This window comes from Nesoenas mayeri (assembly GCF_963082525.1).
Source record: "Nesoenas mayeri genome assembly, chromosome: 5".
Lineage (NCBI taxonomy): Eukaryota > Metazoa > Chordata > Aves > Columbiformes > Columbidae > Nesoenas > Nesoenas mayeri.
Genome location: NC_137548.1, coordinates 15,211,616 through 15,283,704, shown reverse-complemented (window position 1 = coordinate 15,283,704; position 72,089 = coordinate 15,211,616). Strand labels below are relative to the sequence as shown.

Sequence of the window (72,089 nt, the reverse complement as noted above, 5' to 3'; positions counted from 1 at the left end):
TTTGGAAACAGCTGTCAGTGCTTGATGTTAGAAATACAAAAGGACTATTTCCTCAGGTAAACCAGGATAGCCCAGTTAATTCTGATTGAGCTTTATCAGTTGACTTCAGCTGAGGATCTGACTACTAAGCTCAAGTCTCTCTCTGACCCAGCCTTATGTCAGGACCCAGCCAAATGCACAGTGAAGCTCCTTGTTCTAATTAAAGAAGTGGAAATTCTTTTCTGTTTTGGAAAGTTACTGGGAATGATGTATGGATAACAGCTTGAGAATTCAAATTACCGTACAGATCAGCATGACCTGCAATAAGCAAAAATATTTTGACTACAACTCTAAGGAAAAGCAGGATGGATGTCATAGATTATCCTTGTATGCACAAATCTGTAGCTGCATAATTTATGCTGGTTTTAAGTAGTTTTATTAAGTTGACTGGTAAATTTCAGTGTTTGTTTAGGAATACTTCAAAACTAAACAGTGGTAAAGAGCACTGTGCTATTTTCCCCCAGTTATATTTTTGCACATTTTGGTGCATTTCACAAATTTTTTTTTTGCACCTATGATCAAAGATAAAGAACAAATTCAAAGAAATACAGGTAATCCTTGATTTTTGGAAGCATTGTGTTATGTACAATGCACTGAAGCATCAATCATGGTGATGTGATGGGAACAAGATATACAAAAGGATGATGTTCTCTGAGACTTTCTTAAATCACAGTGCTCCTAGCTTCACTACATGCTTCATGTACAACATTATGAAAAGTCAGTATCAGCTGTAACCAAGTAACTGATATGCGGTAACCCAGCTCTCTCATCTTCTTTTCTTCCCCCTGTTTTTCTTCCTTTCCCCCCTCGTCATCAAAGGCAATTTCTTTCCAGTTATCTCTAATTTGTTATTAGAATCCTACCTTTAGTAGATGGTGATTTCTAGAAGATGATGGGTTTTTACGGTCTTGCTTGTTTTCATGTAATATCAATGTAGTTTGAAAGGAAAAATATTGAGACTGTGTTACAGTTATCTTGATTGCTCTAAATGGACAAATTGGCAGTGCTTTTCTTATGCTAGCATAAACGTAAGGAAAGAGAGATCCACAAATTCAAGAATTGTACTGATACAGTTGATGATCTGATTATGCAGCTGACACATCTAGAGGGAATAATACTTCATTGCTGTTATTTCCACCAGTGTTTTGCGTGTGGTAGAACTACGGATCTTTTTTTTTGTCATTGTCAAGCAACCAAAACTACAAGTTCTGTTTAAAATTCTCTAATGCAGTTGATATGCTACTGGAAATCTAATCAAAGCTACTTTACTGAGTATGGTTGTAAGACTTTTTAATCTAGAAAGGAAAAGGGATACAGATTAGGAGGCTGGGAGAAAGAGGTATTTTCCATTATGCTGTGAATTTTGTTCCTAAGAGTTCTTATGTTTTCTAACACTGTGTAGGACACAACTATCTCTTATATATATATTGGTCATAGTTATTAGTCTTTTTTTAATAACGATATAGCAGAAAATATGACACTGAACTTCTTTTCAGGACTGGCCCCTGATGTTGAAGACCTTTCAGTTTTCAGCTTATATACCTCAGTTTCCTCCTAACTAGAAAGACTATTTCTCATGCTAAGTATATATATTATTTCTGTGACAATATACAAGTAATAGTATTCTTTCGTATTCACACAACAATTATGGCAACAAAAGCTTTACAAAGCACAACCCTCTTCAGAATGAATTTGCTGTAGCAAACAAAAGGAAATCAAAATAAAAGAAGATATATCTGATCTGATCTGTACCTCTTGTGTTTTCAGGCTTACATTTGACACTTTCTTACGGAACAGTAGGATCACTTGTAATAACATCTGTGTCTAACCACATTTATATTGATATGTATAGAACAGCATGTCGAAACTCCCCTATAAGAAGATCCTTGAGGTCACATAAAGCAAACAGACAGACAGACTTTCCTTCCTTAAGCTTATCTTGTTAGGGTCACGGAAGGTGGGGCATTCTTTTCCTGTTCGATTATCCTTGTTGACTATTAAAATCAAAAGCCTGATACGTAAGTACACATGTACATTTAAAAAGGTGTTGTGTTTTTTTCTCCTTGTAGGGAAGACGCTTTTGGCAAATTATCCTTTTACTGCACACAGTTTTCATTTCCTTGGAAAATATATTGGGGTGGAGGGGGGAGGCGAGGGAGAGAGAGAGAACCTTTTTTGTTAATCCTCTGCAGGAAACAACAACAACCAATCCCCCTTCGGCAGCTGTTTTGTTCTTCAAATATACTATCACTTTTTAAACTGATGGTGAAGGAAAGAATGCATTAATTTTCCACCAGATCAGGCTTCAGGAAAAAAGCAAGTTCTAATGCTGAAGAACAACATGGCATAATGTTGTTTTTCAAAACACCCCCAGATTTGTCTTTCTTTTTAATGTTCTTCACTTTGCTTCTTAGAAAAGGGGTTAAAATTAGTAGGCACATTTCATATTAGCGTATTTCATGCAATAAAGCATAAATTATTTAAAATAACACGACCTTTTATCTTGCACCTTTTGAAGGAAGCAAATTAAAAATGTAAATTGGGAGCTAATTAATATGCAAATGTATTCATTCGCAGTTAACAATTAGCAATTAAACCTGCAGTGTCTACAAAGAGCACGGACAAAATTAGTAACTTAATTTATCATTAAAAAATGAAAACGTACACAAAATTTTAATTGACTTTCAAAATATTTCCCCTGCTTTTTCCCTTTATTTTTAATACAAAAAATCATATTGAGCCTTAGATATACAGATGAAACTTGCTACCTACAGCTTTCTGATGAAGTTCATTACAAAAGACTAGAAGGAATCACATTAGGAAAAGTTTCTCTTCTAAATTAAACAGACTACTCGTTTGTGTTAGCCACTGTACAAAATATAGGTATTTCAGGATATATAGAGACATATCCTTAGCATCTAGCTAGCTACGTAAGCATATAGAAATGTGTGTGCATGTATTTATTAAACATGCAGAGCCAGTTTGAAGGTTTGTGCTTTGGTGTTTGATGCCTCAATAGAAAAACAGCAACACAGGAAATTAGCAGACAATAAATAGCTGAAAAATCCAAATAAGATACTCTAGATAGATAGTCACGCATGTTTATATTTAATGCTTGTTTTATTCCCCTTTTACCAGTTTTTCATTTCTTTTACTTTTAGGGGAGTTAAAAAAACCCTCTGCATATATTACTGCATTTTATGTCCATTTTCTGTGTTATCTCACAATTAGTGCTGCTCTTTCTGCAGATGTGAGCCTGTATTTTTAAATATTCCCTTTCTAATTTCATTCAGTGTATTACAAATAAGATGTGGTTAGTTTTACAGAAATACTCACAAACATTTGTTTTCATAAAAGCCACAACGCTATGATCAGTCGCATTTTTCCCCTTTCCTGTACATTGTTCATAAATGCTTTCTCCCTAAAATTCTGCTTGAAAAAGTTGCTCAAAAAAGAATATACTGTGATATCTCTAGAGGTATATTCATGGAAATCTTCAGCTCCAGCAAGCCAAAGGGTGTCGATGTTTGTGTGGCCATTTTGGAAGTTGTTTGCGGTGGAGGACGTTATCCAGCCGAGGGGCACAAAGCGCAGCCTGTGGCCTTGGTGGCCCAACCCGCAGGGTCGCGGTGCAGCGGCAAACCAGGCTTTGTCTGCCAGGACCTGGGCTCAGGCTCCTTGTGAAGTACAACTAGCACAGAATCACATCAGCAATTGTAATAACCGGTTTGCAAGCAAGTCAAGAGCTAAAATGTGTATGTACAAATTAATCGTCAACTCATTTTAAGTATCAATCAAAACATAACTTTGAGTTTGTCAATCTGTATACGATAAAGGAGGTAAAATAATCAAAGAAATTAACTGGGAATGTGTAACTTTGCGTTTCCTCTTAATCCCTTCAAGATCTGTATTTGCTCCTTATTTGCAACCTTTTTAAAAAGTTATTTAAATAGCATCTGCTAAATTCTATTTGCAATTATTCTCTGTTTTAATTAATTTAGAGTTAAGGGGTTTTTTTTGCTAAACTCTCTCTCTGATCAGCAAAGCCCTTTGGTTTTTCCCTTCTTGTTCTGTTATTTCTTTTTAAAATATTCAGATGACAGTGTCTGCACTTGTGTTTGGAATATTCTCTTGTCTGCCGAAGCCAGATTTTGCCACCAACAGGACACCTTTGTGTGCCAGCGTAAAGCTGAGAAAGAATTGTTCTTACTGGGATTTGTTCTGAGGCTGCTTGGTAACTTCTGCCTCCAGAGCTGGGAAGTGGGGAAGGCAGCGAGTGGGTGAGATTTTGCCAGAACTGCCTTGTAATCAGGGTGGTGAGAAATGCCCCCTTTTCCTCCTGTCCCCTGTCCTTTAAAATGCTGCTTATGCAAGGTAATATCAAACTGGTTAATTTGGTTCGATGGGCAAAGGGATGTCTAATTCCACATAGATTTCAGCAATTCAATGTGCTGAATATTGTCACAGCTGACTTGAATTCTGAGATTGTTATTTTAACCCTTTCCTCATTACTGTACTGGGATTTTACACATTAGAAGTTAATCTAAGGGAAATGGTTGCACCTTGTCTGAAAATCGATACATGTATATGTGTACATATCCATATAAGTATTTGTGAAATAAAAGACTGTCTAGGACATGCGTGGGACAACTTTTTGCAGATCTGTTTTAACTGATTCATTTCTTGTTAAAATGAACAAAACAATATGATTTGGATATCTAGAAAAAATTATTTGTAATGACAAAATATTTCAAGAACAACTCTTTTTACCTTGTCTTGATAATTATTGTTTTGTTATTTTTAAATGTAAAACCAATTTATGTAGGAACATTATTAAAATGAGAAACTGAAATTTAGGAATTAAATGAGATGCATTATACACACATGCAGAAATAGTTCAGGCATACAGCAAGATTTCATGGTTATAGGCAACCCAGAGATACATACGTGCACACACCTACCTGTTCGTCAGAAATATTACATTTCAAGTTCATGTGATTTCTGTTGTCTTCTGAAATGTTTATATTTCTGTGCTATAAAAATATGAACACTATGCTATACTGCTCCTTTTAAAAAATATTTAAATATGCCAATGGACCTCTCCTGGGTCTTTATTTTCCTGCTTCTCTAACTGTTAAATTAACAGGGATTTTTTCAGGATGCACTTGTAGGATTTTGACACATTTCTCCACTGGAAAAGTTATTTAATGGAAATAAAATCTGAAGATAGCTGCACCTTTTTATCCAGTGCTGTGTTTTAAAGAACTTAATAGCCTCTCAGTATTTTTAATGCCTGTGATATTACACAGCTAACAAACAATTTCAGAATTCAGTTACCACAATTAGGAATTTGAAGCAGGTGGCACAATAATGGGGCTTTTTCATTTCATTTATTAGAAGGGGGAGGAAAAAGCCCAGCAACGCAGAGCTTCATTTATTTTCATCAGCTCCACAGTAAGAGCATGGCAATTTGCAACACCAGAATCATTTCAAGTACAGCTTTGCATACATCATTCATTTCTTTAGTTTTAAAAGCTTCTTATCGTTCAACCAAAATTTGAAAAGATAATTTCCTGTCTAAAGTCCAATCTGATCTAAGCATCCTGCATGCTTTTTAACACTATGTTGGCTTTCTTGGTGAGCAGATGGAGTGTCAATGTTACTGCTGCGTGACCCCCAGGTGAGTGTGACTTTGCCTACATGTGCCTGTGCGTGAAACATTCATCAGCAAGGGCTTTGCCTGACGGCCAATTTCCAGTTCAAAGTTTGCCTTGCCTTCCCATTTGCTAGGAAGAGAGCTTTAATTTAATTTTGCTTCGGTCCCAAGACTCACAGCAGGAGCAGCACGCTACCAGCAGGAGGATGAAATGTTAGCAGCCGTGGATTCCAGCCCGCCGAGCCCGCAGGAGCGTTTGGCCACCACAGTGCTGCGCTCGGGCTCCCGCAGCCCCGAGCACCGGGGCAGCAGCTCGGCACAGCCGCAGGCAGAGCTGTAGTGAGCACCTTCCCTCTTCACCCCTCTTTTTAGGTGTGTTTTCTGTTGTGCATGTGGATGCGAATGGTTTGAGCCTCATAGGGAGCCACGCTGCCTCTCCAGGGACTGAGGCTCCTGCCACCGGTGCCAGTGGCTCTGGATGCACTGTCAGCCCAGGAGGCATTCGGCTGGCATCGCCACTAACATGGTGCTTTTAAGCTACTTCGAGGAAAATCAAAAAGAAATATGTTTTGCACTGTGTGAACTAGCCTCGACTTCTGCATATATAGTGAGGGGTTTAGGCAATGATGAAGGAAAACACTAATGAAATGTAGCAATAGCCATGGGGCCACGAGACACGTTTTACTGTCTGTTAGCAGGGTGCGCAGGTTTAAGTAAAACAGGGGCCTTAAACTGGCCTCTGGTGCTGCTAGTGGTACGCTTTGCACCCATGGGGTGTCTCATGAATCAGAGATCAATTCAAAGCTTCAACAGCAATTGCTGACACAGCTTGAGTGAGCTATTGCTGCCCACTGTCCATTTGGAAATGTGTAGACCCTTCTGTTCACTGGAAACTCTTGTTAGAAACTTTTCCGTGGTTCACAATGCAGCCAGCAACTTTGGAAGCAACATCTCTCGAGGCGTCAAAGCCTCCCTGCATTGTACAGCATGCTCTGTGAAGCTGAACCAGCTTGTATTTGCTACTGGGCTAAGTGCCCAAGTAAAGATAGCCCCGTACCATAGCAGACATAGTCTGTCAAACATGATACTGTATTAAGTAATTAACAGGGTTGTGGGTCTGAGCCTACTGCCTGTCCTCTATGATTTAATTGTTTCTCTGTTTGCACAGTTCCTAGCAAATAAGACAGCCATGTTCCTCACCTTAGCAAGTTGACAGTGTCTACAGGAAAGATAGAAACACAACAAGCACAGTCAGTTTACTTAGGGAGAGGATCCTATTGCACATGACTTATTGGAAGAGATGCAGCTTTTCAGTTGACTGCTACTGTTCTGATTGCACATACAGCTGCACACAGACAGGATGCCTTCCCAGTAAGACCTTCTCCAAACATGTACAGCTCCATGTACAAATTTTGCAATTCTTTGTATGCATGTATAGTTTCCATTAAGCATTACCAAAAAGATTCTCCTTTTGCCCAGGCCTTACTGCTTTTGAACCAGGTAGGGAATATCGGTGATAATTTAAAAGAAACAAACAAAACCCCAACAACAGATGATTCTTATTTCAGCCTTTAGAATCCCTCTCCTGCAGAGGCACAGGAAGGCAGCTCCTCTGCACAGTTGTAGCCTTCAGGACTGTTTGCACCAGCAGCTCCAACGCTGCTCCAGCAGCCCTTGCAGCAGGAAGGTGCCTCAGCCCCGATCTCAGATTTGGCAGCCCCTGCCCTTGAATCTCCATGCAGCCACACCTCCCGCTGCTGGCACTAGTATCTGCTCTTTGACATGAGCCAATGCTCAATAATCTTTTGCAAAGTTGTCCTTTTCTCTGCTGGAGGGAACACGAAACCCTCTGATGTTTCACTTCAGATTGACACAGTCCACAGTTAACATTACCCCAGCATACTGCGTGCTATTTCAGTGTAGTTCATGGCAATATTCTGGGTAATGGTTGGATTGCACTAAACTATGAAGTGCAGCTACAGAACTTGGAGACTGGATCTATCCATTTTCATCAAAGTATATCTGAATACTGTATATGCTGAATAGCCTGAATAAACTGAACTAACACAAAGAGAGCAGGTAAGGTGAGATAATGTAGAGGATAGAGGAAAACAGTCCAGTGAGTGGGGCATCATCACAAAAAGAATGGACACTACAGACTTCAGCTCCAACTTGATGGAGGAGCCCAGGCCTCATTTAATTTCCTGTCTGTAGAATGGAGGTGATTTTATCAGTCATCTAATGATATGATTTCTGAGTACTATTGAAGTAAGGGGATATGTGTCTGAGATAGATGAATGGACAGATGGTTCACAGTCTCATCCTGCCCACCTGGTGCAGAACACAACTAAGCTATTACAACTGTATTGAATTCTTTGTGAAGTATAGAAACTGCCACTCCAATAAACTCCTGGTTAACAATGCACTGATACCAGCAATGAAGGTACCTCACACATTTGTACAACAGTTCATGTTTCCAAGTAGCTAACAATTATTTCACAAAGATGTAGATATGTTTATTTTTTGGCAGATAAAAACTCAGCTGTAAGGGCTCTTGAAACTTTGTCATGCTTTTTGCCACCAGTCTCATCCAAACACTGGTTGCCTTGGTAAGAAAAAAATAGACATCAGGACTATACATTGTGACATGGAGTACACCTGTTCCATCATCTGGACATTAAATTGACTTCCTACAGCCACTTTAGAAAGGGAAACATCAATTAGAGCTTAGTTTGTCCCCAGAATAGAACTGTCAGCTTTTCTTTTGCACTTTTTCATTCTTTATGACACCCCAAATTAGCTATTTATACCTGAATTCTGCAATATCTGTTCCATAACACTGCAACACGAGCGAGTCCCATGAAGTCTACAATGTTTTGTACTGACATGTTCAGGGTTTACAGTGTTGTATATAGTGCTTATAGTGGTTTCCTAGATAACGTACAAATTTTGGTCAGATGAAGTAGACCCTGATGTTACTTCTGATAGCTTTTTAAGGTAAAAGATTTCCCTAAAATTACTTATCAATATGTTTTACCAGAGAATGACTCCTTTTCATTATTCTAAAATTTTTACCTTTCATTTTTTGAAAAAAAATGTAGTCTTGGGAAGACTTGAAAAAATGTCTCATTGGAGCAAATAAGCCTTTTACCTTAAAAAGCTGCCGGGTTTTGGGCAAAGCCAGTTTTGCTTTGATACAAGTAACATCTGTTGTTCAGGGTGGACAAGCTATTTCGTAACCACAGCTTAATCTTCTTTCAGATAGATTTTACTAGAATGGTAGAAGACTGTCATTGCTTTTGTGATGGATGAAACCCTATTAACCAAGGGTACCAGAGACTTGCAGCCCTTCCCTCTGCTCGGTTAGCACGAAACATTGTTGCTTCACACATACTTTTTATAAAGCCTTGCTATTTCTTCCAGTGCATCAGTGATATGTTAAATATTGGTATTAACACTATTTACTTCCGTTAGATGGTTTGTTAGGTTGCTGGAACCAGGAACGTAATTTCTGGCTATTCTTCCATTGTTATTCTTTCCCCTCAATTTTAGGAAGAGTAACATTGTTATAGACTCAAATTTATCTGTGAAAGCTGATGCATGTTGATGTTATGCAAAAGGGCTGATATTATTAATATTTAGGCATTCAGAAATTTATAATTAAATTTTGAAATGAAATGTTAAAATCAGTGGGTGACAGACTGTCTGTAGGTGTGTCCTCTGAGGTGACCCCTAGTTTATTTTTTAATGATCTTTCTTCTTTGCCCATGCTAAGCCAGGCTCTACCCACTATTGCTATAGCCCCATTATTCAGCATTTAATTTGCTCACAATCTTTTAAAACAAAAAAACCCCTCGCACTATACTTAATTATTGGCTCATTTAAGCCCTCAATAGTTGGATCTCTGCTTTTGTGCATAGATACTTATCTCTTCCTATTACAAATACTAAAGAATTGTTTTGCAGTCACAACACTCTAGCATTCATGAAAGTGAGGTGATCTGGGATAAAGTAACTTGAACTATTATGACAAGTATTTTCAGGGATCAAATGAGATCTGATGTTAACTACTGCATGTATAAAGGAAGTATGTGAAAGAGGTAAGGTCAGATGCACAGCCTGAACACTGAATTTCAAACTTTGACTTTTTGGAATTTTCCATTGTTTTCTTTCTTTTTTCCCCACTCCTCTATTAAATCAATGTCAAGTGACCACTACTATCTGACCTTAGATTGTTAGAAATGTTCATAATCTTCAATTCTGTTTCCAAGAATCACTAAACAGATTTGTTTGTTTGTAGTCACTAATATATATATATCATATAAGAAAAGAGACTGGAGAAATGTATTAACAAAGACATGTAGTAGTTTGTTTCAGCCTGTGCCACTGGATGGCTCAATGTCTCATAAAAGAAATCTCTGTTAGCAGCATAAGTTTAATTCAGTTTGTGAGGAAACTGTTCCTCAGGGAGGGTCTGAACATGTTCTGCTATAGGAATAAGGATCAGAGTGGCCTTGATGGTCATGTTATTGAGAACCGTGAATTTTTCTCCAGTTAGGCTGGTGTATGCAGGAGCACGTGTCTCTTTGTGAAATTAAACTAGAAAGTAGGCAATGCTTTGGAATAGTTCCCTGCTTAGATAAGACCAAATCCTTCGCTGCTGTTCAGCCTGCAATGATGATGCCCAAACAGATAGGGCTGTTGTCTGTACTCCCTGTTGTGCTGGTTCGACTGAAAATGAGTTCATTTTCTTCATGCAGTTAGAAACTATTATTTTTCAAAGCTACCACAGTCTGACTTAGTTTGAGAACAAGAGATAACACCCCGGGACAGAGTTAATGTTTTTAATTGCTTTTGTTTGAGAGCCAAGGACATTCTGAGTGCTCTGCCCACAGGTGGAGGAAGTGGGGCATGGATGGGGCAGAGCTTGACTGACATACGGACTGATCAATAAGAGTATTCTGTCCCATTAGTGTCATGCTTCAGATTTAAGGAGAGTCTGGATCTTTGGGTCTCTCTCTCTCTCACATTCTTCTTCACTCTTGGAGACCTGTTCGGGGGAATTCTGTTAGGGACTTTCGTTAGTTCGGCCTTTTGCCATCCTGCTGTTTTGCAGAAGCCTCTGGGCCTTTTCTCCCTTTTTTGTCTCTTCTCTTTCTGGGATTGGTTGTTGGGACCAGGTGCTGTTTCCTGGGACTGGCTGCTTGATGTGGACGGAGTTCATGAGGAATTGCATTGAATATCTTTTATTTTATGTTCTATTTCTATTTTTTATATATATAAATATATATATATATTTAGTAGTAATGTATTAGCATTTTGTTATTTTATTGATCTGTGTTTATCTCAATCCAAGTTTCTCCCTAACCTTTTGATTCTCTCCCCTGTCTGGGGGGTGGAAGGGGGTCAGTGAGCGGCTATCGTGGTTGTATTGCTAGCTTGGGTTAAGCCACGACACCTGCTTTTCTGTAAGAATTGTATTGAGACAACAAAACTATTTGCATTTGCTTACATAAGCTGACAACCACTGGTTTCTTGGCAGTCTTGATATAGGTCAAGAGCTCAAATTCAGCCTATGATCAGAAGGAAAAACTATCCATGCTTCAGGTCCCTGAGCTGTCCAGTCCTGTGTGTTTTGGATGGTAATGACAACAGTAAAAAGAAACCAAACTTAAACCCCTCCTCTCCTCCCCCATGGATCTTGAAAACATGACGCAGCTTGTTCATAATTTGACCCTTTATTTAAGATGTAGTTATGTGTACCAGCCTGAAATTTCTATCTATTCATTGAACAGTGATATATCAAATAATCTACATTATAAATATGCTTTTGGAGTTGCTGTTTTCTGTTGATTACTGTGTTGGGTTCTGAGTCACAGAGGTTATAAAACAGATACAATAGACTGTATTCTGTGACAGAGGTAGCATAGTTCAGCATGACTGAGTCACTGCTTTGAAGAGAGGTGGCACTGAAATTTTATACAGGGTATCGCAAGTGAAGCCTGAAGTGCACTGGCAGAGATGCACACTAGCAGGCAGAAAGCTGCTCTTCAGTACGTACTTAATTTACTTGTACAATTCACTTTTCTCTAGATACACATCTTCATTGAATCCCCTTCTAAACTACATATTGGGTGCAGGTTTCTCAGGATCATTTCATGCAAAGAAAAGGGAACAAGTAAAATTCTGAACCATTGGAAATGGCCAGCTTGGCAGGTGCCAAGTGTAGCATGTGTGGCCATGCTAAACAAACTTGGCTGGGAACTTGGCATGGATATTCTACCTGCTGCCTTGTCTGCTTTGTTTTCCCTCCTTCCTCAGCAGGGAAACGCCGACTTACTAGAGTAGTGGAAGACCTCTGGGACAGACATGTCTTCCTTTTTCCTCCTCCTCCTCCCTCTGCTTGTCCTTTTCTTTACTAATCAGCGCTGATTTGAAAAGGCTTCCCAGTTGGCTGGGTCTCCTCTCCAGTAACTCCAGCTCGGTTCTCCTTGCCCTGTTCTGTCTGGACTCTCTGCCGTCTTTCTGCTTTACCTGCTTCCCAATAACTCTTGTGCCCAGGAACACCAGGTGCGATTCTTTTCTCCCTGCCACCAGACCAGACCACTCAGCTGCCCACTCCTACCTGCTGTCATTTCTGTCACTCATCTGTTAACTCCCCAGGCTTACTTTATTCCCAGGCACATGTCCCTTCTGGTTCTTTCTTGGAACATCTTCTAAGGGTTTTGTGAGTGCTTCTGTCTGTATTTTTTTCATGACTATTTTGATTATTTTTTGGTGTTCTTTGCTCTGTTGGTATACAGTAGGAAGCAAGACTATTTTAACATTCTAACTGTGGTGTTTATTAGTATCATGAAGGTTTTTGCAGCTTACTATTGATGTGAGATAGAAATTCACAATGAATCAAAGTTGAAAAAATACTATTAGATCACACATTTAATGATTCATATTCAGTCCAGGCTCACGTTGCTTTGGTAAACATGACCACATTAGGGCAGACAGGTTGATTTTTATTGTGCTATGTTATTAATTTGGAAAAAAAAAAATCTAAAAATGATGTTTTGCAAGGTACTATTCAGATGTTTTATAATAACCTGCACCCCTTATCTTATGCTTGTCTTTCCATTGGGGGAAAAATAAACTAATAACCTTGAGGCTGTGAGTTAAACATGTAATTTTATAGAGGAATTTCTCCTTATGTCTTTGCTGTATGCTTTCCATCTTTTGAGGTTTTGGTAACTAAAGATTATGATACCTAATAAATTAGGATCTTGATAACTAATAAAAATTTCTACCTAAGTATAGCCTGTTAGGTGAATTAATTTTTCACATCTTCTGGCTTGTTTGGCAGATCAGGTACAAATGTTGTCCAGGGTATCCCTGGGAGGGTACACACCTACACGTACATACTTCTTCCTTCCATGCCTTTTTATCATTCTAGGATGTTATAATAGATTTAGTATTTCCAACAGAAGCTCTGGCAATCTAGAGAAGTGACAAACAACATTTGCAGGAAAAGGTTATGTATCTTATTTGACCAACTGCATACAGAAATGATAAACTTCCATGCATTTCAATTCCTCTTCTGATTATTTTTATAAGAGAAAATTTCCTTGCATCTCATTTTGAGCATTCCGAAATGTAGCCTTTTCTTCTTTCATATGACACACAAAGTGGTCACTAAACAATTGCATTTTGTGCTTAATCCATTCTACAGCACAAAGATATCAGTACTGGAGTGGAGGAAAATGTATCTTTAGGTGGTTACACAGGATATATTTTCATATTAGGTTGTTTGGGTTTTTTTTTTTCCTTCTGGAACAGATGTGTGTGTTTGTTTCTCGGGGCCCAGGCTGTGTGCGTCGATCCCCTGTGCTGAGTACCCTGCCGTGGTGCCTTCGTGAAGAATTAGAGGCAAAGTAGCCTCTATGTTCAGTAGTCACACAGTGATTGCTGACTACAGGCAAGGAGCTTTTCATCCCAGAACAAGTGTTTGAATAACAACAGTCTATACAAGTAGGAGAGAGACCCATGCACTTTGAGCTTGTTGTGCCCACAGGGTCGAGCAAAGGGGACCGATGATTTCATGCCTGAGCCAGGCAGACCTGCCCCTGTCCTTTGAAGGCCGTCTCATGTGCAGACAATGTGAATCGAAGTGAACAGCAAACACTTAGGAAACATTTTCTGTTTTAAAGAAATAACTTCATTAAAATTGTAAAACACCTGATCAGGCAATCTAATAATTTTAAAAGTAGTTGTGGCCTCTTGAGTTTTCTGAACTAGAAACACAGGCAAAGCAGGCTCTATTTTGGGGCTCTGCAGATAAATTATGTATTAAAAATATGCTATTACTTTAATGATCATTCTCAAAAGACTCTTTGAAAACAAAGGAAAAGCAAAGTTTACATTGGTCAAGGAGATGGGACACGATTCTAAGAAATATTCAGGAATAAGTTACACAAAATTCAGGAAACTGGAAGATTTACTCTTTTACCCAGCAATTTTGACCCACCTCAGTTCCCTTCATCAGGAGAGACGGAATGCTCTGTACTTATAGCCTTTCTAGCAGTCAATACGGTATTGACTGTATTGCAGCCAGTGTAGCCAGTGTGGTGATGAGATACTGTAGTTTTCACAAGTTTTCATTAGGTTTGCTGTGAAATGCCGTATTCTCATATTAGTCATCCTCCCTGCTTTATATCTTAGACGATGCATTTCAAACTGTTTTTAAAGTACATTATTATCCAGCTGTTCACCAAAATAGACCAAAATACATTATAATATGTTTACGAGGTGGCAGTCTTACAATTCGACAATTTAAAACTTACATTCCATCTGAGAGAGCTACAAAATTGTTTCAAATGGCTGTGCTTACTTTTTGGAGCAAGTAGTTCTAAATGAAAAGGTTGATGGCTGCAATTTGATTATTAGCAAGTAAAAGAACACAAATAGTAATATTGCAGTCAGGATGTTGATATTCCAGGGAGAATGAAAAATGTTTACTGGACAGTTTAGAATATTGTCGGTATATGGTGTCATAAAAACTGCTGAACTCGCTTCTTTATTTATATCATCAAGGTATGTTTAATACCATTTAAATATCTTCAAAGCCATGTCTTTACTGAAAAAATTAGCTGTTTCAACAATAGATGGTAAACACTTTCCTCCTAGCATGTTTCAATTGACAATGAGCTATAGGCAACTAGGGAGGGACAAAGCTTGGCATCTCCTGTCCAAAACAGCCAGTCTGCAGCGAACGCAGAACTTATCACCTCCACCGTAAGATATGCAGGGTTGTCTTTGGTATGTGTGGATGGAGCTGGTTTCAAGTCTGTGAAGGAAAAGTAGGAGGTGGTGGCATGAAAGGAAAATGAAGAAATTTAACCTATTTCCCAAGACCAAATCATAAAACAGAGAGCCCATCAGATTCTATACATCTCCTTTCTGTGCCCTGGTAAGTTCACTGTGGCAGAGGACAAAGCTGATTAATCATCTTAGTTGCTGCCACTACATTAATTAATTCAATGCTTTCAACAGATGTCTGCATGAAAATACAGCAGCTCAACTAGAAAAAAACCAGATCTTATAAGCAGAGGTCTTTGGAGCGGAGATAATACTCAAGAAAAACAGCAGTTCTCTGCTCAATAGGGTCAGTACCAGTGATATGGAAAATAAGCAAATGAGACCCTGAGAACAGAATGAAGATGGAGAGAAGGATCACATTACAGTGCATCTCCACAGGCTGAGGGTCAAAAAGTGCTGGGATTGTGTGTGAAGCTATGTGTGTGTTTCTGTAACTTCTTAAAAGCCTTGCACATCTCTCTAGTGAAAAATGTGCTTGCAGTTTTCCTCACCCATCAGTGGAAACAAAGAAATTCATTATTAACTCACTATCAGACAAGACTTTGTCTTAAGATACCCAAACACATTTAGATATAATTATTCTAGTGGAATACCTGTCTAGAAATATCCAAACAAGTGGCTTTTAAAGCAAAGAGCATGGGTCACATAAAAGGTGCCTGAATTAAGGATATTGGATGCTGAAAATGCAGCGCTGTCGGTGGTATTGTGAACATCCCTTGTCTTCACCTGCCTCCTCGTAGCAAGGAGGACACTCTCCTGCCTCCCGCTCAGTAATGCTGAGCACGTGTGACAACTATTGTGACTGTTGTGACTGTTGTTTTTGTGAAGGGGGACATCTGTCTATAAAATCAAGTTGGAGCCTGCAAACTCATTCACAGAGGCCTTGAAATAGCCATCAGCTGATAAAAATTACCTTCTTGGTTAAAAGACAAACCAGGGTCCCAAAAATGAGAGTCTGTACCTGACTAACACTCACCTGAGCCAGGCAGAAGTTTAAATTACATGTGTTTGGGGGAACCGCTGTAATTGCTGACAGACGGGTCCCCATCTAAAGAGCCTTTCACCTCTACACGCATCCTGAATGTTTCCCATTGTTAACATAATATGCTCCCCACCATACAACAAAAAGCATGAACAAGAAACTTTTTGAAAAATATACTGGTAAGTATTATGGATGTCTCATAATGAGCTTATTTGCAAACACTAATCAAATGTCCCACCAGCTTTGTGGATTTTCATAGACGGGATTGTCTCAGAGGAGTTTCAACACAAGCCCAACTCTTTCCTTGGCATCCCATTTTTCCACTGATTATTTCTCTAAATCTTTTGCTGTAAGTCTAAAAGCAAAAAAGTCCTCCACACAGTTGGTTCCAATTAAGCAAATTAAAGCTATAGATTTTTAAACAAAAATAAAAATGACATGGACAACATTTAAGCATTTAAAGCATGACAAGAATGAGTATATTATTCAGTGACTGAGCAGGCAGTTTTATTAACTCTTGACATTCTACGTGATACAACATATTTGCCGGATAAATGCATTAGCAGCTCAGTGTTTCTTTAATTTTTGCACAGAACCATCAATTTTTTTTTTTTTGTCAGATCACATTTTGTAACATAATATCAAACTTGCCATATCTGTGTTCTAGAGGGGCTGTAGGGATTCTGCTGTAATTATGTCAAAAAATGAAATCTTTCAAAATCTGATTGACAGCTTGATTACAATAATGCATGTGATTAAATTCAGGGTGTGTTGGTGTAACGAAGGAGGGAACGTCAGCGGTAATTAACTGTAGTTTTGTTAAATTTGGTTGAACATTTCTTGCTCTTAGGTTGGAGGATATCGAAACCGATGAGACACCTAGTGGTAGCATTTTTTTAGTTTCTTAGTGCCATTTGGGACTTGGCGTAAACCAGTTCTTATGCAAATCATACATTTCGTTACATGTCATGTAAATTTTATGTAGATTAGTATGGTCATGAACACCAAAACTATGCTGTAGAGCAGCATGACAGGAAGGATTCCATGCTATGCTGGAGTACAGAAGAGCAGCGGTATGTTTTCTTCTCCAGACAACTAGCTCTGGATAATAAATCTTGCCAGAAGACAGAAAAGTGTGGATTATTATGAAATGCAATGTTGTTTTTTTTTTTTTAATTTTCAATGTATTATATCTTCTCCTGAGCAGTCAGTCAATGACTTCTGCTCCTTCTGCTTCCTCAAAGAAAGTTTGTATGAGACAATTAATCTACAACCTACCTATTTATATGAACATGGATTAACTTTTGATACAAAAAAGGATGCAATGTGTGATGCTTTTTCTTACTTTTTCACCTCTGAACAATAAGCTCCTTTGATAAAAACTACTGTCTTCAATCTTATAAAAGATTTTAGGCATTTTAGGGTGTTGCTTGGAAGTAAAACAAAAACATTACCTAAATGATAGATTTTTAGTACTCTGTAGTTCTGCTCTTTCTCCACACGTTAGTCAAACTGCTGGATAGAAGCAGAGATGGGAATCTGTCATTTCCCAGATTCAAATAATTCAAGGTGCTTTGCCACGCAATATAATAGACTCAAAATTGTGTTCCTTCACTGGTCTGCTGATATCTGCTAACCTTGATATTCTGCCTGCCCATCTCTTCCACAAGTTTTACTGCCCTCTCAAATGTCTCCCTTACAAGTGGAACATCCATTCTAGGCCAATATTCTTCCCCTGACCCAGATTTTATTCCCTTTTAAATGCTTGTAACCACTGACTTCTCAGAAACCAGGTTACCTATATTTGTTCTATTTTTGGGAATGAGGGGACAGGGTACAACAACTAACTGAAAGCTCTGGAATTTATTTGGTATTTACTGACTGTGATCTCTTTCAACAAATGTTGTTTTCCTCTGTATCTAGGTAATAATGCTCAGTAAACTTTGCCTGCTAGCACAATATAGATGGTAAAAATACATAAATAAAATACAATGTATTATAATAAAGTGAAATATAAATATAAAAAGATGATATCCTCATTTATTTTCTGCAAAAGAAAACCCCAAAGAGTTTGCTAGAGAAAGTAACAAATACATGGCAATTCTTTGTTTTTCCCACCACGTAAATACAGTTTCAAGTGGGTGGAAAGATGCTCTTTTGTTATTTACATGCAACAGAGTTAATGTTGCATTGTTTAAAAGTCCACCGTGGAAAATCCACAACAGCATGGTGACCTTGGAAGTGACAGTGATGTGTTTTAGCAGTGGGAAATATGGAATTGCAGGTAGGGAGTAATTATACAAGGTCTTGCAAAGAATGGAGCTCTGCTTGTTTGTATCAAAAGAGGGGTTAAAAATATATAACCTCATTCTTTCTTACATTTTGACAGAGCTTAATGACTTCAAGAAATCACTATTTGATCAGTATGTCTATTGCTAAGGGTAAGGTCACATCATTCAGGAGATCTATATCCTCTGAGCTACAAAGGATAGTAAGTTTATAGATTCCCATTTTCCTATTTAAATAGCATGTAGTGAGAACACCACTACTATTTAGCAGGGAAGTGTTTGGAGGTATGCTAATGACCACAAGAAAATTTCAAACCTCCATAATGTGCTTTAATCACCAGCTGGAGATCAAAAGCCACCATGTGATTTTATACAGCATGGGCAGCTTCCAGAACTGCCTTACATGGAAAGAGATCAATGGTAAAATTGGTAGATACAGCAAAGCTTTTGCAATAAAAGCATTTTATGTATCTTGTTCAAAGCATTTAAGTGCCTTTTAGATCACTGATTGAACCATAGACATTATAAAGTGGAACCTTTTAATACCAAAAATAAATTTGCAGAGTAAAATTCCATTATAGGAAAAAAAACATTGCACTGCAACAGGACAGATAATAATTCTTTCACATGTAATGGCATATATTAAATGTTTGATGATAAACAGAAGTTCTTTGTATCATTATAGTTAGACTCCATGTACTGTTGTTTGTGTGTATGTGGATATATCTACAGCATAGGATATACAGTGCTCCCCTGATGAAATGCATGCATACCTATAAATATAGCTTCTAACTAAGATGGGTGAAGACACTTCACATCCCAGACAGTCCAGTCATTTATTTTTAAATAGAAAAAAACTGCCCATGCATATGAGTTTGGACATTGACCAAAGAAAACATACAAACCCTTTAGAAACTCATGAAAGTCCTTTAATTTGATTTAATGCACTTCAAACAAACTCTAGCCTTAGAAGCTTCAAGTTATTGAAAATTATTCCCTTAAACAGCTTCAAATCACATGTCCGTTAGCATCACAAAACTTCCAGAAAAAGAGAAACTTCCAGTGAATCTGGCTCTGTAGCTTTTATTCCACAGCATTTTAATTAATTCTTCTAATACTTCTTTCCCTTTCCATTAAATTATTGAGTACTCTGTAGAGTTTGGACCTCTTCCCCATTTTCCATTTCTTTATCTAACTATTTGTCCTGGTTTCAGCTGGGATAGAGTTAATTTTCTTCCTAGTAGCCAGTATTGTGCTGTGTTTTGGATTTAGTGTGAGAAGAATGTTGATAACACACTGATGTTTTAGTTGTTGCTGAGCAGTCAAGGACTTTTCAGCTCCTTACACCACCCTGCTAGAGAGTAGGCTGGGAGTGAACAAAAGAAATATTGGGAGGAGACTCAGCCAGGACAGCTGACCTCAACTGGCCAAAGTTGCACACCATGTGACATCATGCTCAGTATAGATTTCGGGGGAAGACAAAGGGTGGGTGTGATTTTCGGAGTGATTATGTTTTTCTTCCAAAGTAACTGCAATGTGTGATGGAGTCCTGCTCCCCTGGAGATGGCTGAACACCTGCCTGCCCGTGGGAAGCAGCGAATGAATCCCGTTTTGCTTTGCTGCTGTGTGTAGCTTTTGCTTTACCTGCTAAACTCTCTTTATCTCAACCCATGAGTTTTCTCAATTTTACCCTTCTGAGTCTCTTCCCTGTCCCATCAGGGGAGAGTGAGTGAGCAGCTGTGTGGTGCTTAGTTGCCAGCTGGGGTTAAACCACATCACCATTTAACCGCTTAACTCAGGGAATTAATACAGAGGAAATTTTCAAAGAGCTGCAAGATTTGTAAAGATCTTTCCTGCCTCAGCATCTTAATTTTTAATTTAATTGAATTGAACAGCACAATTAATAATGCTTTTGTAATTCTTAATATAGAAAAAGGACTCAAGAAATCCAGGTCTTACTTTGACATTTATTACAAATTTCCTTCATCGTGTCAAGCCAAACAAAGTTCACTCAGCATCTCTGTGTCTGATTCTTCATTTGTAAAAAGAGGTAAATATTTATTTGCTGAAGTGATTTTTTTATTAAGTTCTTTAAGAACCTGATCCTATTATGAAACAATATTGCACCTTTCATTGGTGAGGAGAACTTGGGTGACAGCCTCATCTCACGTGTAATTTTCTAGGCAGACACGCAATAATTTTATTGAGGAAAAAAATTGTCTCATCAAACGGACAGAATATTCAAAATAATAGTTGATTCTCTCTGGTTTGTTATTCCCTGCATTCTGAAGGAATTCATAAACAAAAATTCAGATTCCTATGTAATAAAATACTAAAATCAGTCCAGTAAAGACACCAGGAAAGATCTTAAACATGTTGCAAAACCAATTTTGTTCTTAACTACCTTTTGACAGCACTCAGACACAATAGGATGTTTACTGGTCTCCTAAAATACACACAAGCTCTGAGGTTACTGGGCAGATAATCTTAAATACTCTTAGAATGTATATTAATGGATGAACAAGCACAACTCTGGAGAGCCATACTGCTATTCTTAGAGAATAGTGATTGCCCTTTTAAAGTTTAATAAAAGTACATTAGAGGAAAAGAACCCACACCATCATTTAATTTATACACAGCTTTCCACTGAGGAAAACAGTGTGAAATGTGAACGAGAGGAAAAAAAGAAAAGAAAGTAAGTTTGCAGTAACCACGTTGTTTTTCCCTAGTGTCAGTATATTCACACTGCAGAATAACACATAGATAGGATGGGAAGCATAATTCTTTGTACACCACACAGGTGGATGGTAACACAAGGCTGCTGAGTCAAGAACTGCTTCTGGAACGTGACCCTACCATCCTTCCTTCTCAGACTCATTATGACTTCCGACCACCACGTTTTTAGCAAAACTCTTTTGGTCTAGCACTTTGGTAGAACTGTAATTTGAAGCAAATACCATGGTGATTTTTAGAAACAGTTACTTCTAATCTCTACTCCTGTCTGTGGTCCTCAAACCCCAGTTAGGACAGCCACATGCAGTGAATGGCTACTACTTTATCATGCATTTGTGGTGGCACAGTCTCGCCATTAATTTTGGAATTATCTGTTGATTTTTTTTTTTACTTTTAAAAATTATTATTATTATTTTTTTTTTAAGTGTGTAGTATGGCAGGTGAAATGTATAAGGACTCTTCTAATTTTTCAAAACAGAAAAATAAAAAAGACTGGAGGAAGAAAATACATGCTGGAGTTCTGAGCCATTTAGTTCTGCAATTTTTGAAAGGGTGGAAACGTGAAGAACATAATGTAAAAATACCACTGCGTCATTTATATCCAAACTTTTAAAATCTAAATGTCATTTAATCATTTTATAAAAAAATAAACAACAATCTTGTGAGGTTTTACGGCTACAATTTACAAGAACAAAACTTAAGGGAAATTTTGTATTATTTTTCACATTTTTAGATCATTGCTTGCTTATGTGCATCTGTATGTGGAAAAGCATGTGTGCACCTTTTGCTCCCATATTCCCTTCTGAGATCTTACAGACCCTTAGTCCATGAATCACAGCCTGAAAAAAAAATTATGCTAAAGCAGAAATGAGCGTAACTGAAGTATAACACACTGTCTCATTACCTGCAGACATTTGACATTCTCTTATTTGGTATTTTTACTGGAATAGTCATATTCATGCATTCCTGTGTTGCATTCTCCCCAGCACTGAATCCGTTTAAGAGATCTGGGCTACACTTCTGACCTTGTCTAGTAATCCCTGAAGACCTTGAGCAAATACTTTAATCAATCTCTGCCTCAGTTTCCTTACTGTAAAATGAAATTGTGATGCTAAATCATTTGGAGCATCACACACCTCTTTTTTTTTTTGGTGAGGTAGGAGGATTCAAATGTTCTTTGTGCTATTTTGGGTCTTTCGAGGAACATTCTTAATATTCTCCTAGTAATGAGGATGTAACTTGCATGTCTTCTGGAACTGACAAGTACATGTAGCTCTCCAAAAGAACAGCCATTTGTGAAATGGCTCTTCTCCATTTATTCTGGAGATTCACCAGTCTTTTAAAAAGTTTCAAGGTTAATCTAGGTTATTTTATCAGGTGTTGGTTTAGAAGATTCCATACAGTAGTCTGATCACTGTCTCTTTAGGCGTTCTTGTCAAGCCACATTCAAAATGTTATACTTATCCCCACTGTTAAATTGAAAGTATGTAACTGCCTATATATTACAGTACAGTATAGATTGCATATTTGCTACTATTTAAAAGTAGGATTTGAACTCTTCCTAACAGTCATACCTGTATCATACACATAAATTGGATTGACCATTTAATTTTAGATTAGAGAACTTTTAAGAAAAAGATATTAAGTGCTTCCTTTGGATTTGAAAGTTGGAGTCAGCCCACTCCAGGAATGCTTTTGCAGTGAAGGATGATAATGAAAAACTCATCCTATGTTTTTGACTCTTTTGTCAATAATTGCTTTTCTGATATCTAGTCAAACAAATTGACAGTACACAGGGAACACCTGAGAAAAGTTGTGGCCACTTTAGATTTGGTTAATACTTGAAGAATCTCCAGCTGTAGCAGTATTAATGCAAATGCATCCAGATAGACTAAACAGAACCACAGCCTTTTCATGTAGAGAAAGATAATGTATGAAAGTCTCTGATCTGATTCTTTATAGGTAGAATCTTATATTTTTCTTAATAAGTAGTATGGGAATATTGAAACTGCACCTTTTGCTTGAAATAGAACTAATTATTCAGACTCAACAGAGAAAAATCAGAGGCAGAATGAGGTCGAGGTTTCTCTCTTTGTGCAAGAAAGCTACTATTTTTTGGCAAAACTTTTAGATGAGATAGCAGAATTTACTTTAGATCTCTATAGCCTCATTGTTAAGACTGTTTTCAGACTGACAGCCTGAAGATCAGCTTTTTGCTAAAGGAATGAATGGAATATCTATTCAGTTTTTCATTTTGTTTTCTCCATTGGCATCTTCACATTTTTTCACCATCCCAGTAATCTGATATTAAAGATGGTGACACTTCAAGTGAAATGCTATCATATGTGGGGGTGTGTTCCACTTCTTTCAAATGATCTTTTGTTTTTTACTATGAGCAGTAATACCCTAGACCATTCAAACAAGTTCAAGTTCTTGAACATCTGTAGGAGTACTTACCTAGGATTTCTAGTATACATATCTATTATTCCTGATGTAGTCCAACTTTTCAAGGAAATCTTCTATATAAGTACTGTCATCGTGGACATACTATGGAATGATAGTTCTTTTGTTTTAAGCTATTTAATATCCCTAAAGTTGCAGCACATGAATATGGTTGCCATGAAAACATTATGCTTTTTTTCAATGTTTTAAATACCCAGCAAATTAACAACACAAAAACATTGTCCTTTTATTTTTTCTGCCTCATTCCCTAAGTCCTCTGTTTTGGTATATCTCTAATCTTCCACACCTGTCTCCCACTTCACAGCTTGGCAGAAGTGTGGGTGTACCTGACAACAAAAGGAGATGTAGTGATACTGGATGACAAATGGATCAGACCTGCTAGGTGAACCAAGGCTGTATGATTTGACTCGGACCTGAAGAAAAGGAGATTGGGATGGGGAGGAAGGACAATCAGAAGAGGAAAGAGTCAGAATCAATGGAGACCCGTTGAAGGCGTGGGTTCTTTACAATTGTCATTAATTTTGCAAAATGTTATAGTGCACTTGAAACAATTTAACTATCACAGAACCTGATTTTAAAAAAAATCAGTCAGTACTAAATAAACACATGCTTTGTCAAAGTGTAGATAAGAAGCTTCTTCAGAGAAGGAAGAAGCTCCATTGCACAACCATGTGAGATCACAGCAGGTAAAATCAGAAGGAGTCTCACAGGTAAGTAGGAAGTAGGTAAAATATGTAATGGTATATAACGGTGTACTGTGCAACAGCAGCTCTGGTGCTGTGTTGGCTGGAGGGGCCTGTTTTGGCCTGGGCATCGGTCACGCCAGGTGAGAACCACAGCGTTACCATCTCCCCAGGAAACCTGTGTCTTGCCTGTCTCCTGGACGTGGCTTATCACCACACGGCATCAGCCTCACAAAAGCCTTTCCAAACTTATTTCGGTTTAAAACGCAGAGATTCCACACAGCTACCCCGTAAGGGACAGCCCCTCTGCACCCATCCCGGGCGCGGTGCCTGCTGGGAAGTGTAGGCGCTGCCCTCGGCCGGGGCGCCGCGGCGGTCAGGGACTACCCTTCCCAGCAGGCATCGCGCCCAAGGCGGAGCGCGGGCGGGCGGCCGTCGGCCGGCGGCCCAATGGGCGCGGGCGATGGTGGGAAGTGAGCGGCGGGGCGGGCGGGCCGCCTCGGGGCCCCTCGCAGTGCGGGAATTTCGGACGGGGCGGAAGGAGCGGCGGCCGGGCCTGGGCACAGAGAGGTATTGGAAGCGGCGTCTGCTTTTAAGGTGTAGTTTTGTTTTTTTGTTTTTGTTTTTATGTATGAGGTGAGTTCCGCGGCGCATTTCCGCCTCCCCTTCGGCCAGCCGAAGTCCCCGGCGCTCCTGGCAGGTCGCGGCTGGGTTTTCCCGCTTCCCTCGCTGAGGAGGCTGGTGGTGCCGCCGGGCCCGCCCGGGCCCTGTTGCTCCTGCTCGTCTGCCGCAGGACAAGGGAAGGCACCTTCTCTGCTCCCCTCACCTGCGCCGGAGGCATCTCCCAGGGTCGGCAGGGAGGGAGGGAATGGGGGCAGGTGGGTGAGAGCTGCCCCAGTTCCGCTCCCGGGCTCTGCTGCACCCCCCTTCCCGCCTTCCGGGTGGTGCCTCCAAAGCTGCCTTTGGTGGCAGCGTTCTGAGTTGCATACCTTCGTGGTTTCTTTTTTAGCACTAAGGCAGGTGGGGGAGGTGGAGCCATACTCAGTGCCACTTAGAGGTTTGTCACCTTCAGGAACATCCCCGTGTGGCTAACAAAATATCGCCTTGATTGGGAGACATTCCTAAGTTTTGCTTTAAAGTAAACATAATATATAATATATACCTATTTTTCAAATACAAACCTACTAAAAATCTGCAGTTTTAGGATCAGGACAAGCCTGTTGTGCAAGAGCTGGGCTAAGCTGGTTTTTATCAGTGGTTTTGGTTTTTCGCTTCCTAGTTTTCGCCATTTTCCTTCCTTGTGTAAGATGCGTTTGATTGCAGGCAGGGTGAATCCTGTTGTTTTCTTTGCTTTTCAGTTTGTCCTTAAGGCTTTTATTAATTCATAAGGAATCCATAGGCCCTTTTTATCGTTAGCAAAAATATAAAAGCTGTTGTGAGTCTTCCTGTAGCTATTGCAGTGTCAGAAGATTTGTGCCTTCCTCTGTGGGAATAAGCTCTCCACTTAGTTCTTGGGGATAATCCCCAAATGAGGTAGGTTTTCTGATGAATTTTGCAGCTGTTGATTTTTATACAGTGTGCCAAACTATCTAAGTTAAATATCTCATTCACACGCATAGGTACTTGCTGTTGGTTTGGTGGTGAGGTTATTTGGAGTGACAGATGATTTGACATCTTATAAAGCTCACTATGTTTATTATTGTAATAACTTTTTGAGTGATGCTCAGGATTTTTGGGAGAACCTTAAATAGTGTTCCAAATAAGAAAATGCATTTTTGAGAAGGCTATTTAAAATTAGTTAGCAAGACAGTAATTCCTCTTGTAAAAGACTGTTACCTATCGCTGAACAAGCTACATTCTGAAAACTTAGTCTGCAGCACAGCAGTTTGTTTAAGAAAAAAAAAAAGTGTGTTCAGTTTGCCCAGTACGGTGCTATTGTGATGAAATACTTCTCATTAATTGTTGTCCACCAGTGTACATTTATTCATTTTATCTGAAAAGATGTTTTCTTATTACTTGGGGAAAGAAGCCCAGCACCTCCTTCTCCGTAAGTACCATTATTTGTCAGACGTCTTAATCACCAGGAAATGAGTACTGCTATAAAGCAGTACTCATTTTTTTTTTTTTTGTTTTGTTTCCTATCTTTATTTCATTTTCTGCAGGCAGACTTAGATGTCTTGCTATGACTGATGAACAGTATTAGTGACTCATAGGTCTCAGGTATGGCAGGGTCTACCTGTTCCTGAAGAGGAGCACAGGTCACCATTATGCCTCTCAGTGTTGAAAATGAAAATGGGTCCTACTGAGATAACAGTAAAAATGACAATTTCCAGATAATAGAAGAGGAGGATCAGGAAGAAACCAGTCTGACTTGCCTCAAAGCAGAAATGCTTCCTTCAAAATAAATTTGATTTATATTAATTTCAGAGTTTTATTGAGAATGATGCCAACACAAATTGAGAAGTGGCTTTTCATATTTATTCTAAGAGTTCAAGTATCACTAGAGTAGCAACCATTGCAGACAACATTTGTAAAGATAACACCACTAATAGCACCGTTGATGCAAAATTGTCTGCATATCTCAAGTACAAAGTACTGAGTTTATTCCAAGATGTTTTATTAGGGAGAAGCAGGAGAAATAACCTTTGTAGTACTAAGAGGCTTTTGGAGGGAGTTTAGACAAATAGACTTCCGTTATTCATATTTGTTAGTAGCAATATCTTTGTTCTGAGCATATTGTAGCCACATAAAATTCTGCTGTTTACAATTATGCACCTTGAAAATTGTTCTTGTCAGATCCCTTATCTAAGTAGGGTCAGATTTGTTTGATACTTGAATGATAGTGTAGTACTTGACATGTATGGCACTCTGTTTCCAAGGACTTCAGCATGGTTGCAGGCACTAATGAATTAAGCTTCACAATACCTGTGGGATAGAAAATATTTCCATTTGCTGATGGGGAGAGGTAACTGAGGTGCAGGAAAGTTAAAGTGATTTTTTTGTGTGTGTTAATTTTTAAACGTGATTTTAAGGGAGAAGTAGAGGCCTTTATTCCAGTTGTGCTGTGTACAGGAGGCAGCTCTACGTTGTGTTTGCTGGTTCATAAGTTTCCTGAAAAACACCTCATGTTTGCTATATCATGAACTGAAAAACACATAGAATGATAGAATTTAAACTAAAATGTCATATTTTTAACTTCTTTTTTCTTCCCCTTCTCCCCTCCCAATTCTGTATTTTCATGTAGAAAATTTTTGCAGTCTCCAGGTGTTTTTGGTTTCAGTCAGTAGAAGATCCTTGAATAGATTAATCCAAATAAATGTGAAAGCATGTGCAGCCATTGCTTAAATATTTCCAAGGATAACAGCTTTTTTTGCAAAAGAGTGAGTGCTTAGTATTGTGCATGCTGCCCATTGAAAGCGATCAGTGTTTGGCACCTATGGCCTACTGATAGTTTGACCAACTTGTAAGTAGGCACGGTGCCATCTTAACAGATGGATATGAATATAGACAGCCAAGAAACCATGTATGTGTATCTAGTGTATTTGTTAAGGGCAGGGTTCCCAGCTGGGGATGTTCAAACTTATGTCCATTTTGAATTTTTGCTTTTATGGATAAAGGGAAGTTGTCATTATTTTTTTTTAAAACTAAATACCTTCAGGCATACAGTTATTGATCACATTAAACAAAAACTAGAAAAAAAAAAAGAGGGAAACACCAACTCCTTTAATACTCTTGAGGAACTATTTTAGGTAAACTTAATTCCCTTTTAAGTGAGGCTACTACCACAAGACTCACTCTGAATGTCAAAGATGTGAAGTGTATCAATAGTTTTATTACACTGGCTTGCTAGCCCTACTGAAAAAGAAGCTACAAATTTTTCTTTTACTGGATAGCTGTTTGTCCAGAATTCAGGCACCTGGGTGCATCTGTCCAAATCTCACTGGAATTATTTGTAGTAGCTCAGAGGTCAAGGGATGCAGTCCTTCAAGCCCTCTTCATGTCTCCTCTTTGTTCTTGACTTGAGGATAGTATGCTAATTTTGTATACGTTTTTGTACCCTTTAGATGACAGCGAGTGTGAACGTGTCCCACATCTGACTCATCAGGCAACACTGCTGATTTTTGCGCTTTTTCTTCTTATCTGAGTCAGTCTTGAGGCTCCAGACTTCTGGTTTATTTTCCCAATACCACCTCTAATGGTTTGAGTCTTTCCTTTGGTTTAATCCTTTTCCTGATCTGGGTGCTGCTGTGATCTTTTTAGCTTGCTCTTGTAAGCAATATGAACATGTAGCCATTCCTGCCACTGTGTTCCTTCTGGTGCTTTGACACCATTGCGTTCTCATTGATATGGCCTTACACTTGGCAAAACCCAGCAATTGCAAAACACAGTTCAGTCACAATACCAGTGTGATTCCTGTTACTGGTCTCTAATATGCTTACTGTCACAATGCTGATGTCCCCAGGCACTGGGCAGGAATACCTGGTTTGAAACCAGCTCAAGCCCATTGCTCTCTTTGAAATTCTTTTGCTTGTTGTTTGGTTTTTATACTTTCATGTTGGGCTGAGCCTTGTATTCACTCCCCTTGGACTGGCCTGGCAAACCCAGGGGGGTATTTATACCACCTTTTGATCTGCTCAGCAATTTTGAGCTCCACTCAACTGTTGTTTGGGTGTTTACCTGAAACAAAGGCCACCCACCGGTACCTTTTGCGTTGACCATTTGTGTGACCCCTTTGCATTGTTGCACATTTCCACAGAGTGTCCCATCCGTTTTTTGGTCATATGCCACTCCTGGGGGTCTGATCAATCACCGCTGCAGACTTTAATATTAGCAAACAGAATAAAGTTTTCAGGAAACTTGACAGTTGTTGTTGCATTTAGTGATGTAGACAAGTGAGTATGGGCTCCTGTTTTCAGATGTTAGTTAGGTGACAGACATTATTTGGGGAAGAAAATTTCCTGATAATACTACCCAGTCAGAAAAGAGACTTGTGGAGGGGAGAATACTTTTGCAACAGCTATCATAGTTACGTAGTTTTCTATTTGGGAACTTAAAAAATGTCCTAGAGGAGCATTAGAACTAAAACAGGAAAACTGATGTCAAGTAACTGCATTTGGCTTAGGGTTATTCTATTGAGTAGCTAGACTAATGGGAAAAAGATATTTTGCTATCCAGAAACTTCCTGAATGGTGTATTAATATTCCTCCCTGTTTCTCTGTGCAAAATAAAATAATGATAAAATCCCACCAGTCAGAAATGTCTCTTTTAGAAAATAACTGTGGCTTTGTTTGTATGTCTTTTATCTTTATAAGGTAGATGGAAAGATCAGTTCTTTCTAGGAAAAATCATGGAGTCCTTTCATGTAAAGAGATCGCTGCCATATGAAGGCTGTGCATTCACTAAGTCCTCTTACTGCATCAAAATCTGGCTCTACTAGAAACTCAAAATATTTATTTGCTCAAAATGAGGCCTGTTCTGCATAAAGATGCATGCATTTGGTTCCAGTGGGCTATTATTTCTGGAAATATTGCTTATCTGAGACCTGAGGTTGGGAAAAGGTAATGGTAATGCTGATAAATTTATGATCTCAAAACAAGTACTTATGCCACATGGTGAGCAATAAGCAGAATTATGTTTTTGTTGCTTGAAATTATATAGGAGAAAAAAAAAATGTTTGAATGACATATTTTTTTGGTATTTTAAAAAACCCAGCTAAGAGGAATTCCTCATGTTGTTTCTGAAGACCTGGACTTTATGGTACTTCTTCATTAAGCAGGTTTCACTCCAGGAAAACTAATGAACTTTATTTCATTAGTTTACTTTTTTCTAAGTTTAGATCTGTGATTGATTGTGATTGATTTGATTATGATAAACTTTGACATTTTTCTAGCATGTATCATACAAGACCTTCTAATAAGTTTCTTTTGTGAAGATTTTTGTTGTCCATTTTTTTTTGGCAATACCTGGAAAAAATTCGTTTTTTTTCACTTAGAATTCATGCCAATGAAACTACTTACTGTATTTCTTTTAAATTATCTTTGTAGTAACAAATTAAAACTTCAACAGTCCATACTTTTGCATGCTTCTGACATATTTCTATGTAAAGTAAGTCTGGTCAGCGTGTAACTTATGCTGTTTTTTCTCCTTTTTCCTTTCCTCCTTTCCCTCCAGGGAAGATGCCATATAATAAGAAGACTGCTGGAAAAAGAGCCCCTGCAAAAAGGAAACTTGCTGAGGTGTTTGCTCTCGGGGAGGTTCTAGCAGATACATCAAGAAAAGAGTGGAAATTAGGTGTCCCTATAGGGCAAGGAGGCTTTGGACGCCTGTACCTTGGTAAGTGTAGTTATCTTTGATAATGCTTTTAAATGCAGAGTGAGATATTTATCCTTATTCAAAGCAATGGAAAATCGACCCTGAGTTAGGAATGCAGAGTGTCTTTTTACTAGATGTTTAGCTTGGTTCATGTTGGAAAAAATTACAAGAGTGGACAAATGGTCATTGTAAGAACTGTGGTTGTATGCAATTCTAGTGGTAGTTCATTCATTTTTTTTAAACCAAAATCTTTATTACTTTTTATCAGTGAGAGGGTAGTTTAGTATTCGTTTAAATTTGGTTTTTGATCTGACTGAAAGCAGGGATTTTGGCATGAGTGTCCTTACATCACAAATTCTGAACTGAAATTGTCTAAGCATATTTATGGAGGTTACAGATCAGCCAGTATTTTGGCTGATTTTGACTATGATGCTTTTGACTTTTTCATTGCCTTGTGAACTTCTGCGGTAAATCATATACTTTTGTTTATGTAACCAATGCTCAAAACAAATTGAAATCTTGGACTTTACAGTTTAAGGCATCACCACAGTTCTTGTTTTGCAATGCTATTTATTGAAATCAAAGAAAACTTCTTTTAGTGGTTAGTGTTCCATACTTAGTATCTCTGTTATTTGGACAGATGAACAGATAAGAGAGGTCTTGAGGATACCTCAGGGAATTAATGACCCCAGTCATTTTCCAAACAGTTTTGAAGGGATAAAAGTTAATATGTTCCTGATAATAAGGTTTTCTTTTGCCATGCGTTTATGATTATCTTCCTCTTGGTGAAAAAGTTTCACTGAATTCATACTTAATTGAAAATAAAAAAAAAATCCATCCTGCTTTCAAAATGAGCAGGCTGTAGCATAAATGGATTAAGAAGAAAAACAGGACCATTCGGTGGCTTCTTGCCCAATAAGCTCTCTACTACTTACTCAGCCTTACTCAATGAACTACTAAATTTACTGAGACTGGAATTCCAGCTCACACAAATTGTGTAGTTCTTTGTATTAAGAATTCCTGCTTTGTTCAAGCCAAAGCTTGCCCTCTGCTTGCTTCCCTGTCATTTGCACAAAGCTGTGCCCGTGGCTGTTCATGTAGTTCATGTTTGCCTAACCTGATGTCCTTCATACCTGCATCTCCTTCTGTCACAATTATCAACAGCTTAGTAGCAACAGAAAGTCACATTTGATTATGTGACATGGCAATATAGTAGAGAGAATGTGTGTTTCATCTTTATGTCCACAACTGCATCATTATGTCCACAACTGTGTGTGTTCATCACAGTTCTAGAAAAGGAAACAAATGCTATTGACTAGGACTACTGAATAATAAAAAGAGAACTCCTTTATTTACTAAACTGCCTGTTCTCTTCAAAGAGAAGGGAGAAAGCATGACCATCTCTATATGGCAAGACTACTCCATATGGGTTAGTGCTCTTACCAAAATCTAAGGTGCCGTTACTTGTTCACGTCAGTACTTAATTGCTTTGTCATTTGTTTGTCTGTGCTGCATAGCAAATGTCTATGTTTCGTGACAGTTGCCTCTTCTATTACTAATAAACACTTCATTTTTAACAGCTGATGTTAATTCTTCGAAGTCGGTTGGCAGTGATGCACCTTATGTTGCAAAAGTGGTAAGACAGCATTTGAATCTTTATTTCACAACTTGAAAATGTTTGTTATAGAATAGCATGTATAATTTAAAACATTTTCTGACTGAAAATAATACAATTGTGTAGTGCTGTTTAAAATAAAGGTGGTGATATAGAGCAATGCTGATGAGAATTAGCATTCCTGTGTTTGAGAGTGGATAATGGAACATCAGGGGTGTTGAAAAAGGTTCATGAAATAGATGGGATACTGTTTCGTTTGCTGCTTCCTGTAAACAGCCCAAATATTACAAAATGAATGTAATCTGGATAGCTCCCCACTGGATGTTGGTAAGCTGACAGATGGCTTGGGAGTAGAAACAGCAAAACTTTGATTCCTGAGGTCCCCACAGATAGGAAGTCTTTTAAATGTTTTCTCATAAAACGCATATGTATTCTAATTTCTATTGAATTAAAATGGCAGTGTTACATATTTTTTTAACCTAATGATTAGAAAGAAGAAAAAGCATCGTTGATAGCTGATTTTTAGCCCATTGTAGCATAAAGTTGGCATTTTCTTATGTTTTTAATCAAAATTAAAAAGATTTATTGAACTTGTTTTGGCTATGGTGTTCTCTTGCTAAGATACGAAGTATTTTTTCTTAAATTTTGCTACATTTTTATGTGTAGAACCTACTATTATGGATGATTTCCTGGTAAAGTTTTAGTAAAAAACCTGGGTATATGGGAACAGCCATCATAGATCCAGACCATTCTTTATTTTGGTGGTACATCTGATCCTGTGACAAAAGCAAATACCAGAAAACTGGACAAGAACTTCACAATGTAAAAACCTAGTTCTTCAGCACAGTTCAGAACTGCAATGTTTTAATCATTTATTAAACTATATGGTGATACTGAAATACTTGACCACAATAGCTGACTGCCTATGTTAATACTTTTAACATTTTTTTCCTGAAACTAAAAGATCAGATTAATTTAAGATAAAATACATTTTAGTGTATGCCTTTAATACTGATATTTGTATTTGCTGAGTACAGGGAAATTCTTGAGTACTGGTTTTGATACTGTTCAGACACCCCAAGATACTGTTGGTCATGACCCTCTTTCCGAAGAGCTGAAATAAAGCACTGGAAAAAACACTGCTTACCATGCTCATGTCAGACTACCACACTTCCAACATCAGCGTGCTCCTGCCACCTCAGGTGTTGGTGGGCAGGAACCCCACCCAGACCAGGAGCCCCAGCTGTTGCATGGTGGCTACCTGCTGTTTTATGTCCAGCCCAGGCCATCGAGGGCAGGGGTGTCCTTTGTGCAGGAGCTGTGGCCCGTTTTGGAGGCAGATCACAGACATTCCAGTTATCAGCAGTGGCTTTCCTATGAGAGGCAGTTGTTCCTAATTCCCAGCTCCTGACGAGTTTGCACAATCATCAGATAAGCATTGTTTTATGCTCTGCGTAACTGCTCTCCTCTTCTTTCCCTGAGTTCGAAACCTGTCTGCTTCTCTTCTCCAGTTTGGGCTCTGAATATAGGAAGAGTTGTAACTCTTGGGTTGCTTTTAATAACAGGTTCACTTTGTTGCAGCAATTTGTAAATACCCCCATTGCTAATCTCCCAAATGCCTACTCACTTTTAATTTGTCTTTTATAATTTTGTCTTTATGACAATAAAGAGTAGCCCCAGTCTTTGTGCTGCCCTCACAAATGACCCATAACATATTATGCCTCTACGGTCTAGTATAATGCAACTATGGATAAGGGCCTATTTTCTGATGCCTGGGTGATTCCTAGCTGATCCATCAGCTGAAGCAAAGTGCTTAACAGCTTTGAACAATTATTAGTGTTTAACAAAATATGTGCTTCTATAGTAATGTTCTTCAAATTAAGCTATTAAAGCGGGATGGAAATTGGCTTAGTCTTTGACATATCCTCATAGTGTTGATGTCTGAGCAGTACGAAATGAATCACTGTTTTTATTTAAAAAAGAAATGGTTTTTAACATGTGGACCTTACAGATGTCATTGTTCAGGAGTGGATGCAGAGTTTAATAACACTTCATTAAACTGCTGACTGAAAACCATCAGAACTCTTAAAGTACTACTTGAAGAAATTTGTTTGGTTTCAATATGTGCTCCATAATCTCTTTCATTACAGTATCTTTTCTAATTAGTCTTTAATTTCAGTTTTGCTAATCATGTCTTTAGAATGACCCTGGGCATAAAGTTGCAGGAATTCGTGTTTGAAGTCCTTCTGGCTTCAGCGTACTATAAGATGACTAGTATGGCAAATATTGGACATGATTACCTGAGCCTCTTTAACATAAAATATGCATTTATTTATCTGTATGTAGAATTAGTGGTATTATGGGGAAACAGCTTCATAGTCAATATGAAGATCTGGCTTGTGGTGAAGTCATTTAACCATCCTCTCCAGTATGAAAAGATACCAGATTTTCAGCATTTGCTCTGGCTAGAGAATGATACTTTTTTTTTTTTTTTTTCCAGCACCGAGGCATAATTTTATGTGGAATAATTTATTTAAAGATAAATATTTTAAGAATTTTTAGTACCTACAATTTTTTTTCTATATTTTGGGAAGAAAATAACATTCTTCAAACCTATGTAAATTGAATCAAAATAATATGTATAATTTATATTCTAATTAAGTTTGAGTATTGATGAACTATGCTACACAGAAACAAACAAACAGATTCAGTAATGTCTGAGATAACTGCAGTATAAAAATTCAGCTGTTTAACCCTTTTCTTTATATATAATCTCTGTATCACTAATTTTTGTTCATAGTGGATAAATAAACTAACTGAAAGTAGATGTGTATGTACCAAAGTTGTGTACATGGATCAGTTGGTCTAGTTGTGTGTTGTGTTTTTTTTGGTGTTTCATGACTGAACGTTGGTCCCACAAGGAGGGAGGGGCTAGAAAACTGTTTTCTTGGCTCCATTGTTTATCAGGGCAACGCTGCTGGAGCAAGTGAGGTAGAGCTAGGCAGTGGCTTTGTAATCTAGCCTTCAGGCCTCGGAGTGGTGCCTAAGCCAGGATCTGCTCTGGTTCTGACCCCTCTTCCTACTCTGCCCCTTAGTCCCTGCATCAGATGCACGCGAACGCCCACGTTTGTCAGTGTGTTTGGTCTCTTTACGTTGCTTCATTAGTGTCGGACACCAGTAAACCTCTGTTGGCTGAGTGGTACAGTGTGGCCTTTGACCATTTTCTGGTCATTACATTTGCATTTAAAAGTTTCGATTAAAACCACTTAAGATTGAAGGTATATGTTTTGGAACTTTTGCTAATACCATGTGATTGTATTCTTTCTGTGTTTCTTTGCCAGTAATTGCATACTGGTTTTGGTTAGATTTTTTTTTTTATGTGTGGGATATTCCAAAACAGGTGTTGTCACTGAGATAGAATGAATTTGGACAAATATGAGTAACTAGATTAATATAAGTGGCTTAAGCTGATCTCAAAATCAATTGCTTAAAAATTGTAGGAGTTGAAATAACTTTTTTACCTTTTTGCACTAAGTTCTGGAAATGTGGAGTCAAGGTATATGTCCACTTGCAGTTCTTGCAGTATTTCAAAGCTCTGATGTGTTCAAACTGGTTTCTCTCTTGCAATTTAATACATGTCCCTACAAAATGAAACTGAAATACCTTGTGTTAACTCAGATACAATGTAGTCTTTTAAGTTAAAATAGGTGTAGTTCTTATAATTTAGTTTAACAGAAATTGTGAAATCTGTAATTTTTACCTTGGTCAACTGATTTCCGAAGGGAAACAAAAACCTGTTCAGCAAGAATTTAACTTTTATTAAGATTTTTTCCATCATTTCAGGCATTATTTTGGGCTCACTAATGGCTATTGCAATTGATGCAATCTAGCTTTTTTCTGGAAAATCTGAGATAACGAATGTTGTTTAATGTTCTGTGCTAAACTTTTGCTGCCAATTATTGGTAATATTTCTGCACATTTCAGTTAATTTGTTATTCTTTAATGCTTTGTTATGGGAAAGGCTTCTTTGATACCCTTAATGTTAAGCAATTCATAATAAAAATAACTTTTAGAGCCAACATTGTTTTATAAAAATAGCAAATTCTATTGAACGTATCAGCACTGGGTAGAGCATTCAAGGGAGACTGCTTTTATAGGTTGAATGTTACATTGTGTGAGCTTTTAATCATTATTAGGCATTAACACAGCAGTTTTTAACTCATTTTAAATTGTTTTGAAGGAACCCAGCCAGAATGGACCTCTTTTTACTGAGTTAAAGTTCTACATGCGAGCTGCTAAACCAGATGAAAGTAAGCAGTCTATTAAAATGTTTTTAATGAACTACAAGCATTTAGGAAAATAGAGCCTACAGGAGTAAGATCAAACCTTAAGAGAATCTTTTAAAGTAATTTTCAAAATTATTTTTAAATGATTGAAATCTAATCAAGCCATATAGTAAAATTAGTTCTTTTGGTAAGATGTTTTTTACAGTTGTGTTGATGATCTTGTCTAAGTTGAAACGTTAGTTGCATCTCTGTCCCGACAGTGGACGTATTATTAACTTGCCAGTACACTTTGCACACAAGTTTTCATGAAATAAGCAGCTCACATGTATGCAGAAACTAAGTAACGTGAGTAGTCCCTTTTTATGTAAGTCTCTACTGAAGTGAATTCATGAACTTATCTTTATTTGTATTTTCAGTTCAGAAGTGGACTAAGTCCCATAAACTGAAATATTTAGGTGTACCAAGATATTGGGGTTCTGGCTTGCATGAAAAAAATGGAAACAGGTGAATATATCTTTTGTTGGCATATATTGGGATTTATTTCATCCACAACCAGTATCCCTTTTAACCCAATTTACTTTGTAAGATGTATTTTCCACGTATCTTCATGTTGTTAATTTCTGCTACAAAGTTTTATGTTCAGAACAAGGTGTCTTTAAGGAAAAGGTTAATAGATAAATTTTATCTTTACTCTGTTTGCTACCTGTATGTGTGCCTATAGTATTCTCAGTGATTTAGTTTTCATTTATTTTGAACATTGCTGTAATACGGTGATGATATATATGTGGTTTAAAAGCTTTTAATATTTGAATTGAAATAAAGCTGACTTTCAATGTATTAAGTCCTTGAACATGACTACCTTTAAAGTTTTTCTTTTGGTGTGTTGTGCACTTAAAGAATATTTTCACTCACACATATAAAGAAGTTAGTACTCTCTCTAAATTTATTTTATTTTCCCTAGGGATAGATTTTGTTATGTAATCTGTGAGCTAGAATAATTGCTAGTCTCATGTTAAATTTGTCTTTAGTATTGTTCTGTGTCACAAAAAGTTTTTGTTACTTGACCTTGAAAGGTTTGCAGGTTTATGTAACAGTCCATGTTTCCTGGTGGCCTTTCTCTATGAAGCTCAGCTGCAAGAAGTTTTATTAATCTGGCAGTTTAGAGTAGGTCAGGCTTCTTTGTGTGAACTACTACAAAGGGCAATTGATACGTGTGCCCTAGTATGTCAGAAATATCATTATTTCAGTAGATGCTCAACTTTAAAACTAATCTAATATAAAACCAACAATTTTGGGAGGTGAAAGTAAATATAACAATTACATATTTTTTTCCTAAATATACTTTTATTTCCATTTGTTGTTTAGTGCATGAGATTCTTTAATATAGCTACTATGAGCTCTTACAATAATACAATCAGTTTAGCTACAGCAATGAATATCAGAACACCTTTGATAAGTAAAAGATTTTTGGTTTGTAATAATAGGTTAAAGAAAAAGGTTGTAATAGGTTTTGAGAAACTAACTGTTTTAAGTAACCATATTAAGTCACTTAGTCATTTATAAAGTAAAAAACGTATTTCTGTAAGTAATTAGTGTATCATTTTAGATATAGTAAATTACAGTACAGATATTTTCTGCTGTGGATACTTGTTTTTGTATTGCATAACTAGCCAGGAATAAAGAACAGGTCTTTTGATGGACTAACTTTCAGCTAGCCGATGTAAAAGAAGTTAAGAATTGTTAAGCAACATTAAAAAGTCACACATTTCCCATATATTTGTTTTCTGTGTATCTGCAGTTTATTTTTTTAGAGAGATGTTTTTCGTCAGTAATTTGTACAATAAACACATAAATAAAATACTTTGCTAAGAACAGTTCAGTAACTTCGCTGGTTTTTTTTTTGCTTTGAATTTAGTTACAGATTTATGATAATGGACAGATTCGACAGAGATCTCCAGAAAACATATGAAGAGAATGCAAAGCGATTTCCCCATAAAACTGTACTACAATTAGGCCTGAGAATAGTAAGTTTAGAAAGTACTTTATATTTTTACAGTCTGGCTTCCCCATGCAAGTCTTTCAGTTGTATCACACTTTTGTGCTGAGTACAGGTCCTCTGCTGGGTGGAGCTGGGTACTGCGTTTATACGACTGTATTTTGTTTTGTTAGCTTGATATTCTGGAATACATCCACGAGCATGAATATGTGCATGGAGACATCAAGGCCTCAAACCTTCTTCTGAGTTACAAGAACCCTAATCAGGTATTTCTAATGCATTTTATTCCTCACATTTTAAACCTTTTATTTGGCAACACAGAGAAGTGCTTTGAACCTGTGAAATCTAGCAGAAGATCATTTTTAAGAATGTACATGGTAACATTATTTCTGCTTGACATTTCTATTTAGTTAATATTCTGTGATTTTTTTTTTTATGCATGTCGCTGGACAGTTATCAAATTGACTATTTGCCCTAAATAATATTCTAGAGAAATTCACAAGATTAAAAAGAAATTGACTCACAAATAGGTATTTGCAGGTGGAAGCTTAAAATTACATAGCACACTGGTAAATTATGTTTGCTTGTCTGCATTGTTACCTCATTCCTTTGTTCAAGAAATCCATCAGATAAGTGTTCTGTTACTTGGAAAAATTGGTCTTTAAAGTGTTGATTGTTCCACTTGATTTAGGGAAGTCTTTCATTTTTCTGCATTTTAACTCTCTTTAGTATTTAAACAATGCATATTAGAGTTTCAGAATTATGTGTGTCTTCTTGCCCAAATGTTTTAGCTCATGAAATAAGTAAAATAATCTTGAAGTACCTGTGGTATTAGTGAGAAGTAATAGTATGCAGTAGTGTTCAAATGGGGCAGCTAACTTTAAAGAGGATAGGACAATAAATGTGTTTATAACTCCATGATCATTCTGTTTTGTGTGTGTGTGTGTTGTTTTTTTCTCCTGTTAATCTTACTGGCAGTAGCTGACTATTTTATTGTACTTGTCCTCTGCATCAGCCAGAAACTACTTCCAAATCAGATAGCTTTATGTAAAACAAAACCCAGCTCATACATCGTTTTCAAATCATATGTAGCAATTTGAATAAAGGACTGAGAAAGGATCGTTTAAAGTCAAATTCACCATTTTTTAATACTTTTTAAGAAGTTCTGAGAATGGTTGTGATTTGCATTTATTTTTTTGCATATTTTCTGTATTTATAGTTCTTTAATTTTAGAATTCTTTGTGGAAATTACTAGGTGTATTTAGTAGATTACGGACTTGCCTACCGATACTGTCCTGATGGAGTTCACAAAGTGTATAAAGAAGATCCTAAAAGGTGTCATGATGGAACTATTGAATATACCAGTATTGATGCACACAAGGGTGTGGGTAAGGCTGGAAAACTTTGTTCTTAAAAATAAGCATTTGTGCATCCTTTTTATAAATAAAAAATACTTTATTTGCTTCACTGAGTTTTGTAAACAACAACGTTTCTGAATCTATTTTTTTCTTCTCTATGGACTCTGCTGGCATTTTTCTTTTTTTCTAAATAACTTTGATATTAATTTACTGTATTTCTAATGTTACTTTCTTAAATAGATTTCCTTAATTCATAAAGATGGAGATGTTTAGTGTATTCTTTTTTATTAACTAAGCAGAAATGGAATAATGCTTATGAGATCTTGATAGAAAAACAGGCCAATAATTTCTGTTATCAGTGTAAACATTGTTCTTTCATATTTGGCAAAGATGCTTAATATTCTTTATCTTGTTTATAGCTTAATATTTAGAAGATTTTTTTACCAAAACTTCATTTATAACTATAGTCACTGAACATCAAAAGGCAAGTAGTGAGAAGAGGCTGAAGATGAAAATGACAGGTCTATGTCTGGTTAAACATTGAGGATTTGCAGTGAACACCAGTTTTATTTTCTTCATTCTTATATTTTGTTTTATTAATATGAAAGTATGTGCTGCAAAAATATCAGCTGTTAAAAATTATTATTTACTTGAGGATGAATGTTTGCACCTCTGCTTAAACCTGAACATATGAACAAAGATGACTTGATTTGCCCATTAATACATCTAGGGTAGTCTGTGGTCAATGTACATGTGAGTTGGGTGTATTTTTTTTTTTTCTCTTTTTTGTCAAGGCTTAAGAATCTGATCTATTACAGTTATCTGGTCTGTTTTCAGGCCACAGAAAATATTTCAGCATTATGGAATATTTTTTTTCTGGAGCTGGGGTTTCAGCACTATTACCTTTTTATAAAAGAAGGGAAGTAAAAATTGTTTTGAACAGAAAGTCAGTCACTTCAATAATTTGCTCCATTTTTTTCTCTAATCTGAGTACTTGAAAAGCATCCCAAATTGGGATAACTGCAGCATGTCATATCCTTGAGTAGAAGAAAGAAATTGCTAAAGGACATGAAAATTAAGATATTCTTCCTTTTTTTTTTTTCCTATCCTTTTTTTTTTTTTCTTTCCTTGCTTTCATGCTAAAATAAAGAAATAACAGGTACAGCAGTATTACATTGTTAGCATTGGCTTTTTATTGTCTTGACATATTTACTGATTTCAACTGTTGTTAAAATGTGCGTACTTTATTAGCTGCTCTTTTTTATATATATGTGCTTATATATCTAGCACCATCAAGACGTGGTGATTTGGAGATCTTGGGTTATTGTATGATTCATTGGCTTAGTGGCAATCTACCATGGGAGGATAATTTGAAAGATCCAAATGTTGTCAGAGACTCAAAAATCAGGTGAGAAACTACTTATTTTCTTTTTCTTTTGAAACTGAAAAGAAGAATTAAAATGTCTTAGTGTAGAAATGCTTTTTATTTTCAGCATGTTCCATTTTGGTGAGCCGGGTTTTGTTTTATATAACTCACAGTTTCCCTCTTCACATCTCATGTATCCTTGACTTGTAATTAAACTTTACTGGTACTGTTCTACTCTGTCTTGTTTTGCGTATATGAGGTGCTTAGTTATCCACCATGGTACTGTCCCTTTAGAATACTGCCATAGTTAAGCCAAAAAGCATTCTTGCCAGTATTAGTCCTGCTTCACAGAAAGAGAACTGAAGCATGGAGTATGAATAGCCTTTATAACACCGTGCTTTGAAGTCAGTGGCAGAGATGAAAGCTAAAGGTAGATTTTAAAGGTCTTTGAGCATAATTCCATCTACAGGGCTACTAATGTGGGATTTCTTAAATTTTTTTTTTTTTTTGGTCCCTCTCCCTCACTGTTACATTCCTTCATCTTTCCCTCAACCCTCTCCTGTTAGGCACTTAATATGAAGAAAACTGTCCTACCACAGCAGTTTCTGTCTCATTAAGTATATGTTATCTGGTTTCCTTATCTCTACTTTTAACACTTAAGTGTCCATCAGTGTTAGCAAAGCTTCTTGCCCTTTCCCCCAGTTATTGTTTTCTCAGGAGATCTGCCCTGAAGAATGTCAGCTGGAGGAAGAGTCCTCCAGCAGGAAGAGATGAGGGTGATGGTATGTGAAGGTTTAAAACCGACCAGTTCTTTTCCTTCAGTCTTCTATTTGCTTGCTTTTATAAGAATCAAAAACTGTTGAACAAAAACTTGCCATATTTCAGCCTGTTTGGCATTCGTCAGATTCTCAAATGTACTGCCCTCCTAAAAATGGCTGTACCAAGTCATCCCAAAGGTTTATCTAGTGGTGTTTCCCGTCTCTGACAGCAGCCCAAGCTAGGTATTTAGGAAGTTTATCAGAACAAGATTCAAACTTCAAAAGAAACAATAGTTTTGAATAATTTTGTTTTTCAGATGTAGAGATAATATTTCAGTTTTGATGGACAAATGCTTTCCTGGGAAAAATAAACCAGGTAAGAAGAGCTATTTATAATACTTCGGTTTGTGCTGTGCGGAAGCATTTGCTAATAATGTGCTTTAATGTCCCATTTCTTTACAAAAAATAATAAAATCTGTCAATCTGGTTGCCATCACCGAATGTAGACAACTTTAGACAATGGGTAGAAGCACTGGAATTATTTACGTGGGGCATATTGAATGCATACAAGGGAAGGCTGTGCTACTGTTTATTCAAATAAAAACAGATTAATTCAGTTGTTGCAAAAAGTGAGAAGTTGTCAGATGGTCAGCATCTTTTTTCTTGAAAGGTGTGTGTCAAGCATTGCACTCTAACCCATTGCTTCTTTGAGTCCTTCTTGTTTACTGAAGTTTATACATATTTTTCTTCTTTTATCAGTAACAACAAAGTGACATGAATTAGATTGTTGATTAGGGGAAGTTCAGACTCTTCCTTTTGGCTGCAGTTATGTGAACTGCAAACACTTGCTTCTGACTAATGACAGTATTAAGTATTTTTAAATATGAAATGTGTAAGTTGATTTTTCACAACTGAATTTTAGAGATTCAAAATACAAAGTGATGCAAACTTGAGGAATAGACTGCTTCTGTTTGGTATTGGTGATTTGCCTTTTTTAAACCTGACTCTCAAGAAAGTCTTCTTCTTCAGTAGTTACTTTCAGCTACTTCTAGTGTGACTTCTCTGTTTTTTTCAGTGGTCAGATGTTTCATATATGTTTTTAATGTTTCAGTCTTGCACTGATAAAATTCTGAAATAACACTGAGTTTCCTCTTCAGCATTTTAAAGTTCAGACATAAGTATCATGTAAACAAGCATTCATTGGTGAAAATTTGACTTTTACATTTTTTACGACTGACTGTTTTCTTCATTGCAAGGAATGTGTAAAAAACAGTGATGCTGTCATCACTGGGTAATGAAGCTTGGGATAATTTTTTTCTAAAACGTATTGTAGTAAAGTCATAATTATGAGTTTATAAATTACCATTTCAAAAAATGGCATAACTAGCGCATGCATAATTTCTGACTCTTGTGGTAAAAGTGAATGATTAAAATGTTTTCAAATAGAAATTAATTGGAGGTACCATTTCTTTAGATGAAATAGCCAAATACATGGAAAAAGTGAAACTACTGAGCTATGAAGAGAAACCCGTTTATCAGCATTTCCGAGAAATACTTCTGCAAGGTCTTAAGGCCATTGGGCAAAAAGATGATGGAGTACTTGACTTTGGCTTGTCAGAGAATGGAGACTTACGGACAAATTCCACACAAAAGGTTTTTACTCTAAACACTTATGTCAGCTTTTAATGCATATTTTTGAGCTAAGTAAGAGTTAAAGTGGTATTGGAAGTAGGTGTCATAACTGCATCCAGTAGGAAATAAGCAAATAGTGAAACATTTGATATTAAGTCCTACTCTTACACATCATTTCTCCAATTTAACTTCACTAATTGTTGTTAAAACTTAATACAGAATGATATTTATAGGTGTACTTTCATAATAGATTATATATTTGATAACAGAATGTGTATATGTAGTTGTAATGACATTTGAACAGATGAACATTCAGTTAATTTACTTATTTTCCTTAAATTGGTAAAACTCCAGATGGGTCAAAATACGTGTAAGGTAAAATAAGTCTAGGATTTTTTTCAGATTAGATTCATTTCTGTGACTAGTTCAAAGCTTAGTTTTTAGTATGCATCTTAGTGCCAAGAATTTGGTTCTGGAATTCACATATTGAATTCACTGTGGTCTAATATGTTATTTATGAGTCTTAACTGTAGTGGTAGGCATGGGGTATTTTATTTTCTGTATTTAAAAAGCCTTAAACCCTAGATTTGGACTCTCATTTGAATACCGCATAAGAACTTTTTAAGCCTTAGGGAAATCATACGTTAAAACTGTTTATAATAACAATAAAAAATGATATAATAATGATCGAATCATTTAGGTTGGAAAAGACCTTTAAGATTGTTGAGTCCAACTGTATGGAACAATAAATATTATCCCATAGTTCAGACTGCATTTATTACCTGTTTATTTGTATTTGTTAATAACAGGTGGTCAATTAATTGGTTTCTTTAGCATGAACCAGGGAACTGAGAATTATAATACAGGCTAATACTACAAGAATTCCACCTGCTTACTGACATGATCAACAGTGTGTTAAAGAGGGACATAAAGCACAAAAGAAAACCAGTTATAGGATTTTAAAGTCTTCTAAGGATATAGGATATAGGTATTATTTTTCTTACTTGTTTTTGCCCATTAAATAGTACTTTTGCTAAAATCGTACAGCCATGATCTTTACACTCAGCTCAGCAGAAAATATTAGTATAAAGGTCTGTCTAAAAGGAGAGTTCTTCTGTTCCCTTGTGGATCAATGTGGCTTGAGACCTGTGTTTTGGGGGGAAAAAAAAAATTAAAAAAAAATCTGTTTTTAATGATCGGCTGGTTTCTTTGCTCCATGAGTTGGCCTGCTGCAGAGCAAACATCTGTGACCGTTAATGTCCTTCTCCAGCAGAGATTGCTGGTGCATGTTTCCAATGGAATAAAACTTCAAAATTCTTAATTCTTTAGTTAATATCAGTCAAGACCATTCCCAAAGGGTGGGATGATACTTTTCCATAGGTTGTTACCTATTATCATCAACTAGGAGTTGGCTGTTTTATTTTGTGGGGGTTTCTTTTTTTGTTGTTTTGTTCAGCTTTGAGGAAACATAAGCATGGTCAGCATATGTTCAAACACTTACATAAACCAGTGAGTGTTACTGGCCCATTTGAATAAAAGTTTTCAGCTGTCTGCTTCATATCACAATGGACTTCATGCTACCCATGGCAGCTACTGCTAGAGTGTCCAGACAGAATGTGTGTTTGAGATGAGGTTGACATACCTTTGCTTGATTTTGACCAAGTAACAGGACAGATGATTCTTCCTTTTATGTTGGATTTTCTAGGCCTTCTAACAGATGTGGTGTAGGCTGGGGTCAAAGAATAGATTGTGTCAGTCCTCCTTCCAGGGGCAGATTTTGTATTTTTCTTCAAAAATTAATGGAAAGAGGGTCTTCAGCAGTGTGCTTCCCTTCCCAGAATATATGTTTGGGAACTCATGCTAGTAGGGTTTTCTTGCAACAGGAAAGGCCCTGAGAACAGGAGGATGATTTGTTCTAGGTGAGAATAACAGGGCACGTTGATACACAGAGAAAGAAAGGAAGAACATAGAATGCTAACTAAATTTATATGTATTTTCATCTGTGACAGGAAGCTCAAGTTGATGATTCAGTGTTTTAAAGATAAGTTCCAGATTCCAAACTGTTAGAAACTGCTCTCCAAAAAGATAATTTACCATTGATCAGTAGCGTCTTGCCTCTGTCATCTTGCCAGGGTCTTCTAGCACGTGCTGAATTTCTTTTGGCATGTTTAATGTCTAGTGTAGAAAAGAAAAATGTGGTCTGGCATCCATGCTTGAGAAGATGGTGACCTCTAATATAGAATATTTATGGTATTTTGGCTGTACTGATCTTTTAATCAGAACAGACTTAAGACACTCTTCAATTCCTTTGAGGCAATCTTCCGTAATACTTTCTTAAAACAGTGTTATGAAATTATGCTGTTTCATAGCTAGGAGACAATATTTCTAGCTTCTGTGTAAATAAATTCTTAGAATGTAGGATTCTCCTGTGTTTTCAGCTTGTATAGCTAATTGAGCCACAATGTGCATTAGATGTTGCATATAAACAAAGTTGTTCTGCAATCTCAGTCATTCTCCAGTATTGTTATCTGGCTAAAACTCACAGATGTCTGCTAAATTAAAAGTTAACATTTTATTTTCTATATTGTGACTTCAGTTTCCCCAGATGTATAAGTAAATGAAACACAGTCCACAGTTCTGCTGGAGGTTTTGTTTTGTGTGGTGTCTGTGTGGGGTTTATGGTGTGTGGTTTGTTTGTTGTTTTGTTTTGTGTTTGTGTGTGTAGTGAATGCATGTTGGTTTGTGTATGTGGTATTTTATAATAGTTCTAGCAAAACAAGAAGCTAGCAGTGCTGTCTGTCGAAGGAAGTATCTGGAGCTCTTGACTAAATTATTTAGGGCAAGGACTATGTCTTTTGTTTAGTGCGGAAGAGTTGCTGGGAAATATTGGGAGTAAATTAAACTGGAAAAATATGGATCTTAGTGATTTGATGTTCAGCTTCAGATGTGCAGGTGTTGCTTGTGCCAGATGAATGCTGTCTGATTTTGATGGCTATGTAATTCACCTGCATCAAGATTAAGAAACCACTTCTTATTACATAAGCTTGGAAACAAGATAAATGTATTTTGCTTTTGTGTAGTGTGTATTGGATATCCGTTTTCCTGATGAGCATTTCAAGTGTTTTCTAGTACAATTGGGAGGAATGCATTATCTCTCACATAAAAGCAGTACAGCACTGAAATAGTCCTCCTTAATTTTGGTCAGAATGAACAAAAGTGTCTGTGTTTATTCCTGCCTAATGCATCACAAATCTGCTGACATGCTAACCTTGGAGTCTTGGCTGGCGGTAATCAGGCCTGTGCACTGGCAGGAAAGATGTACCTAATGCACTCCATCAGTGCGGTTTGCATATGGAAGTTCTCACAGGGGAGCTGCCCTGTGCCAGCTGAGGGTTACCTGCCCACTGCAGTTATTGTATGTAATTATCGAACCAATCTGTTCAGCCCAGCAGGGTTGATGGTAATCATGAAGCAACACTTTGGAAAGGAAAGATGTAATGCACTCTCCCCTTCTCTCATGAGCCATGTGAAGTTGTAGCCACTTTTAAAGCTGTATTGGTAAAGCTCTAGTCTCATACAGTTAAAAAAAAAAAAAAAATAAAAAAAGGAAAAGATAAACTCTCCCAGTGTTCATCGAAGCTATAATTTCTGTCTAATACAGATACAGGTCAACTCATCCTTTGCAAAAATCATCTGGCTTTAGAAGAATCTTTCCATAACTGCCTTAGGGATACTTTGCAATAGCAAGATTAATTGTAATATGCAGATAACAGTTCTACTCATTTAGCAGCTTTAAGATAATGTGGCTTGAGTAGAGTTCAGCTTTATCAAGTATCTCTCTTTGGAACAGAACCCATAGTTGCCATTAGAAAAAAATAATAATGTACTGTCAGTGGGTGTTAGCTACTTTTCAGCTGTGCAAAGAAAGCCTTAAGAAGCAAGGATCCAGATAAACTTGAATTTAATGAGGTGTAATTGCTTTTAAAAAAGCAATTAACTTTGACTTTGGGTAAAATGTTTTTCTGTGTTCTTTAAGATTTTCCAGATTGCTCCTTTTGTACCAGTTATTTAATGTAAATAAAAAAAAAAAAGTTTTGATCACAAAAAAATGTTTTCATATGTTAAAATTTCAACTCCTAAAGTGATCTGCAGATAGGGGAGCCGAAATTTAAATTGTATATTTCCTAGTACTAGTATTCTGGTATTAATGTATGAATAAACTTTCTCTACAGCTGGAGACATTTTGTAATGCTTAAAATTGGAGAATACCTTGTGAGGATGAGGTGTTTTCTAGTTTGTGTTGTCTTTTATGCTCTTGACTTCAGTTGCCCCCCCCCCCCCTTTTTTTTTTTCCTTTCTAGAAAAAAAGAAAGGCAGCAGCTGTGACCAATGAGAGCACTGAAGCAGAACTGGAAGATGCAGGAAGTCCACAAAGGAAGAAACCTACTTCTTCTAGTGAGTCAAAAGATCATTGTCACAGTCCCATGTACTGGCTAAGGGTCAGTCTCCCACCCAATTGCTCCCTCTCCTCCCTAGTGGCACAGAAGGAGAAAATTAAGTTGAGAAAACTCTTGGGTCAATACAAAGATGGGGAGATTGCTTACCACTTACTGTTGTAGGAAAAACAGGTTCAACTTGGGGAAAACTAATTCATTGCCAACTAAAAGTAGTTTGGGTAGTAACAAAGGCAAACATTAAACCAACATATTTCCTTGCTCTTATCCCAAGCTCAGCTTCCTCATTCTAGAGTTCTTTGCATAGCCCTGAGTACTGCAGGGGCAGGGAGAGGACATGTGTTGTGGTCAGTACACAGCATTTTCTCTCTGCTGCTCCTTCCGCCTCACATTTTTCCCCTCCTCCAGTGTGGGCTCCCTCTCTTGGGCTGCAGTCCTTCAGAAAAAAAGTGCTCTGATTCCTTCAGGAAATATTAATCTGGTCCAGTGTGGACTCTCCCCTGAGTTGCAGAGGATATCTGATCCATCCTGGGTCCTCCTTGAGCTCCAGGGAATATCTGCTCCAGTGCTGTGGAGCACCATCTCCTCCTCTGACCTTGGTGTTCCCTCTGCCCTCTGCTGTTTTTCTCCTCCCTGCACCACCAGCCCCTGCCTGTCCACTGTTTTTTCTCTCTCAAATGTTTTCACAGAGGTGCCACAAACAAGTTGGGCTCAACATTAGCCTACAGTGGCTTAGTCTGGGTAGAATGGGCTGTTGGGCACAGGGCCTCTTCCCACAGATGCCAATCCAATAGCTGTGACCCCAGCTTACCAAAACCCTGCCACATGGCCACATATACCAAATACAGCCATTTACCTTTAGCAATTCAAGTGCTTTTTGTCTTTCATTATTTCTTTTCAGATCAGCTCTAATAAAATTGAAGTATTTAAACTTTATGTGTAAGAAAGGTCTACTCTCCAATTATATGCTGCCTAAAGCTGGTAAAAATGCTAGGTGATAAAAATTGGTAGTTGCACCCTGTTCTTTTGCTGTCGTTCATTTTCTCTCCTCCATTCTCATTTTTGTCCGTGCCCAATTCGCTGTCAGAATATGCTGACTCCTCAGGACTTCTTCATCACAGTGTGTTAAACCAGGGGCTAGCAGCAGCAGCTTCCAAGAGTGAGTGTATTTAAAGTCAAGGAAAGGATCAGCTATAAGGATAGGAAATGCTGAAGCTACTTTTCAGGTAATTTGGCATAGTTTCAGTGTCGCCTGTAAAAAATCATAGGCAGATAAAGCAGGATTATTTTAAGTCCAAGATCAGAAATCTTCAGTAGGTCTATATAAGATAAGCTCATGGTGAGCGTCCAGTCACACTGTTTTCTGGATCTAACCTTCTAACTCCTTCATGTAGAGATGAACTGAATTCAAGTAATTGCAAAGATATTTTTACTACAGAGCTTTTGATTTGGACTTTTAAGTAAAAGACCAGATGTTGTCATGGTCAAGTAGTAATAAAGCATAGCACTAGAGTCTACCCCAAAACAAATCCACTTGTTTAAAAAAATGTTTGATGAAGAAGAATGGCAGAATGGGAAATGTAGCATTTCAAAGACAGTAATGTTATTGGTAAGTTATAGATTTATCCTAGTGTATTTACTCAAACAGTATGGTACAAAGTATAAGTAATTAAGCTGATGTTATTGCAGGTGACACTGCTCTGTTCATTTTCAGCTGTTTGCATGGTAGAATTTGATCATCAAAATCAGTGATTATTTCTCTTATTTGAATGCCTTTTGAATTGTTGACTTCAGTTTATTATGAATTTTCCCGTCTGTCAGTGGCTGCAAAAGTGTTAATTAGAGTATATTTTCTTTCAAGGAAATACAATTATTTGTTATGATAATGGTGTTCGCAGTTTTAGCATTTTAGATTTTAAGACCTTATAACAAATTATTTAATGCAGCTGACTGTTTTCTGGTTGTGATTTGATACACATAGACAGCATACACTTAATTTCATATTATATTTTATACTTATTTTTTTCCTGGGATTGTAGGTTGACATTCTCAGAGATGAAAAAGAATTTGAAGAATTGTAATCTAAGTAGTAGCATCAGCTTTTTGTAAATGCTAAGTTTATTCAGACTAAGTGAAGGTATTTGGGAAGCTATATGTATTTTCAGCATCCAGTGGTTAAAATAAGCTTAAATTTAAACCTCCTCTTACCAGTTCAGTAGAGTTAAGGGTGAAATGGTTCTATTTTCACCTTTTTATACTACCCAATTGAATGAATACCGAGTGGGGGTAGTATATAAAATGATTTCAGGTGAAAAGTGATACATGTGCTTACTCATTTTGTTCTCTCCAGATTCAGAATTAAAAACTTTGCCCCTTATTACATGATTCATAAATCTGTGTTGAAGGAAAGGGCAACTGTTTCATAATCTTATGATTTTTTTTTATGCTTTTGATAAATTGAAAATAGCTGATTATTGTAGAAAAACATAAAACTCTGTTAAATCTGAGGTTTTATGTTTACCAGGGACTTGTTTCTCTTTTATGTGATCAGTCCTGTGACTAAAAAAAAAATCCTGAAGTTTATTGACCAGTAAAATGGATAATTTCTTGATACCTCTTAATTATAGAAATTGAGGTTTAGACATACAGAAACAATTTAAAAGTTTGTGAAATATTATTTTATTGGTTTCTAAAAGGGAATAAATATGGCCAGATAGGTTACTCTTCAGGTGGTCAAAGAACATCTCATAAGTATTTGCTCTTAAAATGGTGGCAAGAAGAGCTACGCAGCCTCTTGCTGTTCAGCTGCTCAGCATTAACCACATCTGGCTGTGCAGTTTGTCTAATACAGCCCAAAAGATTAGTCGCCCCACAAGGATCCCAATCAGCCGTGCAGCAGTTGAGTCCTCCAGGGTGCTCAGTGGCTACAGGGGCTCTGCCAGTAACTGAATCTGCTGGGGCTGGGGAGCCCCCAGGCTTGGGAGGGGAGGAAGAAAGAACAGGAATGAGAAACATGGGTGTCTTGAAGTTCTTGCTTCTTCCGCCTGCTCCCCAGGTTGTTCACAGTGTGGCCACTGCAGATGAGTTCAGCCAAGGCCATCTGTTTCAATCATGTCAGCCATTGGTGTTTCTGGAGCTGGCAAGCGAGAGGAGGGTGTTACATTCTCCTTTTCATAAAGATAATTTCAGAAAGTCCTCAAGAAACAAGCTGTGTTATACTTCCAAAATAAGATGCACAAATTTTGTGGAATTCTTAAATTGTTTTTAATTTAAATTAGCATTTTATCAGTCTCTTTCTTTTTTTCTTCCCTCTGATAACTGGAACTCAAATGCTTTCCTGAAAGTTGGAATTTTAAGAGGTACCCTTTTTAAAGTAATATGGATGATGCTGAAGTATATTAGTTAATGTCTGTCCACCAGGCAAAATGCAATCAGAAGAGATTATTTGTATTTAAACAAAAAGGTTTTCTCACCCTCTGTTACAGCTCTGTTTTCAGTTATTAGCTGCCTTCATGTATGATAATAAAATATCCAGGCTTATAAGTGATGATACTATTAAAGCAGAACACCAAATTTTGGCATACACTGTATATATCCAACAACACTTATGCAGCGGTGTACTGTATGATATTAATAGGACTAATATGCTTGTTTTTAACCAGTTTGTATGGAATAGGCAGCTAGTATAGGGAACTGTGAGTGTGGCATAAATGATGGAAAAATAAGAGCTTAATGAAAATTTGTAAATAATCCCAGCTTCAAAGTTACCAACAGAGGTAGAACTCTGCCACTGGCAGTCTTCTTTAATGTTGGGGTTGATGAAGATTGGGTTATAGAAATATATACATATATATATATATGTATATGTATTTTAGAATAGATTTTCTTTTTTTTTTTTTTTTACACGAGCTTTTTTAGTTTCTAATGTGTTTTTTTTTTTTTTTAATAATTTTAGGTTTTATTAAGTGGGACAGTATAGAGAGAAATACTCAAGTAAACATGACAATGAAAGTACAGTGTTTTTTTTTAATGGTCAGGACTGCCAGGGGTAGGAATTATGCATGTCTGTATTGCTGGGTATGATCCAGTATGGTAAGGCCCTAACTGGGATCTTAGGTTACTCTTACAGTATAAATAAAGAACTTTGTGAACAGCTCTGACATAAAAAACAGTCATACTGGTTGATTGGTTAGAAGGCATTCCTAAGTGGAGGTTTAATAGTGTTTCTCAATTAATAGATACTTAGCTTTATGTTTATTTGCATTGCATGGCTTTGCATAAATCAGTATGTGGGTTGTTGTCTTAGAAATCTTTTTTTTTTTCCTTATTCACACAAGATTTATTACTTTAAATTGGATTAAATCTACTTTTAGGCTCATTTTTATATTTAGAGAATTATTGGTCTTGTCATCAAGCTTTAGGAGAAAACAAATCATGCATTTCTTCTGAGGTTGTTTATGGTGCCAATTTGTTACTTGTCTTTCTGCTTCACACCAATGCCCACATTACAGGTAGATTTCTTTACCTCTTGTTTTTAAACCCTAATACAAACATTTTCAGCAAAACCTGTACTGTGCAGTAGTTACAATTACCTGCATACATCTGTATTGGTAAGGTACTCCAGGAGTAAGTGGCTATTAGTGTTAAAACAGTGTATCCACCAAAAGATCTGTCCCTTTCTGCACCATTCCTAGCCTACCGTTACCTGTCTTGGGGGTGCTGCAAGTTAAATGTTCTAGTGTGAGAGTTATGTGATCTGGTTTTAGAAGTTAAAAGCATGTGCTGCTATGTTGTATCTAGAAGTTAACAGGAAGATTCAGGTTTTTGAGCAGAGAAACACTGCTCTGGGTTGTCAGAAATGTTGACAAACTTGCTTCTGTATTCTGCATTACGTATACTCAAACACAACATGAAGTAATCAGTCTTTTTTAGGCGTCTCTCAAAATTGTTTGAGGATCTCGGAAGCTATTTAAATTGGAAAAGATGTGATAGGAAGTGGTATTTAAGTATAAAGGTCCTTAAATACTATGGGTAGGAAGGTTAAAAAAATTAGATATAAAACAAATATATCCTTGTGGTTCTTCCTGAATAATGGTTTTCTGTGACAATTTGCAAGTGCCAAATACACTAAGAAGCACCTTGAACATGTGCAAATTACAATAACGAAGAGTCAAAATTAATGTTCAAGATGTAAAGAATAAGTGTGTTCCTGTTTGCTCCTGTGTCTGCTTGGAACACAGTTTTCTACTTAGTCTTCCATTATCTTTTAAGCTTGTTTTTCTGTGCAACGTCTTCAGACCACTTCTAGCACTTAAATGTGTTTAAGTTTGAAATGTAAATACATTTAAGTTCCATGTTACGCTTCTTGGGACTTTCTCTTGTTTACTGCCAATAAAAAGTACTAAGTTAAAACAGAACAAAACACCTAAGGAAAATTTTCTGTGGGATAAGGTTTTGTATAATGACTTTACATGTAGAACTAAGTAGTTGAAGAGTAAAAGTGATGTCTGCTTTTTTGTTGTTTTTCCGTGACCTGAAGATGCATTGCAGCATGCTGAACAAGTAAGTGTTGCGATTCAAACTCAGGTATAAAATTTGGAAAGGAAAGGAAAGGAAAAGAAAGGAAAGGAAAATTATACTGCAGTTACTCCAATTTTTACAGGCAACCAAGCTTTTTCAAGATTGCAAGTAATATTATTTGAATTAAACTTTGTTCCTCCTGCAAATTGCTGGGCTGTTTTTAAATACATGCTGCATGTGACTACTGGCTTACATGTGTATGTACAATTTTGTTTTGGAATGTCTTCAGTAAAGCAATTTTTAGAAGTAAATCAGCTTGAATTTCATGTGCAACAGTTTTACGTTAAAATTTTTAAAAGAACAATCATAGATTCAATGTTTTATTTAGGAAATAAACAGGCATAAAGTAATCAAATTATACATTTTTGTGCCCCAGTGTTTTTTCACATTATCACATGGAAATGTATTGAATTGATTTGTTGCAGGAAACAGAGGACTTGGAAACACAGAATACCTTAACTCAAACCCTATCCCACAACTCTACCAACTTTATTCTTTCTCCTCTCCACTCTGCAATCATATATTTCCTGGAATACAAGTCCATATTTTCATTCATCTCTCTGTTCTTTTTCCTGAATCATATTTCCAAATTTTTGTAGAGAAGAGAACTGCGGAGAAAAGAGGACCTCTGTTATTTTATAGAAATGTTCACTTTTTGACTTAATTGTAGCTTTCTCTTACGGGTAAGATTTATGTGTTTCTGAAACAGCGTATGTAAAAACAGAAAACAAGATGAAAAGGGACATCAGGAGGTGATCTGCTATATACACCAGCCTAAGGACAAGCTTATGTATCTATATCTCTGTTAATATTGATGTATACCGATATTTTTCTATCAAAAGCTCTATGATTAGTTTTCTAAAGCATCCCTGCTCAACACCACTTGTAATACTTAACTATCCTTACTACTAAAAAGACTTTGAGAAAGCAGAATATTTTCTTCTGATAATTTTGTACCTAATATGAATTTCCCTTAAGCTTTTTTGTTGTCCTATCCACTGTAGACATGAAAATTGCTCTCATTTTATGTGGCAACCTTTTGCACATTTGATGAGTACAAAAGGCTGCACCATCACATCGCTCTTCCCTTTTTTTTCCTCCTTTCTTCAGATAAACTAGTTCAATTCCTTTTATTTTTTTGTTTTATTAGAGAGCTGGAAACTATGATCACCACTCCTGATTTTTTTTTTTCCATTTTTCTCAGAACTTCCTTGAAGGATAGAGCCCAAAACTACACATGATACTGCTGAGTTTCTTCTGTAAAGTTGCTTTATAGTACTGTTTGCACAGAGAGGATCAGATATCAGAGTCAACTTGTCTAATAATTCCTCTAGAGCCTGTGGGACTCTTTATGCCTCTGCCGAACTTTGTTCCAGTCTCAAAACAAGCTGTGCAGTGACACCATCTGGTTTATTTTTGCCTATATAATTCTTCCTCATTTAAATTGCTGTTTCAACCTAATTCAGTTTAATGTGCTTTATAAAAATCCTCTCCTTTGCTTGTAATAGCTTTGTTTGTGTCCTCATTTGGTGCTGCCCACACAGGACTTCTCCTGTTTTCAGAAACAGAATTGACATTTCTCCCAGAAGAAAAGTGTGTGGAGACAGGGCAATATATGTTACCAGGCTAACTCATTTTGAAAATTCAGACGAGATTTCGGTACAGAAAGGCCTTCAGTTTAGTAATAGCTGCAAACTTTTGAAGCTAAACGTGGGTCGAGAGCAGTCACTCTGAGTTGAACATAACTTAATCAAAGAGCTTAAGAGAATATTTCTGCTGTTTAAGCTGAAATTATGAATAAAAAAAAACATGACATGGATTGCTTTTGTTATGTTTAAAGTAGAGATTTGCCATGATCATGGTTTGTTTAGAAAAGCCTTGAAAAGAAGTCATTAATACAATAAAGGAAAAATCCAAGCCAGGGTAGCTCGCTCCTTCTTTTTGGTGTTCCAGTGTAAGCAACTAGACATGGATAAGCTCTTACTGAATTAGGAATTAGTAAGCTTCAACTGCTCGTATTGTCCATGACTACCAAGAAATATGATATTCCTGAGAAACAAACATGAAAATCTGATAACTCATCAGTTTTTTCCCTATAAACGAACACTTGTAGTATTTTCCTGATTAAGGTCATCATTTTTGTATTGACAGTCTATCTGATAATAGAACATAAATTTGATGTCTTTGCAGCATATGATTATATGGTCTATGATTGAATGAGAAGAAAAATCACAATTACCTCAGTCAAAATGGATGAAGATAAATGAAAGGGGAAAAGATCAGGTTTATTGGTCTTTCTTGAAGAGAAAACTTTGGTCATTTTCTGCTTTCTGTGGCAATACAAAGATTCCAGGGAGAAAGCTACATACCACTAAAACTCAATTTGAAAATGCATAACACATGTCTGTTGCTAGAATTCACAATTATAGTAGCTAAAATATTTTGTGACTTGGAAAAGTACAAACTAATTCTTGAAGATAAACCAGAATTTAGCTGGGAGAAGGAATGATTTATATAGTTAAGTTACTACTTTAGTCTATGATACCTGCTTGTATAGCTTTTAGCTACCAATACTTGTAAAGGTAACCAGAATAATTGATTTTTACGTAGCAGTTGCAAGGATGTGTTTTGGCAGAACAGATCTGGTGAAGCTGCGCTGCTCAGTGAGAGACAGTTACCAGAGCTGGCTTTTGTTTGTTTGTTGGTTGGGTTTTTTTTGGTTGTTGTTGTGTTTGTTTGTTTGGTTTTGTTTGTTTTATTTTTTTTTTTTTTTCCTTAAAGATGTATGTTGAATGCAAAAAGAGCTTTTGGACAAATAAGGAACAAGAATATTTTTTTTCATTCTCCATTTCACTTTCAGGAATGGTTTATTTTGCTATTTTTCATTTCAAATCAACACTTTAAGAGTAAATTAAGTTACGTTAAATTGAACAAACACAGAAGCAAAACTGTTTGCAATAGCTTGTTGCTTTTCTTGATGTGCTTTTTGGTTTTGGGTAGATTCAAGACTATTTTGGTTTGTTTTGCATTGTTCTTTGCCTCTTTGCTTTCCCCTGCATTTACTCATTGAGCTCCACCGATCAGTGACTCATACCACTCCAAGGCTGTTGTCTTATGCAAACAGCTTCTTCTTTCTCAAGGACTTCCATGAAACCCAATTTTACCTTTTTTTCTTTGTCAGTAATGCAGATGAAGAAGTTGACGGGAACTGTAGAGTTATATATAGTTTTACAAGCAAGAACTTAAATAGTTGGGCATAGTGACTTCAAGGAGAAAGTCAGGATTTAAAAATAAATAAATAAATGAATAAATAACAAACAAAGAAAAAAAATACCACGACTAGGAAATGAAGAACATTTCATTGTTACTGCATTTGTGAAAATGATAGTGATTTTTATTATACGTAATATTTTTTCTCAAAGTGACTACAGCTGAATGTGATTCATGCAGATGAGCTGTGGTGGTGTGTGGTTTGTTGTTGTTCCCCCCTTTCCTGCTAGTGGACAAGAAAGAATCAAAGTGCAGGGAGTTTTTTATTACTGCATGTGATTATGGTCTCTTTGAATAGCCTGCCTGCCAGGTTTGTTAAGAATCTTACTTAGATGGCACTGCTAGTTTCCTCTGTTAATAAAATATTGCCAAATAATAGCTTGAAATCTGAGGTAAAGTTGCACTGATAGCTGAGCTGATTTAACAGCTTAATGCTGCTAAACAAAAATCTTCCTCTTTTCTACCTGCGTGTCTTCCCCCTCTCCTTGTCTAAGCTCCACTTACATGCTCTAAGATGCTGCAATTCACTAAACTATGAGAATACCAGACCAAAAAAAAGTTCTTTGCCAGGTTATAGAACTGGATCAGCTCAGCACAAGGTCCAAAAAGCACCAAAAATAGCTTAATACCGGGAGAGATCACAGAACTAAAATTTAGCACATGAGGTGGAAGGAAGGGTTAGTGATTTGATGAGGATCCGATTCTTCATCTTTTGGTGAAGATGAGCTATTAAGTTGTCTTACCTGCATGTAATCCTACTGTTTAAGAAGCTGAATTGTACAATGTGTTCTTCGGGAGAAAATCAGTGCCCAGAAATTGTTGTTAATTCCTCTGAGTCAATGTAATCTGTGTGCCCTCCCCCCTAGTCAAAACTAAATGAATGATTTGATTTGGTCTGGCTTCTTGAATGATTTCACGTATTCTCTTGCGATCCATATCTGTTATTTTATTTTATAGAAAGTCTTTTATTTGTTTGGATTGTAGATGCAGTAGCTACCAGAACCCGGAAGAGGACCTCACCAAAACCCAGGAAAACAACAGCAACCAGAAAGAGAGTCCAGAAGTAAATAATAGATGGAGCAACAAATTAAGTTGCTCTTTGGGTGATCTCTGGGTTTTTTTCATTTACTGTAGCACTGGAATCTCTTCCTTTCCTTTTAAAATGATGAATCCTGTAAAAACATGAACTGCTGTTTTGTACCTATTTTTGAAGAATAAATGTTTTATTAAAATATTTGCATAATTTATGCATACTTAAATAGTAATGCAAAATTTTGCCAACTTTGAAGTGAGGATGCATTTTTATTCTTTATATACATGAATTCATATCTTAAAGGCAAACTAAAAGAAAGTGCTTTTTTCTGCTGTATAATATAGAAATAAGGCCTTATTTCATTTCATTATGAGTACTCTACAAGGAACAGCAGTGTTGCATCCGATTTCTTCTGATTTTGAATAAGGTCTCACTGGAGGTCACTTAGATGTACACCGAGATGAGGTCTGAAATGATAGGGACGTATTTTAAATATTTCTCAAGTGTTTGAATTGAAAACAGAACATAAGACAAAAAACCACATTCTTGCATTCTAGTTTGTTATAAAATGTGTTTAAACAATTATTTGGAGGATGGGTAGTGAATTTTAGTTATTTTTTGCGTAGTATTTCTGTTTGCATCACTTTTCCAATTATTCAGAGTTTATCTGGAAAGAAAGAGACCAACATTTCAGACATAGGGCCCAGGGCGAGGAAAGGAACCAACTGAAAAACAATGTACATTCTCAGCCCCTTCCTGCCCCCACTCAGATTTTTCTTTTTGAATGAGTGAAAAAGCTTGAAAAGTTGTAATTATGAAGAATAACTTTGTAAATGATCTAGTTCCAGTGAAAGCTTAACTTACATGTGCTTCTCATAACAAAATAATGGTTTACCTGTTATTAATTTTTGAGAAGCACGTGATCTTTCAAAATCTTTCTTAAAAAGTAACTTCCTTGCTTGGCTTTGAGTCTTCAGAGTTGTGAGTCAAAAAATGCAATGCTTAGTTTTGGTATGAAATACCACTACTTTTCATTTAGATACTGCAAAAATACATATAATTAGGGCATGAACATCATTTGTACCAGGGAGATGACTCTATGAAGTTTGGCAAACCAAAAGGAATCCGTATGAGCCAATGGGTGGTGTATTTGTGTGGATGTCCAGTGCTCTGCTTGCTTGCTTGTGTATCACCTGAGTAGCTACTCAGTGAAATAAATGTGTTGTAGTATAAAATGCTGAATGGAAGATGAGGTTATGTTTGGAAAACAAGTGAATCTGTTCTTTTGAAATAAAACTGGAATAACATACTTAAAAGGTCTAGTGTCTTCTCAGTTCTGTTCTGACTGCTATTATATATAGATTCATTTTCCTGGGTACTAGCAAAGTGTGGCTGACAGCTTCAAGCAGAGCATTCTCTTTGTTTCAGATGTAAAAATAGGACTGCTAAAGCCTCTCTCATATTTAAAACTCCTCAAATAAAACTATCATTTTAATGACTTCATTTAATCATTTTGTTCAAAAAGTATGTTACACTATTCTGAAGACCTGTTGTCAGGAAGGTGTATTGTATTCTCTTGCTTGTGTTGCATACTCAAAGTTAATGTCATTCTTTTGTAGTTTAGTTGATTGTTGTTTTATTTTTTCTTAGTAACTTCCTTTCTTTATTTTCCAAGTTTTCAAGGAGCATGTTTTCTTTTGACACTACCAAAGCCAAATGCACCAAACACAGACATTTCCATATATTTGAAAAGAGTGTTTTGAGGTACAGATTTCATAAGCCAGCCCTATATCTTCACACCTCCAAAATGTCCTGGAAAAAAGTCTGTACTGGCAAGTGTTCTGTGAAGGGAAAGGTGCTTTCTATTCTAGGCGAATGTTGTTTACAGGGCTTGTCTCTGCTCACGAGAGACTGCAAAACTGCAGTCTGCGCAGGCAAGAACATCTCTGGCTCACTGGAAGCTGCAGGGACGTTTGGATGTGGGACAATCAGGATGAGCCGAATAGAAGGCTGCGATAATACCTGCACTACTACCCTGTGTGTCGCATACAGTACGTGCTTGCACACGTGTGTTTTAGCTGTTTTGCAGAACAGCGATGGGGAAATACACCACTTTATAAGAGGTGGAGAGTGTAGCAGGTTTTTGTTGACATCCCTATTTGAAAGTAAAGCCCCTAACACAAAAGCAGCAAGCTGCCTTTAGACTGCATTTACTGCTCTTGATGACTCCAGTTGTGTGTAAATATTAGAAAACAGCAGGGTCCTGCATTCCAAGAATCACTTGAGCAGTGCCATGAAGACAAGTGTCCTTACTGGTATTGTAGTCACACTCCCAAGCTCTCCTGCTGTTTCTAATCTGTGCGCACAGCCGTGAAAAAAACTGGACTGACATTTACAGGCACAGCAGGGAGACACTTGAGTAGGGAATGTTAAAGACTCCGCTACCTATGTTTCAAAGTGGCCACCATACATGATAAATCTTCACAGGAGAACTAGTCGGCACTTCAGCTAATGGTGTAATGAGGATATTGATAATGAAGCACAGAATGCTGCTTTTAGTGCTTGAACATTTTGCGGACAGATTGTTTGTATTTTTTTCCCTAATCTAAAATATCTGGAGAGAGAATCAAATTCAGGATGGGTATAAGGTATTTTTTAGATGGTGCTGGTTAAATAATTTTTACAGGAATATTTCCCAATAAGTTAATATAAAATAATAATGTAATTCCTGATAGCTGTTGCAGCTAGCATTAAGAAGGGGGTCAGTTGCTTTCCTGAGTAGTTTGACAGACTTTACTCACTGCTTTGTCCCAGTGAGCTGCCAGATTTGGGATGCCATAATACCAGTAATGCAATTAGGTTTTCTGCGCGTTGTCTGGTTGACTTCTCAGTTAAGAGTTTCTTTCCCTTTGGGAATAAGACTAGACAGACTGTCATTTGCTATTACTAATTCTGCTTAGCATTATCACTGGAGCTTTTTTGTAATTAGCTATCTTAGTTAGCTCTTAAATTTTAATAGCCAATTGAAGCTACATTTTAGCCAAGTTCCATATCTAAATTGCATTCAGTCCATTAACAAAGTTGGTTAAAAGGCTATTAAAACAAAAGCCAATATATGGTGGTTAGCACTTACATGTTTGTGGCGGCAGCAGTACCAGCCTCCCATGAATAGTCTTGAGAAATGGCACTTCCTTCTAGCAAAGGAAGTGCACAAACAATGGCCAAAGTTTGTTTGGGGAACAAAAGCTGATTATACAGAGCACTTGTAGAAAAAAAAGATAAAACTGAAGTGTGTCTTTTCTGGTAGAAGGTGGGAGAGATGGGGAGGGAGATGCAGAAGGGGGCAATTAATGGTTCTGCTCAGATTTGACAGGTTCTGGAAAAGCCAAATAAACAAAGTGATGTTTTTCTCCATTTCAGCTGATCAAAATTATTAGCAAAACCATCTGAAGCACCTTCTGGTGGAATTGTCATCTTGCTGAGTTTAGTTTGTGAAACATCCTGCCAGACATTAAAAAAACTGTAAGCATGCCAGCACATAGGCTCAGAGCACCGCTTCTCTAATTGATAGACCCTATCATTTTCTTTTTTTTACTGAAGACCATGGCTGGATACTTCAGCCTTCCGAGTAATTTAGCGTAGCATCAGTCTGAATTTTTTATCCCTAGGAGCACTTGTTTAAATTAGATTTTTCTCCTCTTTTCTTTCTTAAGGTGTAGACAGGATATTAACAGCCTTTGGATCATCCTGTGACAAATAATGCCTTTCTCAGACTTTTCTGCTTCTTAAAAAAAAGATATCTTTACTATTGTGAAGACGTCAGATATTAATACTGCTGTAGTTTTAATAGTCTACCAGTTGCTGATGGGTTGTTTCAAGGGTGGTTTGCAGTGCCCTGTATGGGTGATGATAGAAATGTGTCAGTAGCTTCATTGTAGGAGATGTGAGGCAAACCCCAGGTTATGCCTGAACAAGCAGTTTATATATATATATATAATATGCTTTTACCATCATATATAAAGGGACATCTAAATTAGAGTTTCCGCAATGCACCGGTTCCATTGTTAAACAAGATATAGAGCTGGTGCTTATTGAACATGAGTCGAATCCTGTTGTTTGTAGCTGCACTGGAACATCAAACCGATTGGAAAAGCTCCGTGGCACTAAGTGCCAATTCCTTCACCTCCCATGCTGGTTTGTGAGCACTGGGCTTTTTCCTATGATGCAGTACTCAAAGGGAGAATGAGTATGCTTTATCTGTCTGAGGACTGATTTTTGTGATGCCCTTTCTCAAAGACAGGGCGAAAGCAGGTGTGGTGGGACCAACTTCTCTGAAAGCTGGAAATTCCTGGAGTCCTAGCTGGGATCTTACTGCAGCTTTATGCAAATGCATGCTAACTTGCATGCATTTTAGTGTTCTTCCCTGATGTTTTCAGCGTTGAGCAGCTGAAGATTTAGAAAGGTGATTCCATTAATTCTTTGCTTCATTTTAGACCTTCTTTATCTCTGTCTGTGATACCTCTGTAGCAACAGTTTGTTTGTTTGATTGTTTGTTTGTTTTTCCTTTTCTCCCGAAGGGACATAGAGAGAAGGGAACATAATTTTCCTGCGAACTGAGTTTTGCCTGAATGCAGAGTAAGCCAGACAGCTCGTAAAAATGCAACAGCTCTAATTGGATGCTACCGACTAGTTTTCTCTACACTGACGTGCCATGTTTTTAAAGATGAAGTCACCAGCGGTATTGCACTTGAACTTCTTTCTCATGGTCTGTGGTTTATCTTACCCTGACCAAAACCAAAATCTCCTTTCAGACTGGAGCATATCCTGCCTTTGCAGGCTTCCACGCCAGGTTTTAAACATGTTTTTTAACTCACTTGCATTTAGGTCTACTGCATAAAAATACCTGACGCATTTTCAAATGGACCTGAAGTTCCACATCTGCCTGAGATACTGACAAGTGAATCCCGACAGCTTTTTTTTTTCACCATTGTGAATGCTGCAACAAGCCAAAACTGAGGCTTTGCATTTTCTCATGGATACCCCAAAGGGTAAAAGAGTTGTGGAGGAACTGTCATTTGATGGGACAAGGATTGCCTCCCTTGTTTCTATTCCTTGTCTTGGGAGGTCAGCTTTCCAACCCTGCAGACCTTGGCTGCTGTGATGGGTTTTTCTTAAGTATACTCAAAAGAAAAGTGATGAGAACACAATGAGGCAGCTGTGAAGTACAGTAGAAGTAAAAAGAAAATATACATTTTTATGAACTTTCCTGAACTAATTCCTTTTGCCAGACCACTCCAGACATGAAGAAGCTGGCACAGTGGTAATCTGCATCTGTGGCTTCTGAGAGAAGAAAAACACTTCCTTGGCAAACAGAGCAAGAAACCTATAAAATTAGGAATTAATATGTTCATTTATACAGAAGCAGTGAGAACACAATAACATGAAATACAACCAAGGAGGATGCATTTAGAAGACAAAAGAGCCCTGGAAGGGAAGGTACTTAGCTTTGTTCAGAATGCAAACTATAACACGCAGTTCTGGGAATTGGTGAATTGCACAGCTGAATGTTAAAAGAAATTACTTCATTCCACAAGAAATACACGATCTGTGCCTTGAAAATCTGAAGGTACTTTCCTTTTCCTTTCTGCCAGGAGAGGGGTGGAACACTGGATCCACTTGAAAGTAAGTAACCCTCCAGCTAATTTTGTCTATCTGCTGCTAAACCTGAACAAAAATAGTTTTACTAATAAACTGAATTCCTTTCTGAAAACAGATATATCTAAAAAAAATAAAAGGGCCTTTATTCTTCCGTTCTCACTAACCTCTTATTACAGAGCTATTTCCTTTGGAATGGTGCGGGTGGATCTGTGCTAGCAAATCTGCAGTCTCTGACTCACTTCTAATAATGCTTGGTGATAGCCTAGCGGAAGGTATACAGTAAACACCACCATATTTAGAAGACAATATGGTGCTGAAAATATCTGGACATGGTCTAACAACTAGTTCCTTCTGTCACTGACAGAGCTGATCATCAGTAATTTATAGTCGCTGTGTTTTTTTTGTTTGGTTGTTTGTATTTTTTTAACCAGTGTTTTCAAACCTGGAAAGACATGGAATTTAAAACTCAGCTCTATCCAGACCAGGTGTTGCTTGATAGACCGCTTCAGAGACTGGCAAAATATTTTGCCTCTGTTATCTTCATACATTAGCTGGCTCCATGTGCAGAAATGAGTTGTCTCTCTGATTGCTTGTTTCCCTTCCTCAAGTCAAAGTCCTCCTAATAACAATTTTGAAACTCATTGTCCATTTCTCATATAAGTGCAGCACAAAGTTTTCTCTAAATCTGACCAAAATACTTTTTTCTCTGAGTGAAAACTATTCTGTTTTGGGGATGAATTCCAGTTGTTTCAATGGAAAGTCTGACTTTTCTGAGGTGGTAGTGCCCACAATATAATTTGAAGCCAGTAAGAGCTGCAGGTATCCAGTATTTCTGAAAATTAAGTTTATGTTCCTCTAAAATGCACCCCTTGCCTGCAAGAAAGTTAATTATATTTTTGACTGTTTAGCACACTGCTGAATTATTCTTTAAGAGCAGTGATAGAAGCAAAACCACAAGAGAGGCCCTAACAGGGAATGAGTAATTCATAATTGAAATTGCATGCTGCAGCACAGTAACTGTGAAGCTAACCCACAGAACTTATGCTTGAACTTGACATTCCTTGATTAACTGAGGGTACTGTGACCGAGGTAATGAGGAACCGCAGGAGTGAGAAACAAATGTCTTGAAATGTGTTTGTGTTTTTGCTGTGTTCTTCACAACTTTTGCATGTTGGCTTTGTTTTAAGCTTGTTCAAGAGGTGGTTGTCTTCTTACCCATCTGCATAGCACCTGGTGTACTAGAATGTGAGATACTGAGTGCCAATGGTAAAATGAATTTTTTTTATTAGTTACTTTGCTTACTTCATGTCAATATGCTTCTTCCTTCTGCCTTCCAAGGGAGTTTTTGGGTTATTCCAATAAGTAGTTTAGCTTTATTAGACTAATTATTTAGCCTCATTAAGCTAATTGTTAGCCTTTTTGAAATGTGCGTTGCCCTGAAGAGCGCTGAAAATGAGGAGAGCCAGAGCAGACCTGAGGCACTGGCAGGACAGGGCACAACAGACCATTGTGCTTATAGATGACGAAATAGGTTTGCTCTTCTGGACAGGCTCTCTGCTTCTTGCCTAGGGTTGAAGATTCAAGGTATGGGCTTTTCCTACAACAGTGGTTTCCTTGCTGCTTCCTTGTGATCATATCTGCCTGGAAAAAGCAAGACAGAGCTGTTCACTTTTGGTCCTTCCTTCATCTGTCTTTTTCAGTCACATTCAATCTGATTTCTTCCCCTTTTAAGTGCAGACAACTGTAATTACTATTTGATGCACTTTTCTTATTAGAGTTGTGCATGCAATGTCCAAAGCCCTGGGACCAGAAGTGTGAGTCCTGCACAGGTACTGGGGACCCACTAGATCCCTGTGGGTCAGCTGAGATTCACAGCTTGGCAGGGGCTGTGATATTACAGGGAGCCTTCAAGTGAACACCAATAGTGAAGAAGGGTTTTCTCTCCACTCTCCCTTATTTTCTCTCCTTCCGTTCCTCTCTTCCACCATAGCATCTCCTCAGATCTTTACAGGACCTACAGACATTGCTTCCCCATTCCATCCATTTTCCCTCTATTTGTCCCCACAGACATATCTGAAGACTCATCAGAGAAGCCCACAGTTCACTGTGTTTCCACATTATGGTGTTGCCTTCCACAGTCCTATTAGTTTTTCTGAAAGACCACCGAACTGGGAATGAACGAACTGTACCAAAGAAATGATTTCTTCTGGAAAACCATTTTATCTACACGTGTGCTGTTCAAACATGAGACTTTCATAGGCATGATATATATTTTTTTTTGTGTAAATGTGTTATCTTGGTATGGTTTCTTGGGAGCGTTTGAATTTCTTCATGTATTAATGGTCCACAAGGGAGAGACAGCATAGATTATAAGCCCGTAATTATCTCATGAGTTCTCAAGAATCTAGACTGGAAGATGGACAAAGATTTTTTGTATGTCATATCACATTCCACTGTGAGCTTGTTCACTGTAGAAACCTTCCTGAATGCATGGGTAGCCCATGTAAGTCAGCAGCAAGCAATGTGTCTGACATCTTAAAATTGCAAGTTTTATTTGAACTGCAATACTTCTTTAGAAAAGTGCCAGAGCATATTATGTGCCCAACAGCTGATCAGTCTAGTAGAACACCAGCCAAACAGGGATCCAAATCTCTGGTGGCAAAGGGACTTAAATCATTTTCTCGCAAAGGGACTTGCTTCATTTTAATGAAGCATTATCAAATGTGGTAAGGAAGACTTTTTTAACCTTTCCAACAGGAAGGTTGAAAAGAACTAGTGAGTTTCTGAATGGAGCACTTCCTCTCCAGAAGCTCATAAATTCAAACTTTAACTGAGAAATGACATTCATTAAATAGACTGTTCATAAAGAAATAAATGAATGTCTGCTAAGTTTTTTCCATTCTTTTGTTGTCTTCGTCACAACCTGAAGAAGATATCTTTGTCTGAACTGGTGAATTTCAAACTGCCCTAACAGGCACATTCCTGTTACGGGCAAGAGCACACCTGCTGTTGTATCACAAGCAGTGACATGCTTCTAGTATATGATCTACTGGCAAGTTAAAGCCATCGGCCCCAAAAAGACTATCAGACTTGTGTGCATACCTACATACCTCACATCAGCATTTATGATCATTGCCAGTTACTTATGTTTGTGCTAGCCATGGCACAGATGTGATCTGTTCTTCCCCAGTTCCTGGTGACATCCCAGTGTCTGAAGAATACATTAATTAAGAGGAAGGGTAGGGAACGTCTGGTGGGTGGATGGGAAAGAGGGATTTCAGGATATCTGGTCCACAGATACTTGTAATCAGGAAGTCATAACTCCCAACGGGTCCGTGTATCATCACTGCTGCCTTTGATACTGGTCTACTACCCAATTTACTATCACCAGCACTGTCACAGGATACACTAGATTTTCAGTCCTGTCATAAGTTCCTCCAGGTCTTAGTACAGAATCTGGATTTCTTGCTTTGTGTTTCTCTGGAAGAATCAATGAAACATACATCAGTGCTGAATTTTCTGCATCAGATTTTAGTGGCAGATTAATCCTGATAATTAATGAAGCATTATCAAATGTGGTAAGGAAGACTTTTTTAACCTTTCCGACAGGAAGGTTGGAAAGAATTAGCGAGTTTCTGAATGGAGCACTTCCTCTCCAGAAGCCTTTTATTTTTTTGTCTGTGAAGTACAGGCCCAGTCTAAGCACTGAAACAAGATGGGGGAATAAAACTTTGATATGTCTTTGATGATTCGAACTCTGCAGAAACTCAGGGCAAATCATTGCTACTTCTTTCTGTTTTCAGAACAAGGTTTTTGAGAGCAGTCAAGTTCAGCAATTACTATTTTGGAAATTTAAACGGATCACTAAAATACATTCATCTTTTTGCTTCCTCCTCATCAAAGTATTTGATTACTATTTGATGGCTGGAGGACATCACAGTCAGAAACCCTTTGCCTCTCACTGTTGTATCCTTTGCAAAGAAGAAGCTGAGTTCAAGACCTGCCCCAGAATTCATACCTGCTTTCTACCTCCTTTTGAGAGGTTGAGGGGTGTTAAGAGTTGCTCATAGCTTACAGAGGGCACACATATAAGTGATACCAAATGGAATTGAACTATTTCTGAAATGTCTAAGAGTACCTCTGATGTGGAGCACAGTTCTTTTAAGAATTAGGGCATGCTATTCCTCTACATTTCTTTGCTGTGGCAAAAATGGACAAGTCAGTGGATTAATTATGTAAAACTTCTATTTAGTTTTGCTTCACATTAATGATGGGGATAGCATGTGTAGAAATTCATTTTTACGTTCAGGATTTCTTACAGTTAGCCTGTTTTACCAAAGTTAAGGTTCAGTCCCTTCTCTGTCTGATTTGTGTCCTTATCAACAATCCTGACATTTTATTGATGAGATATAAATATGAAGGGAAGACTCTACAAACTAAAACTCAGAAAAAGAGCTTATTATTAAGGCCTTTCCCCATCCCCCTTAAGCTGTTCTATCCTCCCTACCCTACAAAATGTAAGCAAGCACTAGAAGAGAAGAATTAATCAACAGCAACCAAATGATATAAAGAGAGACATTTTTCACCTGTCCTTTTTAGAAGGGTAATTGAAAGAGACAGAAGTCAATTAAATTTAGTACACTAAAACAGTGTACAGTACTGTGAGTTCCTCAACCTAATGGATCAAATATAGTTCTTTAAATCCTTCCAATTGCCAGTCCAAGGAGAGAGAATAAAAGGAGGCTTTATTTTCAAAGTTATTATTCAGTTAACTGTAAAATAATTTTCAAAGATAAAAAGACATCCTGAATGCTTTATTTAGTGTGGATTCAAGTTGGAATTTTTTGTTCTTCAAAAAGTTTTCATCACCAGAATCTCTTGCCTTCCTTGTTCAGGCATTTAAAACCCACATTCAGACCTGTCAAGTCTTATAATTGGAGAATGAGACTCATTCAGTTGATTCCTGTCTTGCACGTTTCTACAGATAGGCTGGACATCAGTAAGAGAGTAGATTCACATTGCAACTAAGCCAGTCTAATGGGTACCTGTGGTCACTGGCTCAGACTCATTTCTTTTTGCTGTTCCCTAGTTACGTGTTCCTGCCCCCTCTGCCGTGCCAGTATTGTTGCTCATTCGAGCCTATAGTGAGTTCAATATACCTGCCAAATGTACAACCCTTTTGTTAAAACAGGGGTTGGTTCTTTTTGTTTCTTTGTTTTCAGAAGAAAATTTTAAAACCTCTTTTTATCTAATTATTTTTTCTTCTTCCCTGGCCCTTAATACTTATGTCATCTGTTACTGAGCTGGATGTAAATCATTGATGCACTGGCCAAAAGTAGTTGTTGGGTGGCTCTGAATAACTGTCCTGTCCTAAGAGCCCTACACTCCTTTCTGAAAAGTTCCCTTCCACCCTCAAACAGTGGAGAATTAGCAAAGTACCTGATTGAGCTGCTTCATTGTGCCTCATCACTGATATTTTCCTACTGAGAAATACACATAGTAAGTAGCATGTAAAAGTCAATTATGGAAAGCAAACTTTTGCAGGCCAAAAGAAGAAGTGAAAACCTTACAATTACCTCAATTTTTACATCATTGCTTCTAGTAGTGGAGCCTCAAGTACCCCAGGCATTGTCACTCTCAGCCTGACTCTTGTGCCACATTTTGCTGCTCTTCTTGTCACCAATTAAGCAGGTCAGGAGGTTAACTCTAGAATGCCCGTTTCAAGCTATTCACTTTGTAATTAGAAGAAGTGCTGGCTTGGAATACGATAAAATGATTTAGAATAATTTCCAGGGCTGTCAGGACGCATGTGATAGACCTATGACTCCAAGAGACATGCTCTGGATGTTGAATGATTGGCAGGGAAAAGTCGGAACCAGTTTTCTCCTAAGCCACCCTGTACAGGTTCTTGTGTTATAATAAAGCTATGATTATACAATAGATGGATTTGCTTATTCATGAAATGGATTACCAGTAAGTGTGTGAGGTGGTCATGACATTATGTTTCACTGTAACATTGAAAAAAACCCAAAATACACAACCTTTTGTGCAAAAGCAGTGGTCCACAGGAGAATCTATTTGTGTTGGAGAGATAATGAGAGCATTCAAAATTTTAGACCTTCACCTGAAATGTACATGTCTGAAGCTTTGTGTGTTGTAATTATGAAGGGAAGACATTCTTCCCACAACTATACTACTGACTTGAGAGAAAGAGAAATTGCAAAGAATGTGGAGTGTAAAAATAATTCTTGATATTTTAAATAGTATTGACTAGCCACTCTAAAGATTTCAAGGGGCTGCTTGATAGAGACAATAGAGAATTTTCTACATGTTAGCTTTGCAGAAACATTTTCTATATTTGATTGTTTTCTTGAGTGCAGCAACAGAGTATACAAAACATTTGGCATCAATAATGATTTCATACATCTTTTTTCCAAAGATCTCAAGCTATTCTACAAACATTGAGCCTTACAGCCTCAGCAGGAGAAGGTCATATGTAGGAGCTGAGTACCGTCTTCCTTTTAAAGACAGAGAAACAGGGGACAAGAAACACTGTTCAGCTTGCTGAGCACCACATGCTGAATCAGATGCTAAACTGCATATAAAACCCCCAGGCAGTACCTATCACTTCCTCTCCTGGTCCTTCATACAGGTCTTGAAAAGCGTTTGTTTTTAATTCACTGTCCTGCTAAGTTATTTAGGTACAACGTTAATGTCCTATGGAGGCATTGTGGAGTAAAATAGCCTCAGTCCATCAAGTGAAATCTAAGGAGCTAGCTGTAGTAGAAGCTATACAGGCTCTTCTCTGAACTCCTTTATCTGTGTGTCACAAATTAAGAGTAGTGTGAGTATGTCCTCAATTATTTCTCTTGGTCAGTTGCTTCTAAATACCAGGGTCTGCACTGAACTCATCATCTGGCCTCTCCTGGGCTGGGAATTACATTAATCACCCTAAGATGGCAAATGTAAGGCTGCACCAACCAAACATTCACATGGCTGCCCATTTCCCAAGTCTTTTAACAGTTAAAATATAATTACCTGGGTGGACATGAAATGGTTGACTGAGTAGGTTGTGTCATCACCTTAATTACAATGCCAGGACTCCTCTGCTGTTACGGAGGACAGCAGTTAGCTCATTTCTGCCTCTTGATCTGAGGGAATCTTGCTGATGTTCACAGCAGGATGCTGGGAGTCAGCATGCTGCTGGATACAGTGCCTGTTCCTGAGACTGGATTCATTTTAGAGCCTTTCCTACCCCTCTTTCAGAAATGCAGAAAACTCAGCCTGCTTCTGAGTTCTTTGCACTTTATAGATGACGAACCCTGTGCAAAAGCAAATTCTGATTGCTTTATTGGCAGCAATTAGCAAAATGTCTCCCATTACATTCCTGAAATCTACTTCGTAGAAGTGGGGAAAGTGAACTGATATAGATTTTATTTGCATTTTGAAAACTGTTTTTTTCAAAATGATGGCTCTTATTTTATAGGAAACTGCTAGTACATAATTCAAAAAAGACCATGTATATTTACCTTTTGAAATACTTTTTACAATTTTTCAGTTTTCTAGTAATTCTATGATTGCAATCCACTCATCAGTTTGTAGAATGAATTCAAACTATGTATTCATAGCGGGTGTTTTCTAAAAAAAGGAAATAATAATGCAGTAAAACTCTTCAGTTGTTTATACAAGTTTGGCTTAAACTGAAGGTCTTTTGTAATGCTAGTAAAAATAACTGTGCTTCACTTTCTGAGGGTAGTGAGGGGAGACAAAACTGGTGCCTACATCTTCTGAAATTTCAAGGGGGAAATTAGATTGTCAGGAAATGGTTTGAAACAGATGCTCAGGTGTTGTGAGGAATGCAAACTACGATGTCCAGCATTCCTAGATGCATCAGTGTTGAATACTGCCTCTCTGAGTAGACATCCCACACTCTTTTGTATTAAGTGTAATTAGCTCATTACGGAAATGTGTTCTGTCTTTACCTTCTCACTGCTTGCTATAGCAGCATGGGAAGAAGTTGACCCTCATGTTACCTTGTGTTTTAATAGCTGTATATGCAAAATCTCCACTGCTTGTTGGATTGCCTTCTTGAAGCTGGCTATGGCCTGCCATCAAAAGCTATTTATCAGGTTTCATAGTGGGGTGGTAAAACCAGTAGAGCCACAATATTATGTTTGTGGTAGCCCATATAGGGGCCAGGGTATAATCATGCAAGGTCAGCTTTTTTCGGGAATGGACTTCTACAATCCAGTTACCTGGTATTCACAAAATGGAGTGTATCTCTGCACATGGGTTTGCTCAAGGACAGAGGAAGGGTAGGAGGACACACTGAGGAGGATCCTAGTGAAGTTTGGGGGTGTAATGTGGGAGCAAATCTTGAGACTACAGATAAATTCTTCATCCAATAGTAGATGGGCACTTGCTAATGCTCTCTTCTCCCACTTCCCATTGGGGTCTGCTGCACTTCAGGCCTGTGTTAAGCCACGTGAAGGGCCCTCCTACCTGGCAAAGGAAGACTGTGGCCATGGCACATGAAGCATCCTGGAGGCTGAAGGGTGGGCCAGG

At 37.4% G+C, this 72,089-nt stretch overlaps 1 protein-coding gene across 2 annotated transcripts; it reads left to right on the top strand.

Moving 5' to 3' along the window:
• Positions 1–24,490: 24,490 nt before the first annotated feature.
• On the top strand, positions 24,491–59,176 carry VRK1 (VRK serine/threonine kinase 1). 2 transcript variants are annotated; one of them, XM_080345562.1, is made up of 13 exons: positions 24,491–24,776; positions 30,378–30,539; positions 32,099–32,154; positions 36,374–36,443; positions 36,836–36,923; positions 38,335–38,443; positions 38,589–38,681; positions 39,671–39,803; positions 41,061–41,181; positions 42,215–42,273; positions 43,372–43,550; positions 47,891–47,984; positions 57,818–59,176. In XM_080345562.1, the coding sequence occupies exons 2-13, from the start codon at positions 30,383–30,385 to the stop codon at positions 57,898–57,900; spliced, it is 1,242 nt and encodes a 413-aa protein (XP_080201688.1). In that variant the 5' UTR covers positions 24,491–24,776; positions 30,378–30,382; the 3' UTR covers positions 57,901–59,176. The 2 variants fall into 2 exon arrangements, with proteins under 2 accessions (XP_080201688.1, XP_080201687.1); XM_080345561.1 differs by having other exon boundaries at positions 24,635–24,803.
• The last annotated feature ends 12,913 nt before the right edge of the window (positions 59,177–72,089 follow it).

What these genes read in the sequence shown, in the direction of transcription:
- VRK1 (XM_080345562.1), top strand. Translation starts at nt 30,383, where the DNA reads ATGCCATATAATAAGAAGACTGCTGGAAAAAGAGCCCCTGCAAAAAGG. An exon ending in CACCTTATGTTGCAAAAGTG is followed by an intron (nt 32,155 to 36,373) that starts GTAAGACAGCAT and finishes ATTGTTTTGAAG; the next exon opens with GAACCCAGCCAGAATGGACC. An exon ending in GGACAAATTCCACACAAAAG is followed by an intron (nt 43,551 to 47,890) that starts GTTTTTACTCTA and finishes TTTCCTTTCTAG; the next exon opens with AAAAAAAGAAAGGCAGCAGC.